Source organism: Podarcis vaucheri, assembly GCF_965113315.1.
Source record: "Podarcis vaucheri genome assembly, chromosome: 10".
Classification (NCBI taxonomy): Eukaryota; Metazoa; Chordata; class Lepidosauria; order Squamata; family Lacertidae; genus Podarcis; species Podarcis vaucheri.
The window spans coordinates 26314570-26386658 of record NC_138748.1 but is presented as its reverse complement, the minus strand read 5'-3'; the positions used below and the strand labels follow the sequence as shown (position 1 = coordinate 26386658).

The 72089-nt window shown below is 43.3% G+C and overlaps 1 protein-coding gene across 1 annotated transcript; it reads left to right on the top strand.

Moving 5' to 3' along the window:
• Positions 1–14566: 14566 nt before the first annotated feature.
• LRIG3 (leucine rich repeats and immunoglobulin like domains 3) lies at positions 14567–70237 on the top strand. The gene is made up of 19 exons (XM_082239524.1): positions 14567–14947; positions 24987–25058; positions 25389–25463; positions 48655–48789; positions 49291–49434; positions 50315–50458; positions 50719–50862; positions 51296–51439; positions 52722–52802; positions 54685–54756; positions 56205–56276; positions 58764–58927; positions 62355–62675; positions 63761–64042; positions 65314–65766; positions 65979–66143; positions 67820–67963; positions 68090–68365; positions 68866–70237. The coding sequence occupies exons 1-19, from the start codon at positions 14643–14645 to the stop codon at positions 69111–69113; spliced, it is 3441 nt and encodes a 1146-aa protein (XP_082095650.1). The 5' UTR covers positions 14567–14642; the 3' UTR covers positions 69114–70237.
• The last annotated feature ends 1852 nt before the right edge of the window (positions 70238–72089 follow it).

Here is a 72089-nt window from a genome sequence, read left to right as displayed (position 1 = left end):
CAGGCTTGGTGTCTGACTTGACAAAGCTGAAGGCAGTTCTAAGTATATTGGAAGTTAAGGGAGTGCCCTGGCATTGCCTCACACGACCTATAAAATCCTGGAATTGGCCCTCTTGCAACTGGAAGCTCTTTTCTTTCCTGTCATGCTACAGCAAGAGTCCATGTGACAATAGTTTGTTGTTGTTTAATCATTTAGTCGTGTCCGACTCTTTGTGACCCCATGCACCAGAGCACGCCAGGCACTCCTGTCTTCCACTGCCTCCTACAGTTTCATCAAATTCATGTTGGTAGTTTTGAGAACATTGTCCAACCACCTTTTCCTCTGTCGTCCCCTTCTCTTTGTGCCCTCAATCTTTCCCAACTTCAGGGTATTTTCCAGGGAGTCTTCTCTTCTCATGAGGTGGCCAAAGTATTGGAGTCTCAGCTTCAGGATCTGTCCTTCCAGTGAGCACTTAGGGCTGATTTCCTGAAGAACTGATAGGTTTGACCTTCTTGCATTCCATGGGATTCTCAAGGGTCTCCTCCAGCACCATAATTCAAAAGCATCAATTCTTCGGGGATCAGCCTTCTTTATGGTCCAGCTCTCACTTCCATACATCACTACTGAGAAAACCATAGCTTTAACTATAAGGATTTTTGTTGGCAAGGTGATGTCTCTGTTTTTTAAGATGCTGTCTAGGTTTGTCATTGCTTTTCTCCCAAGAAGCAGGCGTCTTTTAATTTTGTGACTGCTGTCACCATCTGCAGTGATCATGGAGCCCAAGAAGGTAAAATCTGTCACTGCCTCCATTTCTTCCCCTTCTATTTACCAGGATGTGATGGGACCAGTGGCCATGATCTTAGGTTTTTTTATGTTGAGCTTCAGACCATGTTTTGCACTCTCCTCTTTCACCCTCATTTAATTCCTCCTCACTTTCATGTGACTATAGTATATATCCTATAGGTGGAGAGCCTTTTTCGATTTGTGGCCACATAGCATTCTGAGCAACCTTTTCAGGGCCACTATAGTAAAGGTAAAGGACCCCTGGACAGTTAAGTCCAGTCAAAGGCAACCATGGGGTTGTGGTGCTCATTCACTTTCAGGCCGAGGGAGCCAGCATTTGTCCACAGACAGCTTTCTGGGTGGCCAGCATGCCTTAACCACTTCTGCTGCAATGGAACACCGTGATGGAAACAACAGTGCACAGAAATGCCATTTACCTTCCCGCTGCAGCGGTACTGTCAGGGAACTGCCATCAGAGCTGGAAGCGGAGGGAAGGCTCCAAAGGGATGGCGGAGAGGGTCCCAGTAGGGAGAGAGGGAGCCCGTCTGCTGGGGAAGGAAATCAGCGTAACACCAGTAGAGAAGGGGGGCAGATGGGGGAATCGGGGAGGAGGCTCCAAGACTCCTTGCTGGAGACCAGCGGAGAGAGTACGGGTACTCCGCTGCCCACACCCTCCCTGCGCAGAAGACTTCCGCGCAGGGAGAGTAGGAGGAGACTTGGCGTCAAGGAACTTTTGTGCTGGAAGAAGTTTAAGAAACGCCCACTGATGGATTCTGCCAGCGACTGAGACAGTCACGATGCTGGAGGCTGTTCAGTCAGAAAGGGTTCAACCAGGTAACCTCGCCAGCAGTGGCAGCAACTTACACACGAGCAACACCTAAACCCATTACAGGTACCTATTTATCTACTTGCACTTGCACTTTAGAACTGTTAGGTTGGCAGGAGCTGGGACCGAGCAATGGGAGCTCACCCCGACATGGGGATTTGAACCACCGACCTTCCGATCGGCAAGCCCAAGAGGCTGAGTGGTTTATGCACATGCACACACCCCTCTACCTCCATCAAGGCAGACAGGATCCATTATCAAAGTTTAAGGGCACATTCCAGTCAGGCAGAATCACTCAGTGAGGGTGCAAAGTAGACTGGTGAGTATGGCCCGAAGAAAGTCTCAAGGGCCAGGTAGAGGGTTGTGGAGGGCCACATTCATTCACCATGCCTGAGGTCCCGCATCCCCTGCTATGCAGTATAATGTTTTAAAGAAGACCACACTCTAGTGACTTTCAGCAAGCTGACAATAGTTACCAGGGAGCAAACCCATTGAGCACAATGGGGTTTTACTCCTGAGTAAAGACAGAGAGAATTAAACTGTACATTTTACTTGTTTAGGACACTGAAAACTAAGAACATATAGGGAAACGGGGGGTTCACATTTTGCTATCTGGCCTTGTTCTTATTTCATAGGATTGTTTCCCCCATCTTAAAAATGAAAGAATGCACACAAATCAAAGAAAAATATTTGTCTTAATATGTGCTTTCATATGTTCTTTAAGCTTCAAAGGAAATATTTTTCGGCTGTACTTTCTTCACTCCACTCCACTGTTTGTATTAAACTTGATTTTGGAATCCTAACAAATGAAGTAACATCTAAGGAAGGTTTATTTAAAGCTTTCCTGAGGCAATAAGCAATTTGAAACTCGTTAACCAATTTCTCATTTATCTAGTCATAACACATCCTTTATTGCTACTTTCATGAAAATATGCAGAGGCCAAAAGAGCGCCAAATGCCCTCGCTCCGCAAAGCTCTTTCCAATGTGTCAAACTGCAGGAGTAAACAGACGCAAACGTTGCCAGAAGACAGCATGAGACAGTAATTACAAAGGGACACTTTAAAAGAAATATTATCCCCCTGTAATATGCTGATTAATCAGCTTTTAACTGGGAACTATGCTTGTGTGTGCCTCTCCAAGTTAATAGAAATGGAGAAGTGTGTGGTTAATGACTAGCTACTGAAAGATGGAAGTATCTAGATGTGTAGCGACTGACGGTAAGTTGAGGTTTGGGGTCAGTAGAGGTACCTCTCTGCCTCTGAGTGGTGACCAAAGGGGATGGGAGCCCTCATGCTCTCATAGGCTGGAGATACAAGGTGATAGTGGAGACAAGGTGTAGAGAAACTCAGACCCAGGCAGGTGCTCCAATGCCACCTCACATTTCTCCACAGGAAGGGTGTCTTTCCTTCTTTGCTGATCCCTCATAGCTGAGTAAGATTGTCTTCCATAAACACGGTCTTAACATTGAGTCCGTAAGTGATTGTGGAGGCCAATTCTGGATCCACACGTCCTTCCACAGTGGGGACATAGGTTTCCGGGCAGGAGTTGATCATGGTGAGGGTTTGCCAAGCGTGCCTTCCTCTTAGCACATTTCTCCCTTTCGTCCTGAGTTTGAGCATCTTCAAAGTCCAAAACACCTTTGGCAAAGGCTGTTCTCCAATTGGAGCACTTGCAGGCCAGTGTTCCCCAATTATCAGTGTTTATTTGCCTTGAGAGAGTCTTTAAACCTCTTTTGTTGACCACTGGCATTACGCTTTCCATTTTTAAGTTTGGAATAGAGTAGTTGCTTTGGCGGACAATGATCAGGCATCCAAACAACATGACCAGTCCAACGAAGTTGATGTTGAAAAATCATTGCTTCTTGCAGCAAGGTTGGCTAAGCTGTGGACCTCCTGATGTCATTGAATGACAACCCCTGTCATCCCCGATCATAGGGCACACTAGCTGAGGCTGATGGGAGTTGCAACCACATCTGGGAGGCTGCAGTTTAGCCACCCCTGGTGTAAGGGCTTTCTGCTTCCCAGTCAACTCTCAGTAGCAGCACCCTACTCCTACTTCACTCTTTGCTCTGAAATTAGATTTAAAGTGAGCATTTAAGCTAATATGTAAGAAGTTATACGCTCATGTTATATTTCACGACGGCACCACGGAATGAGAAAAGATTCTCTGGGTTGAATTTTTTTTAAGGGCCACACTCTACCTCCGGACAGCAATTCTCAAACTTAGTCACCACTCCTCCGCTCCATGGAAGACTCGCAAATTGTTGCCTATCTTGCTGGATCATTTAATATACTTTTTTTTTTTACCTTCAGTGCTGACATCCTCAAAACCTTGCAGGCCTTTCCCCACCTGATCTGTCTCTGGGGCTTCTCTGCAAAGGGCCTGGTGAAGCGTTGGACTGAAAAGCCAGGGATAATAGTAGACATTTCACTACCTCTCAGTCTGGCTTACCTTACAGGATTATTTTGAGGGTTCTGTGTTAGCAAACCATAACACAGAGATCAGAATACCCTCGCAAAACTATCACGGTTACTTGAGGGAAGCCATGACAGTACAAATATGCTCAGTTGACGTGTAAGGAGAAAGAAAAACCATGAGGGAAACTTTCCTGTCTTCTAGTAACTGCAATAACATGCTTACAGTATTTGGTCCAGTGTAGCTTGCCTGTCATGGTGCTATGATGGTGGGGAAAGCTCTGGTTGAAATTATTGTTCAAACAACTATCAAAACCAGAGGATTACTGTTGCCATTGCAATCTGCTGGCTGTAGGTCAAAGCAACATGTATGTGAAGCAGATACATGCCCTAGCATGTGTTTTTTCAGAACCAGCCTTATCCCTACAACTGTAATCTGTTTTGACTTCTGAAAATTAAATTGTTGTAACCCATCTTGGGACCTGCTGCTGAAGTGTTGGGTAATTAATTTAATAGTAATAATATTAATTAATTTTCCAGGACAGGATGCATGCCCCTTATTATTTCCTGTATTTGTATTACTAAAGCTGCTGTTTCACATTTATAAAATGTTCCATTACTAGATATGCAATTTGTGGCTTATCCTTTTTTATGATGAACAAAACAATTAAAGCAAATAATATTTTATTGTACTAATTACTACTGTACCTCTCTGAAGCTGTTCCCCCCGCCTGTGACCCATTACCTTTTATCTGCAGTTCTTCACTCTGCTTCTGTTCTGTATGCCAGATCAATTGGAATTCATATTTTTCCCCAAAATAGATTTTTGTAATGTCTTGTACTGCTTCATGAAAGTCAATGGACCAGTCTCTCCCTCCTCCCCACCTCTTGATGTTGATACAGGAAGGCACAGTACAGTGGTACCTTGGTTCTCAAACGCTTAGTACTCAAATGCCTTGGTTCTCAAACGCCGAAAATCCGGAAATAAGTGTTCTGGTTTTCGAACGTTTTTCAGAAGCCGAACATATGATGCAGTTGTCAGCTATTGTTTCTGGGGCACCTGCACCAATCAGAAGGTGCGCTTTGGTTTTGAACATTTCGGAAGTCAAGCGGACTTCCGGAAGGGATTAAGTATCACGATTTTGTTTTTCCTAGTTATTTAGCCTTTTTGTTTTTGAGGCTTTTTCTGTTAATTTGTTTTTGTGACTGTGTGGAACCCAGTTCAGCTACTGATTGATTGATTGATTGATTGATTGATTGCATGACTGCAGAAATAGATAAGCCCCCCATCAAAACAATAATTCTCATCAGTGCAGGTAAGAGAAAAATAATTTTAATTTTTATCATTTACAATGCTTTCTTATTTATTTTATAGTACAGTACATTGATTATTGCTTTCATTTTATGGATCAATGGTCTCGTTAGATAGTAAAATGCATGTTAAATTGCTGTTTTTAAAAGTCTGGAATGGATTAATCCATCTTGCATTACTTTTTATGGCATAGCGCGCCTTCGTTTTGGAACGCTTTGGTTTTGGAACAGACTTCTGGAATGGATTCAGTTTGAGAACCAAGGTACTACCTTGCTTGCAAAGTATAATGCGGCTTTGGGTTATGAGAGAGGTAGTCCCGAAAGCAACTTTCTCTCTGGTCCATTGGGGCTAATGAGGCACCACCCCAGTCTGCCCACAGCCAGGCCGTACCTGCTCTCCCTTCCTACTTCCCAGCAGCCCAGGAGTGCCACTGGTTGTCAGCCTCCTTCTCTTCCCTTAGTCTCAGTGTTGCACTTGTAAAACTCAGCACAAAGGAGGATGGGGTTAATATTAGTATCAGTTGGCATTTCCTCTCATTGGCTCTGGCTGCACCAGCTGTTGGTTCCTCCCAAACTTTGCTCCACCATCCTCAATGGCTGCTAGCCACCAATGTGCGCCTGACCTAACTGACATACCCTACAACCCTTTGAAGTCCAAATCCAGGACGCCATCTTCCCTGATGCCATCTTCCCATTTTTTTTAATTGCAAGAGCACAGCAGCCATATTGGTAGCTGTAATCTCGCACGATTTTGCCCAGCGGTTCCCAGCATGTGTTTTGGGGTGGAAAAAGTGCTTTTCAGGGAGGGGGAATTACGCTGCAAAAATCATGCAAGATCACAGCAACCAAAATGGCTGCCGTTCTCTTGCGACAACAAAACAGGATGGCATGGTTTTTCCAGGACATTTGCGGGGTATGAACGTGTCATTGCTGAGGTGCCCAACACACGCATGAGTCTGCAAATCTCGTTGACTTTCATTTTACGTCCAGCCCCAAATTTGCTTCAAAATTTGACGAGTGTCTCTACTATGGCTGCATTTGCGGCTTCCTGGAGAAGGCCCCTGCTCTTTCCAAATTGCTCAGTGTATTGCAATGATCTGAGACTTTGGAGGAGAAATTGTCAGCCTGGAAATGAGGAGGGGTAAAATTTAGGGACCCAGAAGTCAACCTTCCTATCACAAAAACCAGAGCTAGGATATAATTATAATACAATATTTGTAATTAATGGGGGCTTATTTGTGTCTTCTTGCCATGGAGCATTATAAAGTTTATTGCATTTAAATTATGTGTCTCGAAAAACATGGCATCTTGCTGTTTTACATAAACCTGCCAATTTTAATGGGTCTCGCTTCCAAGAAATCTTTATAGGATCAGAAAGTAAACACACAGAAATTCAGTGCATCTTGTTGAAAGGGCCTGGTTTTAGGACTGTGACCTATATTAAAAAATATATGGTTACATAATCTTAAATGATGAATGTTTAATTGACTGCCCCTCCCTCTGCAGCACCCTCACAAGCTTACATTTAGCTTGCCATTTACCATATGCAGGACATATCTTGAAGACATTAGCAATCATTATGAAATGTGAATTGCCAGAAGGATACTTGAGTTTATTTGTAATGGAGACAAACACTCCACATTTGGGCGAACGCTACAAATGGCTGGATATTTGGTGCCCTAGGCAAAGCTTTCTGAGAGAGTTCATATGGTTTTGCTAGTTGTAATCAGCCCAGCTCAAATTATGCATAATTTGGTTTTCACGGTTGGGTCTTGGATCACATAAAGTTAAGTATAATTACTACCACAAAGGAGAATTCTACACGCATTTCAGGGCATTCACTGTGGACCTATGACACACTCCGAAAAGGAACTGCAATTACTGGGAAATTATTTAAATACGTTTTATTGTTTTTCCTCAAAGGCATGTGAAATTGCAATGAGTAATCACAGGAACTGTGGTAAACGGTCATCAGGTTTTAGTGTTATTATAAAATAAAAAGGATTATCAATTGATATTTTTATGCCTGGCAGGGGCAAAAGCATTATTTTGATTATATAAAAAAAGATGTTGGGAAGGGTAAGGAAAGAGGGGACAGGAATAACAGGAGGAGCAAAGTATCCCTTGCTCTGGCTAGAGAATATATGAGTATATATGAGTAAAAGGACAGTTTCATAGATATTCCAGTTTCTAAGGCAAGATTTCTTGAACTATAGATGGGGGGAAAAATGAACAACAGAAATGGTTCTGACAAATTATTATATATCACATATGTTGTAGAAAAAAACTGCTGTTAAAGGTGGCCCAGTGCACCAGTCTTGTTTTGTTTCAAGTGTCTATCGCTATCGCTATCTCTTTCAGGAGACTGTAGATGCAAGGGTAAATAAATTGTGAAAGGCACTTCCTCAGATCGTGGTGCCACTCTTCATCTAACTGAGATAGCAAGATCTCGCAGAGTTTATGATCCCCTTACAACTTTCCGTGTCTGAGCACCTCAGGCTTTGTGAAGACAATGGCACGTTTTCTGGGAAATGGAGGGAGATTGCATAGAGAGTATCTATTGGTGGTAGACAACAATTGACCTGTGAGTTGCTATCCAGTTTATAGTGAACCAATTAGTATCAGCCAGTAGAATCCTATGTGTGGGGGTTGATCTCTGCTTCTTCCAGTACACTGATATTAGTTCGCCTGTCTTCCCAAGACAGCATCAACATTCTTCTTCAGCATCAACTTCGCTGGACTGGTCATGTTGTGCGGATGCCTGATGATCGTCTTCCAAAGCAGCTACTCTATTCCAAACTTGAAAATGGAAAGCATAATGCCAGTGGTCAACAAAAGAGGTTTAAAGACTCTCTCAAGGCAAATAAACACTGACAATTGGAGAACACTGACCTGCAAGCGCTCCAGTTGGAAAACAGCCTTTGCCAAAGGTGTTGTGGACTTTGAAGATGCTCAGACTCAGGACGCAAGGGAGAAACGTGCTAGGAGGAAGGCATGCTTGGGAAATCTACACCGTGATCAGCTCCCGCCCGGGAACCTATGTCCCCACTGTGGAAGGACGTGTTGATCCAGAATTGGCCTCCACAGCCACTTACGGACTCATTGTTAAAACCGTGTTTATGGAAGACCATCTTACTTGGTTATGAGTGATCGCCAAAGAAGAAGAAGATGGGCGGGGGGGGGGGTGATGAAGACATGGAGCTAACCTCCCAGCATTGCTATTGCTACAGCTTATGGGGCTGGCTTGGGTCAGGGTTGTGGCAAAGGGTGACAGGTCTATTTTGGTGCACCTGTGGGAATGGTGGATTGACACCACCAGTGTCCGCACAGCTCTGATCTCATTGCCATGCCTCATCTACATCCTGGCAAGTTAAGTGACACCATTGTGGGATCTGGAACTTGGGGTGTTCTTACATAGGAGTATATACTCAGGGTCACTTATTAATTTAAATGCGGCCCTGGGAATATTCTGAAAGCACATGATATAGTTGAACTTCTGATGCTAACGGGATCTGGTTCTGGATAGTACAGAACTTGAATGGAGAACCACCATGGGAACAGCTGTGGGTCCTTCTTGGAGAAAGTAATAGATAAGGAAATAGAAAGTAACAGAGAATATTGTTTTCCTGGAAAAAGCAATAGATGCCTAAGGCTTTAAATAAAATAGTTGTTAGGTTGTTAATGTTTCTTTTAAAATTTCAAGCACATTAATGGACCAAGAGGACTGTCATGATCCCTGTGGCCTCTCTTTTTTTTAAGAATAATTTTTATTAACCGACTAATCACATCAAGGGACGCGGGTGGCGCTGTGGGCTAAAGCCTCAACGCCTAGGGCTTGCCGATCGAAAGGTCGGCGGTTCGAATCCCCGCGGCGGGGTGCGCTCCCGCTGTTCGGTCCCAGCGCCTGCCCACCTAGCAGTTCGAAAGCACCTCCGGGTGCAAGTAGATAAATAGGTACCGCTTACCAGCGGGAAGGTAAACGGCGTTCCGTGTGCGGCTCTGGCTCGCCAGAGCAGCGATGTCACGCTGGCCACGTGACCCGGAAGTGTCCCCGGACAGCGCTGGCCCCCGGCCAATAAATGTGAGATGGGCGCACAAACCCCACAGTCTGTCAAGACTGGCCCGTTCGGGCAGGGGTACCTTTACCTTTAATCACATCAAATCAAACCAAATTACATAAATTCCAAATTACAAAGCCGAATTTTACATTTTTGTTGGGGGTACCCATATTTCAAGTTCCGAAGGGGATCCAATCATCTTCTTGCTGCTGCTTTAATGTCCACAAATCTGACCATATGATGTTCACAGTACTATCCAGTCGTTTTTATTGTTTTTCCACATCTCTTCTTGTTATTTTCATATATTTTTCCTTTCTCTTTGTGACCTCTGCCCTGTGGCCTCTTTGGGACTGGGCATGAGTTGGAAGTCTCAGATGCAGATGAGTGAGGGAGAAAGGGGGTGATTTGTTGAAACTGGGATTGGAAAATGGAGGCTCTTTCCTTTTGACTCCAGCTACCATGGAAGGGGGAGCAGGAACCCTGGCCGTCCCCTCCACCACTCCTTCAGAATGCAGAGCAACATGGGGGCCTGGGGAGGGCTTTAAGCAACCACTGTGGGGGCAAGGCTGTGCAGCAGACAGCATCAGAAGGCAAAGGTTCAGCTTCGTTGCCAAGATCCAGGCACTGTCCATAGGTGGGACACGAGTCACCTGCCCAGATGCAATATGTATCTACATCCTCACCATTCCCACATTTTTAAAAGTTTGGTGGGAGGAGCACGGAAACTTGTTGGGACATCTCTATTGCTTTCATTCATTTCTGAACTTTTTGCCCTTCTCCTGGACTCTTGACTCCTAAGCCTGCTGCTGAGCCTGGACCATTATCTGAATAAAGTTATCTTTCTTACTCGCAAGTAAGAGCCTCTGTTGTCATGTTTTGGGTGGGAGCTAGGACAGGGGTTCTAGTTTAAAAGAAGTCTATCATATAAGATTAAAGTCAGTCCATCTATTGCATGTAGAAGTCCCTTCTGAAGATAATTGGGACAGGCTGTTTCATCCTTAGCTTGTAGTTAGCTTTCATCTCTGTAGATTGCTCTAGGAATGTGCTATATTCCATGCCTGTCTCTCATAGCATTCAAGCTGCCTGTTGAACTCAGATAGAAATGACTTATTTTCTCAAGAGTAGAATAAGGAACTAAATCCTCTCCAAACAAATTGGTACATAATTTGCTCTGTGTTTTCACTCATGTTAGTTCAAGGACTTCAGAATGGATGTTGTTCTATTTTTTTATCATCACCAAAATCCTGTGAAATAGGCTAGTCCAGAGTGGGAATCCATTTTTCAGCCGGAGGGCCACTTTCCATTCCAGGCAACATTTCAGGGGCCGCATGCTGGGAGGGGCATTGCCTCTGTAAGCTAGTTTCTACACACACCCCTCTTAACTTTGCACTCAAGCAAAATCATTTAGGTGCTCCGGAAAAAAGTTCTGAGGGCCGCATAGAGAGGCCTGGAGGGCCGCACTTGGCAGCTGGATCTGAGGTGCCCTACCCTGGATAGACTGAGAGAGATCAACTAGCCCATGATCTTCCACTGATTTGAACTCGGCTTTTGCAGAAGATAAGTTAACATGCAATGCCTCATGGCACACTGGGTGACCTAAGCAGCTTAAATTTGATTTGTTTCTTGTGAAACAACCAGGAAAGAAACGACTAGGAAATAGCCTTCCTTATATTGATTTCATGGATTTGTGTTTGTGAAATTGTGATTCCCCCGAACAGGCAATTTGCTTCTCTAAATCATGTCCCACTAATCTCCCACCCAGCGGCGGAGCAAGCTGATCAGGCGCCTGGGGTGGCACGCATGCACTGTGCCCAGGGGCGGGGCCAACCGCCTGCAAGGTGGGGCGAGTCGAGGCAGGATACTCCGCCGGGTCTCCTAGGAGTCTGCCTGCCTCCTCGCACTCAGCTGCCCTATAGCTGGGCGCGAAGAGGCGGCGGGTGGACTGTCTGGGGCAGTGCGGGGCCCGCGGGCACCCAAGCCACCGCGTCACTCCCAGAAGAGACGCAGGCCTCGAGGTGAGTGCCGCCCGGCATTTTGTCACCCCCCTCAGTGGTGACACCCGGGGCGACCGCCCCCACCGCACTCCCCTTCCTCTGCCCTTGCTCCCACCACCTGCAGTTTACATGCTACAAAAAAAGTAAAAGTAGCTATGTTGATACACGAGAAAACTTCCAAAATGCATTATCAGGCCAATACCTTTGATAGAACAACAATAATGTTGTGTGCCATAATTTCTGATGGGTAAATATGGCTACCTTTACGGCCCAGGTTCTCTTTATTCCTGCTTGTCACCTACAAAAGGATGTTTCTGTTTTGCCTAAATGGATACAGAACTAACATATGGCTGCTGTTTTTACAGAGGAGACCTGCCATTATCTTCTATCCTTCCTGGGAGGCCTGGGTGCCACCTGAACTGCAAAGCATCCTGTGAATGCTTGCTACCTCCTCCCACACCCAATCTTAAAGACTCACTCCAGATAGTTAGAACAGCCTTTCTCTCTCCTCCCTTACCCAACTACATTTATTACATCTAGCCTGATGAAGAATTCTGGCGCACTTGAAAACCTACACATTACTCTGAGGACATTTTGGTAGGCCTAATAAAGATGTTGCCCCCATACACCAAAACACAGCTTTCAATACGAATTAACATGAGAATATGCCATATTTCGTCATAACACAAATAGTTACAAGTTGCAAACACATCCAGTTCTGGGCCATACAGTTTTTGCATGAAACAATTATTGCATTATCTGGTGATGGAGATGGTTCATGGCTGCTAAACAGGAACCCCACCCTGCATCTTTTTGTAGATTATGGTACTGTCATTCCATCAGGGGGGCATGAACTGAATTAGCACAAGGGTTTCATTGTACTTCATTGAAGCCACTAATTTGGGTGTATAATAACTACCAATGCTGCCTCCCACTCCTTCTTAAGCATGTTAAAAGAGTTCTATGCCTTGTTAATAGTATATCTGCAATGCATATATTGCTTTATTAAGCCCCTGTTATTATAAAGTGATCCTTAAAGATCAGAGTTTGTTTATGCTTATTCTTTATTTCTGAAACCTTCCCACCCGTTTATAGTTTATACTTATGCAAAATGTTTCAATCGGCATGATAAGTTCAGACAAGCTTTGTTTCTGTTCTTTTTCTTGAAAGTGAAAGCTGAAAGCTTAATGCCTCTATTAACACTTGCATATGAGTCACTGCCCTTGCCAACACTCTAGATAAGAAGGGGGAAAAATGGTGGTTTTTTTGTTTTTTTAAAGCAGTTTCCTATGAACTCCAGGAATTGGAGCATTATGCAGTCAGTAGGCTAGCCTTTCTTCATTGATGTATGCTATTTTCATTCAATTAAGATATAAAGAGAACATGTATTGCATGCTTTTGCTTCACTTTATAATGTAAACAAATAATAATTATTTCATTTCATTTCATTTCATTGCTGCATAGTATCATTGCTTAGAATTAGATGCTTTATATCAAGACTGAGACTAGAGACAACTTACAGAAAAGTAACACACAATTTCAAGCAGAGCAACAGGAACAGAATAACATCCTACACTACTAATACCTATCTCTCAGCAGAGGAGCCAGCTAATACACAACAGACTTATAAAACCAAACAGGTGCCACCAATACCTGGGAATAAAGGAAGTTTAAACTGGCACCAAGAAGATGTTAATGTAGGTGCCAGGCAGGCCTTGCTGGGGAAAGCATTCTATAGACTGTTTACTGTTCATATGCATGACAAAAAATGGTTGTATATGTCCCCCTAACAGTACAATCCTAATCTATATTTTACTCAGAAGTAAACCAAATTGAGTTCAGCAGGGTTTACGCACAGTAAACACAGTATTTCACAGATCTATGAGCTGGAGCATTGCAATTTGGGCAAATTAAAATGGCGGTGAGTGGGAGCTCCTTTTCAATATTGGCACCACTGCCTGCTCACAGCTAAAAGGGTGACCTGGTAAGGAGGCCGTAGGGTGTAACAGGATTGGACTGGTGAGAGGAATCATTTTGTTTGGAAAAATTTACTTCAAACCCCTCCCCCCAAAAATTGCAGTAGATGCCATGAAACTTTGTTCCTAAGTCTTCAAAGAGTGAGTAAAGAGTGTGTCTTTTGTCTTCTTCATCATCCTTTTATTTACAACAGTGACATATATCTATATCTATCTCACACTGTCCACATACACCCATTTTTAACGTGTGTGCAAACAAAACACAGGTTAAGACTTTCTGTCTTCCCAGTTATTGATGGCACCCAGGGCCAGATTTAGGTTTGATGAGGTCCTAAGCTACTGAAGGTAATGGGGCCCTTTATATGTCCAGCTGTCCTTTGTCAACAACAAATTGTCACCGTTTTTTGTGTTGAATATATGCTATATGGTAATTTATGGACCTAATAGGTATCTAAAGCCATTTGCACCTGCTGCCATGCAACCAGTCCATGCAGAATGTAGGCGCCCTATATATAGAAAGGAGCAAACCAGTGATATTTTAGGGAGCAGGCTAGGAGGCGGGACACATTACTTACACCATAGGAGCCTACACAACACAAAACACTGTTGCTGTTATCTAGGTTTTATTCTATTTGTTTTTTATCTTATATTTTGGAAATGTACATACAGGGTTTTTTTTCCTTTAATTTTTTTTTGGGGTGGGCAAGAGAGTGGGGCCCTAAACTATAGCTTGTTTAGCTTATAAGTAAATCCGGCACTGATGGCACCCGTTGTTGCAGGGCTTTTCTTTTTTTCCAGCCGGATGGGTGCCAAGGCCATGTTAAGAGAACAAGGGAGACGTTCGTGGTGAGTTCCTAGCAGATTGGCACCGGCTTGGGCATTGCTAGCTGGCTCCTGTGCTGAGAGAGAGGTGTTTGCGGACTGGGAGACTTCTTGAAATTGCGCGCGTTTCTTTCCTGCAGACGGGTCTTGGTAGAAAGCCTCGAAGGCGGGTAGAAAAGAGGGGGAAGCCAGGAGCGCTTCCTGGAGGTCTTGCCCCCCCCCCGTCCCTCCAACAGCGGGGCTGCTGGCCCCGGCTGCGCGGCGGTGCAGCTCCGTCGGCGAGGCCGGCTGCTTTGCCTCTGCCGTCGAGCATCTCTTCCCGAGCGCCCGCCCTCCGCCTTGTTGTCATCACATGGCAGGGGGCGGGCCCAGGCAGGCGCTGCCGCGACGAGGAGGCAGCGGAAAGTTTGGCGAGGCGTCTGGAGTTGGCTGTGCAGCGGCGGAGCCTCGCCCGCGGGTCTAGCGGGGGCAGGCGGCCATGAAAGAGAGCCTCCGGCCCAGCGCCCCCAAAACGGAACACGCTCCGCGCCCCCCGAGCGCGCACGGCCGCCCCGTCGGAAAGCGCGCCGCGCCGACGCGCGCCAAGGGAGCTCCGGCCATGGGCGCCGCGCTGCCGCCGCTGCTCCTGTGCTGCTGCTGCCTGGTCGCCGCTTTCTCCCCCTCCTCGGCGCTGGCCGAAGGGTGCCCGGCGCTGCCGTGCCGCTGCCGGGGGGAACTGCTGGACTGCAGCCGCCTGAAGCTGAGCCGAGTGCCCGAGCCTCTCCCGGACTGGGTCGTGCAGCTGTGAGTAGCGAGAGCGGGCGAGCGGGCTTCGCTCCTGCCGGGCTTGGGGGCGCTAGGGGGCGCTCCGGGCTCCCCGCGTCCCAGGAGCGAATGGCTTTGATTTATTCTTTCGCGTGCTCTTATTCCTGTTCTCATTTGATTTCTGCACCGCTTAATAAGTTTAAAATAGGCTGGAGTGTGGAAGGGACGAACCTTTTGCAGAGTCCCAGCTAGTTCGGGCTGACAGCGGCTCGCCAAGATTTTGGGCCCCTTGGAGAACCCAGGACTTAGACTTGAGCGGTGCTTTTTCACCTGATTAGGCCTGTATAGTTTTATCTCGAAGCATCTCGATTCATATATATGTCTTCTCTGTCTGCCAATAAAGCTTGGTTGTTTGAACCCAGGACCTTGTGTGGTGGGCAAGGCAGATGCTGCTACCACATAGGGGCAGTGGCATGTTTTGAGTGGCCCTCCTTGTGTTCCCCATCCTCTTAGCAGGCTGATTCCCAGAGGTTAGTGGCTTCCACACACTGTCTGTGCTTTGCACTAGGAGGGGGAGGGGAGAGATGAACCCACCCAAATGGCAGGGCGTCCAAGCGAAGTTCCTGGCTCCACAGCGGGTGAGCTGTCAGGTGACAGGGATGGCTTCAAAGCAGAGGTGGAAAACCAGTGCTTCAATGCCGACCATAGACCACGCTGGCTGGAGCCAATGGGAGTTGGGAGTCCCACCAACATAATGGAGAGCCACCTCTCCGTTGAAGGAATCCCACCCCCTCAACGCAATTTCCTCGTTTTGTTTCTCTCTGGGCAACAGGGATGTGGAACTGGGACTGTTGCACTCAGTCTCAGCCTGTTGCATTGCCCAGAGGCCAGCTAGAAAGTGAGCAGGTGAGAGATAAGGCAGAGGCCCTGCCCTCTCACTCTCACGCAACAGGGAGGTATGGGTGCAATCTGCTGGGCCTTCCTAGAGTGAGTGCCTCCAAGCTGCTGCGCTACACATGGGGAGCTCATAGGTGAGCAAAACAGACACCACTGCTTCTCTTGGGCCAGCATGTGGAGTTGGGCCCTGGTGGGGGCAACTCCAACCCACTGTAAGAACTTCAGAGCCAAGGCCTATGTATTCCAGCCTCCTGTTCCCTGCGGTGGTCAATCAGCTCCCTCTGGGAGACCTGTAAGCATGTGGCAGGAAAGCAATAGCTCTCTTCTGTTGCTGCCGCTGTCTCTGTTCCTGGAGGTAGCGCACGGTTGCCGTAACTAGTAATTTGCTGGTTGCCTTCACAAAGTTGCCTAATGCTCCTTTGAAGGTTGTGGTCCTGAGGGGAGGGCTTGGGTGGGTGAAGGAGCAGCCAGGGTGGCATTGAACAGGCCGGCCCCCTCGCCTAGGTGCTCCATCTGGAAGCAGGGCTAGGTTCTGTTCCCACTGCTGTGCAGAGGGAAAGGTGGGGGGGGGAGAGAGAGAGAGAGAGAGAGAGGGAAAGTGGCTGCCCCTTGCACCTCCCACTTGCTTTGGTTTCTGCCTCCTCCTCTGAGGAATCCCACCCCCTCAAAGAGGATGGAAGCTCATCTTCTTGAGGCGGGTCCAAACCTCTCATGTTGGCAGGTGCCGGGGCCTTGAGATGCTGGGGCCTTGCCTAAGGGTACCAGCTCCAGATGTCAGTCTTGACTGGCGCAAGTAATCAACTTGAAACTTCTGAGTGGGGTGGGGGGGTGGGATCTGAGGCAGAGGGATGTGTAAATGTGGTTAGTTGTGTGTCTGTAGGGCAAAGTGGATTTCTTCTGTCTAGAATGGACATCATATAGGAGTGTAGTGGGCAGGGTTAATATCCCAGGCCTATTCTGTCTGAAACTCCCATTGTTCTAGGCGCATTTTGCGACAGGGAATTTCATCAGCGTGAGCAGTTTCTGAGCTCTGGGCGCAGTATTGCGCCTAAGATTTCAGATTAAAACTGCAGAGTGGAAGGAAAGGAGGAGCTTTTTCTGCCTCCCCGCTTCCAGCCACTCTCTGAAAACTGGAGAAGAGACCCTCTTAAGAATATTATGGGGGTGGGTAGGGGAAGGATGTGAAAAATGAACATAATATTTTAGCTGCAGTTCGTTCATTTTCAGCTTTGTATTCCTGTTATAAAAAAGTGCACCTAGACATTCCGTTGTTGCACCCATAACCTAGGTTTAAGGTGCCATGTAGCTCCCAGCTTTCATATTTCAGTTTCTAACACTGATCTGTACCTTTCCTTGGAAAAATGATGCAATTTTGTTCCCCCTTCCATTTCCTCAATGCCGTTATCCTATAATGACACACCAAAAAGTTGAAGAAATGGGTGGCACTTTCATGTGGAAATTTGCATTATTATATCATGTACATATAACTTAATGTATGATGAGCCTAATGCATAAAGAAAATTGCTATGTTCACTAGGAAGCATCCAAACATAGTTTCTTTTTACACAAGGAGGATGCTGATCTACAGGTGTTAACATCTTTAGTGCATGTGCAGAAACCATTGCCCTGGGAGTCTCTGTTATTGGGAGAATGATTCAGAAATATGGCTTCAAAACAATACAGGATTCCATAGAGAATTAAAAGCAATACAAATATGTATTGAAATGCCATTGTGTTAATAGGCAGGGGACTCTGACCCTCTGCTAATTAAATGTATATTAAATATGTTGCTTTAAAACAAGGGTTTCTGGCATCCTACATTCCAACTCCACTTTCTCCAAATGTTGGCTATATAAAAAAAACGTGGATTTTTGAGAACTGCTCTGGCTGATACTCGTTTAAGCAAACATGGGACCCAGTATGGTCCCTGAGCAACATTCCTCCAAGCTGAGAGCAGTTTTAGAAAAGTTGTGGTCTCTTGTGCTTTTGTTCACCTGATGATTTATTGACACAGTAAAGTAGTTGTAACTTGACAAGCATTCATTGATTGTGCTGTGGGTTTCAGTCTCTTATGCCAAGTTACTGATTCCACTGGCTGTTAAATTAACTCATCAACACAAGCATGAGAGATGGACATGATTGAGCTGGTATTTTCTTATCTAGTATCCACACTGATTCCTCCACAAAGACTTGGAAATTTTCTAAAGTCAGAAAGAAGGTGAAAAACTTTGGAATAGTGTGATTGAGCTTAACCTCTTGTCATTTCAATCACATCTCAATTGGTTTATTAATTTTCTGTTGCACTTCAGAAGCAAGTGCAGATAAGAACTTTAAAGTAAACAGGAAGTCTTTGAATTAGTTCTGGCTAATTCTGTTCAATTGCCTCCTCTGGAGGTCTTCCTTACTGAGAAAAAGTGACTGTTGTATTCATAACACCTGGGTTTGACTCTGTGGAACATTAACAGAACAGTCCCTACTCAAAAGTAAGCTCCATTGAATTCAATGGCATTTACTCCCAGGTAAGTTGGGAACCACAGAGCCTAGGGCTTGCCAATCAGAAGGTCGGCGGTTCGAATCCCCGCAACGGGGTGAGCTCCTGTTGTTCAGTCCCGGCTCCTGCCCATCTAGCAGTTCGAAAGCACATCAAAGTGCAAGTAGATAAATAGGTACCGCTCTAGCGGGAAGGTAAACGTCGTTTCCATGTGCTGCTCTGGTTCGCCAGAAGCAGCTCTGGTTTGCCAGAAGCGGCTTAGTCATGCTGGCCACATGACCCAGAAGCTGTCTGCGGACAAACGCCGGCTCCCTCGGCCTATAGAGCGAGACAGCGCCGCAACCCCAGAGTCGTCAGTGATTGGACCTGATGGTCAGGGGTACCTTTACCTTTAAGCTGTGCATATGATTGGAGCCACAAATATTTGAATAATCTAAAGGCCAAGCTATTATTTGACAAAAAACGTTTGTCACAATTTTTATTTGTAGATTTGATTTTAAACAACAACAACAAAAAAAAAAAATCCCGTAAACTTTTCAACAAAAGTTTATCAAATATGATGGTAGTTTTCCAGGATACTCAGTTAAAGGTGCAATAGTACGAATCTAACAAACGAGTGGAACCACAGGAAATCCTAGCAAGTAATTTATAGAAAAAATGCTAATTAGGAATTTAAACTGATTTTAAAGGGTTGTTTTCTAAGACGGATATTGGGTCAACAGAAATAATAGCAAGATATCTCTATGACAGTTAATTTAGTGGCCACTAAAACAAACAGATCTTTTGTTGTTTCAGTTAGCACAGTGGAAGCTTTCTAATTGGATTTCCCCTGGAGACGTAAATTGTCCATATGTACATTCGCATTCCTTTAAAAGAAGTGTGAAAAATGGGCTCCACTTGTATAAATAAGCACTTGGCCTTTTGTAAGGAACCCTGCTGTGATCACTCATTGGGCAGCTGTGTCACTTGTTCTTAAACTCACAGGGTTACCATCTTCGTAGGTGTCACCAGACCATGTGGTCTGCTAGGTTTTGTGCAAATGTTTCTTTTGTTTGAGTTAAATGCCTTTAGAAGTTCCTGTTCATTACTTGCTTTTCCACCCCCCTTAAAAAGCATGCAGGCAGACATGTGGCCTTCTTCTCTTGCCTCCTGTTGTTCTTATGCAGCAGAACCGAGACTGCTAAAGAACTCTAGGCAGTTAAGGGGCAATAAGGAAACAAAATAGTTTGTTGTTATTAGCATAGATCACGGTTGTCCCAGATAGTTTTGTCTGTGAATAATATGAGGCTGCAAGCATGTTTGCCGAAATATTCGTGATGGGAGTTCATGTTGATTATATAACCAAAACTACTTGCTTCAAAAATCTTAAATCTCTGGCACCCCACCAATATATTTCCCAAGGAAGAGTTCCTACAGATTTCAGAGGATCTTACTTTCCAGAAAGTCTGTAATTCTAAACACATCTACTGGGAGGTAAGTTCCAGTGGGGTTGCTTCTGAGTAAACTGTGCAGAGGAATGTGTTCTCCAGAGTGCTTAGCATTTCAGCCCAAGACTGCATTCCTTTTCACACTTGGGAGCAAACCACACAGAGTTCAGTAGTGTTTACTCCCAAATGTGTAAGGAATGCAGTCTTGGGGTGTGGACTTCAAGAGAGCAATCCTATGCTTGCTTTCTCAGAATGCAGACTTACTTTTGAGCAAACATGTTTAGGATTATGCTGTAAATAGCATGCTAAGAGTTCAACCCCATACATGTCTACTCAGAAGTAAGCTTAGTGTAGTCTACTAGAATTTATTTCAAGGGTGGGGGGATTACAGACTAACTCCAGTAAGATTTTTCATAGATTTAGTTACCCTAAGCCAGGCACCCCCAAACTCGGCCCTCCAGCTGTTTTGGGACTACAACTCCCTAGCTAACAGGACCGGTGGTCAGGGATGATGGGAATTGTAGTCCCCAAACAGCTGGAGGGCTAAGTTTGGGGATGCCTGCCCTAAGCAGTGCAAACTTTTGAAGTGAATTTTAGGTCCTTCTGTAGAGCAGAGGTGAGGATCCCCCAGATGTTGCTTGAGTATAGCTCAACTGGTGAGAGTGTGGAGCTGAGAATGCTGAGGTTGCAGGTTCGATCCCTGTATGGGACAAGTGCATTGTAGAGGCTTGGACTAGTTGATCCTCAGGATCACTTTCAACACTACATTCTATGAGTTTGTGAGTAAACCTCTCTTTGTCCTTGACCATTGGTTATGCTGGCTGGGGCTGAGAGGAGTCTCAACAACATCTGGAGGGCTAGAAGTGCTTCATCCGTGCTGTAGAGAGATGCTGATTACTTCTCGCTTGACCAGAGCTTTCCCCTATCACATGTGCCCCTTTAGTTCTTCCCACTCAAGGCAACCACCCCATTTCTGAGGGGAGAGTGCTCTTGTGCACAAGTGTGGCTTGCCGGCATCTGGTTGGCCACTGTGAGAACAGGATTATGGACTAGATGGGCTATCCAGCAGGCTGTTATTGCTATCTTAAACACTGGTAACCATCTGAGTGAAAAACCTCCCCCCCCTTGACATTCAAATTTCTTGCTGGATGTGATTTTGGGTGGTGGGTTGGAACAAATGATGCAACTGCGAATTCCAGACCTGTTTTTTGAACTGGCTGATGGAGGACCAAAATTGTATTATCTGTACGTGTTGTCTGAGTTGTGGTTACTCTTGTAATTGCAGTTGACATAGCAAAAGTCTCCGAGTGAGGGAAAGTGGCCAATTTTAACACAGTTTTTTACTACAGCCTTTCACTCAAGAGGTATTCACAGACTTAAATAAAACCAAGACTGTTTCAGAGCTAGTGAGTGTTTGTAATAGTTTATCAACAAATTTTCTTTACGGTTTGCCTCTGCTTTCTGGGCAGGAGGCTAGTCGCTCAAGAGAAACACTCTACAGTTTAAGAACTTCGCTTTTGTTAGGTTTAAAGTTTAGCAGCCAGGATGGGAGAGGAAGAGAGACTCTGAACAGTCGCCATACATCTTTGCTGTTTTTTCAGTTCTCTTTGGAATTCTAGATTATTTTACCAGGGTTTGTCTAGGAATGTTGAAGCTGTCACTGAGACAGGGGGAAATCTAAAGGATGGTTTCTGCTAATGTTTGTATTACATCTTGGTATTTACATTTTCTAAACCTTCCAGTTCTTACCAGAATTGCCAGAGGAAAAAAGTTTGGATAGTTTTCACAGCTGTTCTTCAGCATTTTCCAGACTAAAATCTGAACATAGCATGCTGATTTATGAGTCACTTTGGATCTGTGTCTTAAAACAGCTACAGCCTGCCTCTTTGTTTTTTAGCTTTCCTTCTTTTTGCTGAATTAGCAGCTATAAAGGCCCCAATGGGAATTGATTAAGAAGCTGCTGCTGGATTTGCATTTTAAAATTTTGAATTAAGTTTCAGGCATTTCCAAGAAAGACCATATTGATTGCCCCTAAATGGCACACATGGAGCTGATCCCTAACATACACATTTATAAAACGTCCGAAGAGCTGTTTCTTCACCACTTCACTTTGTTGAGATTATTTGTGAATCTTATTGCTGATAACAGCATCCTTCATGGTGAGCAATTCCTTGGACAAACACAGAAACATAGGCTTGGAAGACCTTATTTAGTACAGCTTAGTACCATTCTGCAAACCAAGGATTGTTAAAAGTTGAAATCGTGGAATACTTTGGTGCCTTAGGCATATGTTGATTGTCATGCTTTCTGACTTTCCCTCCTCCTATAAGCTATCACTTAAAAGTGCCTTTGCTTTAACTAACTGAAGTTTATCGATATTTCTGAAACCAGGTTAACTGTGGTTTGCCTTAATCACAGTTTTGGGAAATAAGCAGAGTTCAAACCTTGGTTCTTCTGATCATGACTTGCTACACTAAACCATAGTTTGAAGACTAACCAGATCCCCACATACCAACAAACCATCGTTAGTTGAAACTGGAAGCAAATGCTCTCCTCCTTGTTAATGCAGTAGAGAAGGGAGATGGAAAACATACAACACCCTTCTGTTTATCTGATGTACCTCCCCCCAAAATGTCAATCCCTCCCTCAATCAGACTCAGGTGTCGACTCTAGATAAATATTTATTTCTGTTTATTTGTGAACTGAAAATAATGTTAACTGATGAGTTTAAATTCTGCATTTATACACTAAAGCAGCAAGAATTGCTATCTTTTAGCAGAGGGTTGTTAAAATGTCCTTTAAGTTTATGTTATACACACTTGGTTCTCATAATTTGTCAGAGAGAGTGCATTGGGGAATTCTGTTTTGAAAGCAAAACTGCACCAGAAGTTTCGTGTTCAGAAGCTTCTCCCTCAAGAAGGTCTTCCTTTGCAGGAAAAAGCTTCCAAGCCAGCAGTCCACTATGTGTCTTCTGTGGTGAGAAGAGTGTGGAAGCTGCACTTTTGAGTTTGTACCAACACCATGGCATTTTAAAATGTGCTCTGCTTTCAAAAGTGCACTTGAAATGCTTGAATCCAGCCGCCTTATAAGTTTCAAAGTGCTACTAGTAAGCTTAAACCACTGTAGAGATTTTTCTTTCCATGTACTGTGGTTTAAGGGAAGGGCAAAGAGGGAGGAGGCAATTGGGAGTGGAAAATGTGTTTCCACCACTTTTGTGATTCCAGCTTCTGCTCCTAAATTATAAGGAGGAGGTCTGTTCACATTATTTTTCTACGGGTTTAAGGAATTGTATTTGCTGCTCCTGCCCTTTTGAAAAGACAAATGTACACACTTAAAAACCTATTACATCAGGGGAGAAGCTGATTTCAGAAAGGATTATATCATTATTTTAGCTCCCATCCTGTTTCTAGCAGTTTTGCAGGAATGCTCATCTCTTCAAAAGAGTCATCTTCTCCTTGATGATTCTAGATAGTGTAAAAATTTGCTATAAATAGAAGACCTATTAAAGTGCCGGTAATTGTTTGATTTGAGCTGTTGAGCAATAAAGGCGCGTTGTAATTTTTTTGGGATGGGAGTCATAATTTTCCGAATCAGGTTTAAGAAAACCTTAAGGGCTTTGGAGGGATATTTGCATCTATCCCCCCCCCCTTTAAAGCAGCACAGTGCATGGAAAATCTGTGGATATCGGCAGTGTCAGAAAACACAAATTTAGTCTGAAACATAATGCAAGTTGTTATGCTTATGGTTGCCTTGATGGACTCCAGATGGATGGTGAGCTTGAGCTCTGAGTGAAAGTGTCTGGCTCCAGTTTGGTGATCAGGCACAGCAGTGGTTGTAATTGCAGGATTTTTATAGTTTAAAGGCTCTGCCAGATTTCTCTCTCCCCCCCCCTTCCTCGCCCCAATGTTATAACTACAGCAGAACAAATCCACTCATGTCTGATACTGTCTGGTAGGTCCTAAGGCAAACAAGCATGTTTTAAATAAATTTTCATAGGGTGTCTCACCCCCCCCCATCCTGCTTTTTTACTTTTTAGGTGAACTGAAGAAAGGCAGGTTGTTGGAAACAGCACTTTTTTGCAGTAGGATTTTGAAAGCTCTTTGTTGAAGTAATTGCTGATTCTTGTCTAATGCAGGATGAACAGTAATGTATTAGACTTTTAACAGCCATGACTTCATAGCATTTTGGCTGTGGCTTTGCATAGTTCTTCTAATCCCTGTGAGCCAAGGCCAAATATTCCAGCTGAGGCGCAAAGGCAGGAGAAAGGCCTCTCTCTGTGTTAAAGTGAGCTTAATTCAGATCACCGTTTCAGTCTTGTTGAATTAGTTGGCCTACATCTCTTCAGTTCCGTCAAGGGTGCCCTGGAAGGACTTATGCCTCCATCCATTATGGCTGATGCACATGAGGAAGCGGACTTAGGATGCTGCAGGATGGACACATCTGTGGCAGATGGGGCTGTTTCGTTCAGCTTTGCATTCGAAATGTTGATGCCTTGAGGCTGGAGTGTTTATCCAGGCCTGTTTCCCACTACTCACATATGGCTCGCATTAACATTTTTATGTGTGAGAATTAATGGTGCAAAGACACGTGAACACAGGAGAGGAGAGGTTTCCGTACCACCCAGCCGTCAATATACCTAGACTTTGCAAATTTAGACTTACCAGGTGAAAGCCATAAATTGAGCAACAGCTTTATGTTGGATTTGCCAGATGTCGCTAGACTGTAACAACAGTCTTTGGCCCCCTAGACTTCCATGGTGGTGGTGGTGGGGAGTTTGGCTCATATACTGAATAGGAGATGTAGAACTGTGGTGGTGTTTTATTGGCAATTAATTGAACCAACTTAAGTGGATGCAAAAGTATCTTCCTGTGGGCCTTCAACACTCCCCAGTCAGCCAGCCAGGATGGCCAGTGATTGTGGATGATGGGACTTGTAGCCCTGAAACTTTGGGCAAGTCGCCAGTTCCTCCCCCCTGGATCAGATGGTGGAGAATAAAAAGGGACTGGTAAGGGATGATGGGAGTTGCAGTCCAACAGCATAGGGAGAGCCACAAGTTCCTCACACCTGCCTTAGAAGAACAACAACATGGTTATCTGTAGATGGAGGGGAGAGGCACAACAAAACCAGTGTGCATTTTATGTGTTATATTTCAATATATGATCCAGTTTCCTTCTGTGCAAGCTACTTGCTTGTTCTCTTTGAAATGTACCTGATATTGGTGAAAGTTGATGCAAGAGCTTTTCTTCTTCTTTTATCCTTGTAGAGATCTGAGCCACAATAAATTGTCTTCAATCAAGCCTAGTTCCTTGAGTCGCCTTGGTAAACTACGAGAAATGTAAGTGGCTGCATGTTCTTCTGTTTGACTATAATATGCATGGTGTAAGATACATTCCTTTAAATGATTTTGAGTGGTGGTATTCATAGTGATGCATGGGCACAAAATTATACAATGTGAAATGAAGCTATAACTTAGTGGGGGGGGAGCGTTTCAGAGGGTATCTATGTAAGTCAGTGTTGCTATAGGTTGTCCCCACTTCCCTTTGGGGGAGGGGCTACTTTAAGTTAGTGCGATGGGTTAAAATGGTCAAGGGGAAATCAGAAAATACCAATCGGCTCTTGTTTCTGTGTCAGCTGACTTGTGTTTTTTTTTTTTTAATGTTGGCAGAAAACTAAACAGTAATGAATTTGAAGCCATACCAAATTTGGGACCTGTTTCAGCAAACATCACTCTCCTGACTCTGTAAGTTGATTTAAAAAAATGTTTTTATTCATATTTGAGAACAGTGGCCATATTGACACATAATGTTTAACCATGATTTAACACTATGCAGAAAAGATAGAATGAGCTCGAGTGAATGAAACCTTGAATATGCACACTTCCCTCTCCTTTCTGGACCACTAGGAGAAGCACTTCAGTACAGCTTAATTTCACTTTCTAGGATTCATAACAAGTGAAACTCAATACTGCAGAAGTCCTTCTAGTTGCGTGGGAGGAGAGGGGAGGGTTGGGTGTGCTTGGGCTCATTCTGATTTGTGCATGTAGAGCTAAACTGTGGTTTAGCATTGTGTGCAAGCCAGGTCTACACTTGTATAGTCTGTGACTGGGAGTCAACATTCTGACTTTGTGTAAGTTAGCTTCCTATGCTGCTGCTTGCCTGGAGTTGGTTGCTGGCTTTTGTAGAGCGGCTTCTTCCAAAAATATGTAATTGATAGAGATTATGGGAAACATGCAGACTTCAGTCCAACAGAACATATGGATCTGCATACATGGAGCACTTTTTTTTAAAAAAAAAGTCTGAACTCCCACCAGTTGAATTGAGTGTTTGAACAGAGCACCTCTTTGTCAAGACTTTTACCTTTTTCTAATGATCCATATTTTTGTTTTGAAAATTCTAGGTCTGTATATTTAGCTAGAAATTAAGAAAAGCAGAATTGAACATCCAATTTTGAATATTGATCACAGTAATTTCCCTTTTCTCAAGAATTTGGCAACTTTCCAACTCATAACCTTTGGCTCCTGTGAAATGGAATGTTTGTAAGAACTTCTCAGTCTAAGTTTTCTGACCCTTAGTCAGTAAAAAATGTTGTTCTCTGTGTGATTTGGAGGTGCCATTCGATTGCTTCACGGTTGTCTCGTTTTTTTTCCTAACAGTGAAAATCTGCACTTAAGTACAAGTTGCACGGTGTCTGTTGGTAGAGGACGCTAAAGGGTTAAAATAATATGGTAAATTTTGGGAAGCCGTTCAGTTAATGAAAGTGATCAGTATTCAATTGCTTACATCTGGTGACTTATTATCCTGCTGTTTTTACTCTGAGCCTAGGTCAGCTAAGTCAGCTGGTTGCAGCCGCTGTGTCTGCTCTGCTCCTATTTGAGAAAGAGCTGAATGACATTTGATATTGGTGTGGCTTTCTTATAGATTAAGCTGGGTGGAGGAGAGAACTGAAAAGGAAAGGCAGATGGTTTATGGGGGAAAAGAAGAAGAAGTGGAGAGCTGGTCCATAAAATTAACAGCAGCCTATTACTATAGAATTCCATAGGTGAAATATCAACTTGAGGCGTAAAAGTTTGGTTTCTAAGGTCTCCACCCCTACCGTTCAGCCTGAGCTGTTGTGCAAGTTAATCAAGATTTTTAAGATCAATTCACTCGTTTATTTTTGACTATGTTAAGGTCCTCATGTAGTGTCTTTACCTTACCATTTTCATGCACAGAATCTTTTTTTTATTTTTAAAAAAGCTCCCTTGTGAATGAAGGACTTACAAATTGCCATACCATGAAATCTTATCACATGGGCTCTGAAGAACAAGGCTAGATCTTCTATATTCCCGAAAGAGCGTCTCCCAACCCCATTGTTCAGCCTGGACACTGAGGTCCAAGGGCTTTCTGGCAGTTCCCCTCATTGTGAGAAGTGAGGTTACAGGGAACCAGGCAGAGAGCGTTCTCAGTAGTGGCGCCTGCCCTGTGGAACGCCCTCCCATCAGACGTCAACGAGATAAATGACTATACAACTTTTAGAAGACATCTGAAGACAGCTCTGTATATGGAAGTTTTTAATGTTTGACGTTTTGATTTGTTGGAAGCCATCAGAGTGGCTGGGGCAACACAGTCAGATGGGTGGTTGGCGGTTCGAATCTCTGCGACGGGGTGAGCTCCTGTTGCTTGGTCCCTGCTCCTGCCAACCTAGCAGTTCGAAAGCATGTCAAAGTGCAAGTAGATAAATAGGTACCACTCCAGTGGGAAGGTAAATGGTGTTTCTGTGCACTGCTCTGGTTTCGTCAGAAGTGGCTTAGTCATGCTGGCCACATGACCCGGAAGCTGTATGCCGGCTCCCTCGGCCAATAAAGCGAGATGAGAGCCGCAACCCCAGAGTCGGTCACAACTGGACCTAATGGTCAGGGGTCCCTTTACCTTTATTATTATTATTATTATTATTATTATTATTCATCTCTGCTAGTGGAAGCTGCTCCATTAGTGCAACTGGGACATTGCCCCACCAACCTCAATCTGCCCTTAGCAAGGCCTCAAATATTTGCCTCATTATTTATGACCAATCCAGTGAATAGCATTGCCTATTGCCTTCCTTCCCAGAGTTGTCCTTGCACCAGAACACCACAAGGAGGAAGATGAGGGACAAAACTTGAATTGCTTGGTTCTGCCTTTCATTTGTTCTGGCTCCATCCATTGTTGGTTTCCCTGTTTTCCACCCTACCATGTCTCAATCAGCACCAGCCACCACGGCTTTCTGTTGTGTCCTCTACTTTTTACATTCCAAGGAACTGTAACTGCAGCTCAGGAAAACCTAAAAATATTCCTCTGCAGCTGTGAAAAGACTTCAAAAGTCAAGTCTCACAATCTTGAACTTGTGAGTTTATGTTAGTTTGGCCAGCCAGCCAAATATAAAGATCTTTATTTGATTTTGGTTGTGTGTATGGTGTTTCTTTTCCTTATAAAATAAAAGTACACATTTCTTTTAAGGTGCTTCCTGAAAAGATGTGGAATTGTTATGCGGCACAGTTGCGCTGCTTGAGAAGAGGTGTCTTGTTACCATTGTCCTTTGAAACTCACACAGTGCCTCTGAATGGCCTCCGAAGGCTTCTGATTATGCTCAGCAGAACTCGGCTGAGGTTACAAGTGTATGTACCATCCACCTCCTGACCTCTGCAGAGAATGACTGGAATTAGAAATAGTAGCAATTTATTATGGCTGCTTTGACATGAAAGCCACCTTTAGGTCAGCACAGCATGGGCCCAACTTTGGGATGAGCACAAAATAAAATAAAGGCAAAGGACAGGGATAAGGTGGCAGTTGAGTATGTAATCAGGGATGTTCGCTCTACATTCTTCAAGCTAACTGTTCCCCGCCACACACAGGCACACAAAACCCCCTGCAAAGCAGAATCGACCCTGTGGCCTGCCAGGATGAAGCTGTTTCTCCCAGAGCTCACAGCTTGGAATGTGCAAGAATGGCTGAGGTTGTGATCCTGCACCTGCTTACCTGGGAGTAAGAATTGTTGTAATTGACGGTGCTTACTATTGAGTAGACATGTATGGGATTGTACCGTGAAATTCCTGCCACCACAGAACTTAAATTTTCCATACCCAAGTTGGTATCTAGCAAGTTGGAAGTGATTTTGAGGTTGTGCACTTTGGAAGAGACATCTTATGAATCAGTGTGGCTGAATTATGGCAATGTCCCCCCCCCACACACACTTTCAAAGGCTGACTTCTGTTGAAGGAAGATCTATAGAGAGCTTTTATGAAAAGCTTTTTCTCGTGTGTGTGTGTGTGTTACTGCTAGCCTTTTTTTCCTGCATAGGGGTCAGATCTGTTTCTAAGTGGTGATGTATGTGTGCTTACATGTGCACAAATGACATAGGAAGTGTGCAAATATTATCTGTATGTCACCTAAAGGCATCTACTAATACTTCTGCTGCCCATTCAGATTCTTAAACGTTCCATTGTCCCTCTTTGAATCAGTGATGAGTAACCCTTGTATATGTTTGAGGCTTTAAGTTTTTACCTTGTGTGCCTAGGAATTTCTGCAGTGAATTGTACTCGGCACGTATTGTCTGCTGTTTTGAGCGAATGTTTTATGCTCCAGATTTTTTTTTAAAAAAACAAGACAATCTTAGGGTATGTTAACAGAAGCAGTATCATTGAGATTGCAGGTTCTTTCTATTCTGCATTGGTCAATCTGTGTTCTTTTTGGCTACTACATAAACAGGAGTGTGTCCAGAGGACTAGGGTGGCATGGGGGTACAGTGGTGCCTCGCAAGACGAAAAAAATTCGTTCCGCGAGTCTTTTCGTCTTGCGATGTTTTTCGTCTTGCGAAGCACGGTCCGTCGCAACTGCGCCTCTTCAAGCGGCTTTAAAAAAAAAGCGCAATATGTTTTCGTCTTGCGATGCAAGCCCATAGGGAAATTCGTCTAGCGAAGCAACGCAAAACCGAAAAACCCTTTTGTCTAGCGAGTTTTTCATCTTGCGAGGCATTCGTCTTGCGGGGCACCACTGTATGTAAACTAAATCCTATGAAGAACTGTTGAAAAAGCTGGGTCTGGAGAAGGGAAGATTTAAGAGAGAGGTGACAGTGGTGTTTGAATAGTAGAAGATGGAACAGACTTGTTCTTTCTTGCTCCAGAGAACAAAACTGGAACCAGTGAGTGGCAATTGCAGGAGAACAGATTTTGGCTAAATATTAGGTGAGGCTTCCTCAGACTGCTTCAGGAATTTCTGAGATCTTCTTTGCTATGGATATTTAAGAAGAGGATGGGTGGCCGTCTGGCAGAGATGCTATAGAAACATCCTGCATTGCAGATAGAGGAAGGGGGCTTGACTAAATGGTCTCTTTCCCAACTCCACGATTCTGCAAAAATAGATGCTGGTGATTTTTCAAATAAAAATTAAAATGGCAAATGGCTTTTCTGCTTATCAAATGACAAAGCCGACCCCCACTTACTTGAGGGGAGGCCACACTGAATTCTTCTGTGAGTTGTCTTCTGGATTGCCCAACCACCAATTCACAAGAGACCTTTGTTAGGCAAAAATATCCCCAGCTACCGGTTCCCAGAGCTGGGCATTTGTGTAGATCAGGGGTCGGCAAGCTTACTGGACGATGGGCCGGTCTACGCTCTGTCCATTGGAGGGTGGGCCAGAGCGTGTGCACACACGCTATTTCTGGTGCTCCTCTGACCTGGATGTGTGCTGGAAATGGTGCATGCGCACGGGTGCTTCTCCGTCCCACACGTGTGCACACATGTTATTTCCAGCACACATCTGGGTCGGAAGAGTGCCCATATGCATGCACACAGGCGCCATCAAAGCGGAAGTCGGTCCCCACGCTGGTAAGAGCAGGGGGTGGCAGGGGTTGTCATGGGCCAGATAGACGAGCCCACGGGCTTTAGGTTGCCAACCCCTGGGGTAGATAATCAGTGCAGTTATTTGGCAGTGCGGGTGCCCTCTTTTAGGGAGTTTTTGGGGGGAATGCTGAAAAGTGAGCATTACTTTCAAAGCAGAGTACCCACATCTTCTGTTTGACTGGTACTTGTGGATATGTCTTCTCTTAGACCTCATGGGGGAATTTTAAAGGAAATACTAATGTGTTGCCTTGCTTGACTTAAAATTTAGCCATAAAAGATTTTGGTTCAGCACAGTCCCATTCATTTTTATGCACTCAACTATTGACAAATGAGCATTTAAATACTTTTTTTATCATCCTTATTAAAAACTGTTTTGGAAGAAATTAGCACAGAATGAATGCAGTCCCCCACACCCTCCAGTATTGGGGATTCTGGATTTAAACTGCTATAAATGGTTGTGCTGACAATCAATAGCCATATTCTGTATCCCTAAACACAGATATTTAAAATATTTGCTTATTTGCATTCCTTAAATATTTGAAGGACCACATACAGTGAACACAGGGTTCTCTTAAAACATGTGTTACTAGCATACAACACAGTATTGCAGTCTTTGAGACTTGAGTGATGAGAGTTTGGGATGAATGACCTGGATTGACAGCATCTTTCACAGGTGTCTGATCACCTGTTCCCCACAAAAAAACCCACAACCCCCACAATGAAAGAGAATTGAGTCTTCCATCCCAAACTTGCTATTAGAGTCAACATTTTTGAGATTTATTGATTTATTTTAAATGTGTGTATACACACACACACACACACAGTTGTACCTTGGAAGTCCAACGGAATCCATTCCAGAAGTCCGTTTGACTTCCAAAACGTTCAAAAACCAAAGTGTGGCTTCTGATTGGACGTTTGGCTTCCCAAAAACGTTTGCCCTCCGGAACACTCACTTTCGGGTTTGCGGTGTTTGGGAGCCAAAACGTTCGAGAACTAAGCTGTTCGAAAACCAAGGTACGACTGTATCGCCTTTTTCCTATGACCTCCCAAGGCAGGTTACAGCAATAAATAGGCTAAACAATAAAAAATAGTGAAACAAAATACACTATCCGAAACACAGTTAAACACAGTCTGTCTCTTGTCTGAGATCTAGGCAAGACTGATACGGTTGCCCTAATGTTGAACAATGTCGGTGCCAGTTGGAACTCTAGGGTAAGCACATTGCACAAATTGGATGCTGTTCCTATAAAGGCCTTTCAACAAGTAACAGACCTCTCTCTCTCTCTCTCTCTCTCTCTCTCTCTCTCTCTCTCTCTCTCACACACACACACACACACACACACACACACACACATATCCCTACAACTCCCCTTAAAGCTGGGAGATCTAACAGTAGATCTCAAATCATGGTGGACAGGTTAAAATGCATGGGTTGTCACTGTTTGAATAACTGGGCCTCAAGTCATTTTGGGTTTCATATGTCAAGACCCAAACCCTGAATTGGGGTCAATAGTTGATGCCAACCAATGTGGATCTTTGAAGCCTGCTGTTATATGATCCCTAGGTGCCAGACCCAGTAAGACTTGGTCAGTACCATTTTACACTGCCTGCAACTTTCAAACCACCTTCAAGGGCAGACCCATGTAGAGTGCATTGTAATAGTCTAAACAATGGCACCTGTGTCCTAGCTTGACTTGCTTGTACCTTGACATTCCCATGAGTATCTTAAGGATGATGAATGCACACAGTGTTTTCCCAGACGAGGTTCTGTTCCAGAGAAAGAGAGAGCTTCTATGAAACTCTTTAATTCACTTTGCCGCCAGAGATCAGGGCATCCTAAAGAAAACTATAGAAGCACCCGCTGCATGTGGATTTTCTTTGGCTGTTGCCTGGAATAACAGGCTAGTTTTTCATAATAGATAACATTTTGAACTCAGTGTTGTCCCGTTCTTGGAACAGATATGTAGAATTGTCCTTTGACCTCCTTCTTGCCTAGTGTGTGTATGTGTATATGTGTGTGTGTGTATACCTTTTCTGTGGCAGTGTTGCCTTGAGCAGAATATTAGCCCCATAGCAAATATGCTCAGGCGTAGAACTTGCTGCAGTAGGATTCTCAGGGGTGCAAAGCATTGGGCAACTAGCAGTACTGTGTAACCATTTTCTCATTTTAAGCAGCGCAGGTTATCAGTCTGTACTAGTGATCTGGCCAAACCGCAACAACTGCTCCTAATCTCACCCTGGCGTGTGTGCCCATTAGCACCTTTCCACAAATTCTGACTGAGCCAGATAAATGCTGCTCCGATCAATGCCTGTGTGTGACCTTCCGTGTGTGTGCTGCCCTGTCAATTGGCATGGAAGCAAATTGACCGCTCTGCTCAAAACTACATGGCTTGTATCAACCCAGTCCGACTAGTGGCCTTTTCAATTGGGAGGAAGGTAAATACAGGCTGGGAATTGAACTGAGTGAGCTTTTATAACTGCTCCTCGAAATGGGTGGAGCATTGGGCTGCCTGCCATCGTTGTGTCAGATTTTCCCATTCCCAGAGCACGTTTGGCTTATTTTGGAAAGCAGACGGACTTCTTTTTTGTCTCCATATCTGGCAGCCTCTCTTTCTTCCTTTCTCTGCTACTAATCCCTCCGATGAGTTGGAGCAGGATAGGAGAGCAGCTGGCACCTTTCTAGCTTGACTCTGGGGCAAGACTGCCATTACCGGCGTGGCATATGTTCTAATAAGAAAAATCCAGGATACCCCAAACAATGTGCTGAGAAGCGCTGGAGTCTGTGGCCTGCATCAGTTAGGGAAATGAAGCTAATTTGCACATGCATCTGTTGCATAATTCTGTTTCTACCGCTCTCAGGTCTGTGTTGGGCAGTAAAACCCCATCCTGCCCTCACCACCTGCATTCCATTCTATATTGCTGCAAACAGACATACTGGTAAATTTCTTGCATGCAGAAATTCCGTGTCCGGTACTTAATTCTGCACTTGTGAAGTGTGACCACAGATTCTGCACATTACACTCCTTTCTCTGCGCAGAAGCAGGCTCTCCCTCTCTCCATTCTGTACTTTTGCACTTGAATGGAAGTCTCTGAATTGGGGGAAAGGCACTTTTTGTGAATGTGGACAAGCTTGACTTCTGCTCTGTAGGCTTCCTTTGGTCCTGTAGTTGAGAAGTAGATGTGAGATGAATGATGCTCACCTGGTTTCTGTTATACTTTGGCAATCTGAGGGACACTTCCTTTGTTTCATTAAAAGTGAAGGTCCATGACAATCTCCTTTGTAAGTGTGGTTTCAGTCCTAAGTTATGCTCTGATTTTTGATTTTTTAAAAAAAAAAATTCAGGAAAGGTTTCCCTGTCTGGACACAATAAATTTCTGAGAGTGGTGGAAGGAGAGGGGTTCTCTTGCCATTACCCCACCTGCTTTCAAAGCCATCCGCCATTAGAGATGCATGGAGGGTTCATAACACAGACAGCCTCTATGAGAATGGAATGCAATATGCCCCGGTGTCGTGATAAGAACTCTGGCAACTCCCAACCCATTAATCAACTCCTCAGCATTATGACTGAAGAAATCATGATTACAAATGGTGCAAATTTTAGAAGAGAAATGCTTTTTTGGTGGAGGTGTTATAAGATCATGTGTGGTGGGGGAAAAAGTGGATCGGGAGATGTTCCCTGCCTTCTCTTATAATACAGTGGTACCTCGGGTTACATACGCTTCAGGTTACATATGCTTCAGGTTACAGACTCCACTAACCCAGAAATAGTACCTCGGGTTAAGAACTTTGCTTCAGGATGAGAATAGAAATTGTGCTCCGGTGGCACGGCAGCAGCGGGAGGCCCCATTAGCTAAAGTGGTGCTTCAGGTTAAGAACATTTTCAGGTTAAGAACAGACCTCCGGTACGAATTAAGTACTTAACCCGAGGTACCACTGTATTAGAGTGGCGTGGAGGCAGGACAAGTGTGGAGCAGGGCGCTTGCAGGCTTTTTCAGTGGTGTTTCAGATATGCGCGATTTCACTGGTGCACACAGTGCCTCGGAACATAACTCCTGTGTAAATGGGGGCTTGCCTCTATATATCTATATCTATCTATCTATCTATCTATCTATCTATCTATCTATCTATATATGAAAATTTGTACCTTTTCAGTAATGCTGTATCTCATACAGTCCTACAGAGAAAGTGATGGAGTGTGCTTTGCCAAGAGCCTGGCAAGATCATCCTTCTGCCTTCTCCGTGCAGTTTGGCTGCTACTTCTCAAAGTTTAGTTGGAGGGCACCAGCAAATAAGTTTCACCCTTCAGCTTTGACACAGCCAACCAATATGTGAAGAATGATGGAAAGCCTTGCAGTACATCCAATAGGCTGTCATTTTCCGAGAGCATTTGACTTCTTGATTGTATTGGCTTTCATTCAGATCTGTGCTATATTTCACTATATAAGAGGGAGTCGTTGCCTTCTGTCTTGCAATGGTATGTGTGATTGACATTGTTGAGTAAATGGTAAAATAAACACTCCATTCTTCCATGTGCATACCAGTTATATTAATGGCGAGGCCAGTTTTCCCCTGCTTCTGGACACTTGACATGGAACCTGCTCTGCATTCTGATGTTCACACTCAGAGGTGCTTTCAGTGAGTGTGCTTTCCAATTCACTGCAAGAAGATGTCAACTCTCTGTGAGTTGCCCCACAAGGCATGGAGCTTTCTCTTCCGCTAAAGTAATTTCATAGAAGTTGCTGCGGATAGAGGAGCCCCATGTGTGGCCCTGTCCCTCCAAGGAGGTTTTTGCAAAAGGCTGTTTGATAGAATTGTTGGAGGCAGGAGCAAATCCCCATACACACTTATTTTCTGGTAATATGCTTCTCAGCGGCTTAGGCTACTTTAAATTATGTCTCTTTATTGTTGACTGCACATGAATCATAAGGATGAAAGTTTGTTATCTTTTGACAATATTCTCTAGGGGTGTGCACCAGCAACAAGATTTGACTTGTATCTATATCGGTAGCTTTGGGAAGCAGCCCAATCTGTTTTGGGGCTGCTCTCTGTCTTTCCATTTTGACTCATGCAGAACAGAATTAGATATGTTGAAAACAAAGTCGTTTACCCCCCCCCCATATACTATGACAGGGAATCTAAAAGTGGTTTATAACTTTTTGAAAAACTTTTCATAGGAGTGGATAAAATTTGCAAGCACAGCCTCCCCTTCAGAGTGGATGAAGCTTGCCAGATTGTAGGCAGATACATCTAGGAGCTTTCATGCAGCACAGCTTTAAAAGTAGTGTCTGTGTAGCTTTTTTAAAAAATTCTCTGCGAGATTTGGGTGTAACTTGCAGCCAGGGTCACCAATTCTGAGGTGACAAAGGTTGCTGAATTTCAGAATGAAATGGGCTCTTTTTGCTTTTAGGCTGCAAATGACTTGAATAACTATATATAGAATAAAAAGGCTACTGTAATCTGGTGCAATATGAAAAAGAAAACACCCTCATCTTCCACTTTATAACTCAGTGAAATAGAGCAATTTAGGTTTTTGTTGTTGTTGTTGTTGTTATTTGTGTATCTTAACACTGTGACCCAGAGATTTGGGGTTAAATACTGACACAAATGAATTTGATACAAGCTGCCAGCATTCATTAAGTCTGAAGTAATTACTGTGCTGTCATCTTCCTCACATGGTAGATTACCTTGAAGTGAGAGTATTTGTTTATTTTATTTATTTTGAAAATATATATATACCATACCCTTCAGTATGGCTCTTATTAGAGTAGCTAATAAAGAATGTAAAACATAAAAACAGATTTTAGAGTTGAGCTGTGCAGAAATATGCCTAAGTCAAACTTGGTTCAATGCAGCTTACTTCATAGGAACTTTAGCAGGGAGTTTGCAGCTCAGGCCTGCTAAACTTGGAGGTTAGTGCTACTGAAATCAGTAGGGCAAGTGAGATTCCCAACAGTGTTACGGATTTACGTATAAGCTAAACAAGCTATGGCTTAGGGCCCCACTCTCTTGGGGGACCCTAAAAATTTTAAAGGAAAAAAACCCTGTATGTACATTTCCAAAATATAAGATAAAAAACAAATAGAATAAAACCTACATACAGCCACAGTGTTTTGTGTTGTGTAGGCTCCTATGATGTAAGTAATGGGCCCCGCCTGCTAGCCTGCTCCCTAAAATATTACTGCTTTGCTCCTTTCTATATATATAGGGTGCCTACATTCTGCATGGACTGGTTGCATGGCAGCATGGGCAAATGGCTTTAGATACTTATTAGATCCATAAATTACCATATACATATGCTCAACACACAAAAACAGTGACAATTTGTTGTTGACAAAAGGACAGCTGGACATATAAAGGGCCCCATTACCTTCAGTAGCTTAGGGCCGCATCAAACCTAAATCCGGCCCTGGTTGCAGGTGGCATTCCCTGTCCTCCTTGGTCTTTCCTACTAGGCAACAGAGCTCATTGATGACATCTGAGACAAGGGAGCCATGCTAAATCAGTGGCACTCACTCAGCTGGTGATGGAGACAAGACTTGTTCTGCGGATAGCAGGCAACAGTTCCTACTGAGGTCCTCTGAGGCAAGGGAGTGGGACTGAGCAGCTAGAACCTGCTCAGCCTGTGATGGAGGCTGATAATGACCCACACATGGCGTATGTGTTTGCTATTGGTATAGAAGATCTTCATTCAAATTAGTGTGCACAGTATTTTTTCCTGCCAGAGGAGTAGCCTGCCTATCTGAACGCATGGCGTTTCTTCAGAACAATTAACCAGCAGTAAATTAACAACTCAAGATAGATAATATATTCTCACAATCAAAGCCGCTGTGTTTTGATGACTCTAGGACCCTTTTTTCCCCATTGAAAGGATTTACACCCTGGAGTAGGGTGTAAAACACAGGTGCTCATAAGAACAGAATTCTGTACCTGACAGATGTTCAGTGGCACTGTATTTTTTTGCTATGGGGGGGGGGAGTCAATTGGGCTTTTGGTGAAAGCATTTCCCCAACATTCTCTTTTTGCTGTTAACTGTGGGAAGTTTTTCTCTTCCTGGAGTACTGTATATCTTGAGAAGAGATACTCCTGCAAGGGTAGGGAAGCAACAAGGCTTTGGAAATAAGTCCACTATCAAATCTGATTTGTGATGTCTGGTTGACTTAGTTCATAGTACAAGGAAAGCAATGTGTTGCAAGGGCACCTCAAGCATGTCACGTGGCAACCTTTTAAATGCTTGAATTGTGTGTTACAGGCAGCACAGGAGTGGACACTTGTTTTAGGAATCCCACAGGTTCTAATAAGGCTCCAGGGCCTTACATTTAACATTTGTGTTGACCTTCTGATTGCTGTAGATAAGCTGGAGTCAACGAGTGGTTCAATAGGCAACATAGTACAATCTGTTGTGCAAGTTAATCACCAATTTAAAGGTCAATTCACTCATTTATTTTTGACTCTGTTAAGGTCCTCATGTAGTGTCTTTGCCTTTCCATTTTCATGCACAGAACCATTTTTGAATTTTAAAAAGCTCCCTTGTGAATGAATGACTTACAAATTGCCATATCATGAAATCTTAGCGTATCTTCTGTTCAGCCCAGATGCTGAGTTTCAGCTCCAAGGGCCTTCTGGAGGTTCCCTCTTCGCAAAAAAATATGGTTACAGAGAACCAGGCAGAGGGGCCTTCTTGGTAGCTGTGCCTGCCGTGTGGAGCACCCTCCTGTCAGATGTCAAACAGATAGACAACTATATGACTTTTGGAAGACATTTGAAGTTTTTAATGTTTGATGTTGTTCTGCATTTGACGTTTTAATTGGTTGGAAGCCACCCAAACTGGCTGGGGCAACCCAGTCAGATGGGTGGCATATAAATATAATTATTATCATCAGTGGGATTGCTTTAGATGGGATTCCTTCTTAAGTGCGTGTATAAATTAGACCTGTTTGTCACAGGCTGTTTAGGTCGTCTAATGCACTTGCTTCTGCATCCTGACTTCTTGCTACAGCTGGGAATGTGATGTGAATAGAGGTGTTGTATGAGAGGACCCGTTAAAACTGAGGTTGCTGTCCTACACTTCCTAGTCAGCAAGCCCCATTGAACGTAGCCGGACTTGCTCCTGAATAAACATGCACAAAGTTACGCTGTGAAAATGACGTAGCAGTGGCTCAGCATTTCAGCCCACTTGGCTTTTGTGCCCTGTCTACTTCTTATACAAGCCTGAGGGAGGACTGTGAGGTAATAGGATATTGTTTGTCGGAGTCTTATAGTGTGTACTAGACACCTATTGGTGGGCAAACAAAGCCTATGAACAAAGGGAGTTTTGCAATAAGAACGGTGATGAGTGAAACTAAACACCTGTGAGGCCATCTGTTGTGTGGGTTTAAGTATTTCGTGAAACACTTCATGCATACCTGGCTGTCTTCTTGCTCCTGAGTACTTTTGTGATACTCTCTCAAGGAGGGCAGGTACAGCTTCTGTGAGGTTTACTGTTTGCCAACGGTCATAAATGGGATGAAATGTATGCCTTGGTAATGAATGTCTGAGAAAGGCATGTAATACGGTTGGTAGTTATCTTGTGGTGGTAGAGTTAAGATAAGCAGACCATATAATGGCTATAATTTGATGGTTGCCGAAACTCTCTGCACGGTAGTGATAACTGCGTAGAGTATCCTCACGCCTTGAGGGCTTGGGTATTGCCATGTCTCTTGCACTTCCACGTGCCTCATCCAAAATGGGAATGTCGCCTCTGAACATTACAGAAGTTTAGAAGTGATCAGATTGTTGCACAATTAGAGTCACCACATGTTAATTTTTCAAGGGGACTTTGTGCTGTAAATAGCTGGGCGATTCCATCCTAACTTTTCTCTTGATACAAGATTTGCATGATGGAAGGCAGCTGCCTTGGGACACCTTTCTGTATAGAGTACACCATCATCATCATCATCATCATCATCATCATCATCATCATTTATTTATACCCCACCCATCCAGCTGGGTTTTCCCGGCCACTCTGGGTGGCTTCCAACAAAATATTAAAAACACAATAAAACACCAGACGTTAAAAACTTCCCTAAACAGGGTTTTCTTCAGATGTCTTCTAAAAGTCAGATAGTTGTTTATTTCTTTGACATCTGCTGGGAGAGTGTTCCACAGGGCAGGCGCCACTACCGAGAAGGCCCTCTGTCTGGTTCCCTGTAACTTTGCTTCTCGCAGTGAGGTAACCACCAGAAGGCCCTCAGAGCTGGACCTCAGTGTCCAGGCTGAACGATGGGAACATGATGTCTACCAGCTGTTGTGGATTACAACTGGGGCTGATGGAAGTTGTCCAAAACAGCTGGAGGGCACCAGGTACGGAAATAAGATGTTAGACTATTCTTGCCTGACAGACTTTGTCCTAGAAAAAACTGGAAGAGCCCCTTGCATTGGAAATAAGAAAGTGCCCAAGAGTTTGGCCATTGAGCTGACTGGCCCAGTTGGTTAATGATTGGCATTCTTTGACTTTCTATTTCAGTTGGAACCTGAAGAGTTCAACAACCATTTCCTCATCCTCATAACTTTGTTTTCCTATTATCCCCAGTGGGATATTGGAGATTGTCACAACCAACAGCAGTACATGAGAGTGTGGGTGGAGGGGCTGTGGTGCCATTGCTGTGAAACCAGAGCTTTCCCAACCTCACCCCATCTCAGAGAGCGTAGCACCCCTACTGCTGGAAGCGTGTAACTGCTACTGTGGTTCCCTTTGTGCACTGCAGTTGTGCTAGAGCATTGGTGCGAATGCATACTACTTTATATTTAAATAACCTTTTCTGAGGCTGAAAAGAATGCCCCCTCCAATAATTAATATTTTTCTTTCCCTTACAATACAAAGTTTGGCACAGTCACTTCAACCATCTAGGCTGTTTAAATTCTTTCTCAAATAATTTATTTAATCATGTGAGCTTATCTGATGTGGCACCTTGGTTACTTCTGGTGTTTGCTTATAAATTGTTTTGGGAGGGGACCAGATGACTAGTTGTGTTGTGTGGATATTGATCACTATGTACTATCATTGGTTATGAGCACTGGGCAAATCTCAGCAATTTCCAGGTTGCTCCTAGCTGCTATCTGTCTCCACCACCCCCCAAATTAAAAACACACACCCTAAAATATGCAGCATTTAATTATTCACCACCCGGTGGGTTGGAGATGAATATATGAACTACCCCCAGTGAAATGACGTTAGCACAAAAGTTCTGTGTTGCTTGATCTGTTGATGGTTGCTCACACGTTAGTCGTTCCTTGATGGCATGGTTTTGTGTGATGAATGTGCACATACAAGCTTGTCCCTTGTTTCATATATATAAACTTGGTTTCTCATTCCTTTGGGGTTTTTTTTTTGAGCCATAAGATATAACCTGAACTCCTTGTCAACCGGTGTGTTTTGAGAAGGTATAAAGTTGTATGTTCGCTGTGACACATATGGAAGTCACATTTCTCGCAGCTGTACAAGTGTTGCGAACGTGACCAGTGCTTTGGTCTTCTGGGCTAACTGGGGTGGGGAAAATAGGTGGGATCTCAGACCACAAGTCTAAAAGTATAAGCTTTTATAGCTGAAACTAGCAAAGCTGTTTTGATCAGATGTTTAAATTGCCATGTACTAGCAACTTGTTGTGATGGGCTTAAGGGTACGTGAGCCTTGAAAAAGAAATGGTGAACTTGAGACGAAGGTGGAGGCATGACCTATTGAATTACAGGCAAGGTTTCATTCTTGGAATCCACTTGGAATCAGGCCCAGGAATGAAAATTGTGGTAAAATGTTACTTGTTGGGGGGAGGCAGCAAACAAAGGACTGCAAACAGAGGGAGGAAGGAGCAGGTTCTGCAAGCTCTTGAATGTGGTTCACGGTAAAGCTGAATAATACGCCTGCATGTTCAATGTTTGGTCTGTGACAGAGCAAGTTGGAAGGGAAAATGGTAACAGAAAGCAAAGGCTGATCTGGGAGTACCAGGGTGTATGATGCATGCCAAATAGATGAGGTCACAGAAGTGTAAAGGATTGTGAAGGAAGTGAAGATTCTTCAATAAGGAATGACTATACGCTGTCTCCTGGTTTCAGGGGCAGTATGGCCATGAGGACCAGTTACTGAGACCAGCTTGTTGGTCCACCATGGGGAAAAGGACCAGCTTGATGGCCACCATGGGAAAAAGGATACTGGGCCAGACAGGCCTTTGATCTGGTCCACCAGGATTCCTCTTATTCTCATTTGAGCATCTCTCATCTGTGCTGAAGTTGGTGGAGGCAAAAAATATAGCTGAGGTCCACTTTGTAGTTTCTGCAGTTCTCTGGACATAGGCAGATGAAACATAGAAGCCCTGGAAGAGAGTCCGAGAGATGGCTCAGTTGGTTAGAGAGTGGTGCTGATAACTCCAAGGTTGCAGGTTTGATCCCCGTATGGGGCAGCTGAATATTCCTGCATTGCCGGTGGTTGGACTAAATGGTCCTTGGGGTCCCTTCCAACTCTGCAATTCATTCTATGATTCTCTTATGATTTGGATGAGAAAGGAGACAGCGGCAGTCTCTCCTGACATTTCCTCTTGCTTCTGCTGCTGCTTCCCTTCTCCAGGCACAAAGAGATCCAGTCATGCTTGGAGTCCTCCTTGTCAAAGGGCTAGGGCTGTTTGGCGTTTAAGAGAAGTGGAGGTGAAATATGTGAAATTAGTTGTTTGCACAATAGTGAGAGTCCCCTGCCAAGAGAAACAATCCAATAGAAGATGTTCAATGTCCTAAACCAGCGGTTTTCAACCTGTGGGTCCCCAGATGATGTTGGACTACAACTTCCATCATCCCTGAGCTCTGGCCTTGCTAGATGGGGTGATGGGAGTTGTAGTTCAACAACATCTGGGGACCCACAGGTTGAGAAAGGCTGTCCTAAACCAAATAGATTATTGGACCTTGGAATTTCTATTTCTTTAATCACTGTACAGTTGTACTTTGGTTTTCGAACAGCTTAGTTCTCAAATGTTTTGACTTCCGAACGCAGCAAACCCAGAAGTGACTGTTCAGGTTTTTGGTATACGAACATCTGAAGGGGCTTCCGTGACTTCTGATTGGCTGCAGGAGCTTCTTGCAGCCAATCAGAAGCCACAATTTGGTTTCCAAATGCTTTGGAAGTCGAACCGACTTCCGGAATGGATTCCATTTGACTTTCAAGGTATGACTTTACTTTTAAGGGGTTTTTTTTTAAAAAAAAAAAAAAGCATGTATACACTGTTTAATTGTTGAAATCTCTAAGCTTTAGAACAAAAATAATATACATTAAACAAAAAGTGGAACAAAAATATACATTAGAAACAAAAAAAGATACATTAAAATTATCAGTAAAAATCAGAAGTTAAAAACAAGTTGGCCTAAACAAAAATCCAAGTATAAATAAAATCAGTAGTTAAAAATATACAACACTGCCTCTCTCAATAAGATGCATAGGTAGACCCACAAATTTTCTGACATCAAATCTGAATGCCTGCCAAGCAAAACGTAATGCAATAAGAAGGGAGTTGATCTTTATCAAAAAGTGTGAGTAACCTATTAGGACCAACTACAAAAACTGCAGATTTTACTAGTACGGCTTGAAATGAGTGAACTCCCTGTTCTATCCCTACTCTGTTAAAGTGTGTGTGTGTGTGTGTATAGCAAATTTAATGAAGAGAAATAATAAGATTATTAAAAAATAAAGGAAAAGAAATAATATCTGCTACTGATAAATTACCAGCTCACATTAAGGATACAGTAACCATCAGCACATTCATAACAGTTGTGTGGTTTTAGTTTTGCTTTTAAGTATATATATATATATATATTCTGTTTTTTGCCACTCATCTTTCATGAAGTTTTTTCTGCCCTTTCTGCTTCATGGAACAATACAGAGGGCCTCATAGGACCTTGGACTTCAGGTTGCCCAACCCTGATTTAAAAGGTGTTTTAATTTGTTTTATTTATAGTATGTTAGGCAAATCGTTATTTTCCTCTCTACAAGCTCAAGGTAATGATAGACATCCTGTAAATGGTCACAACTGTTGATCATCTTTCTGAGATTTGATGTGATTTATAGCCATGATTGGCACATTCTTGTGTTTCAGATGTAATGCTATTTTTGAAACAAAAAGTATACAATTAAATCAGAGTATCTGGGGATTTGTGTCCGTCATTCAGACTCCTCTTCCTTTGCACTCACCAGTTGACTTCAGTTGATGCCCCTGGTTTCCCAGCTATATTCGGTACAGATCAGCCTTTCTCAGCCTGAATGTTGTTGTTGGACTACAGATCGCATCATCCCTGACCACTAGTCCTGCTAGTTTAGGGGTGATGGGAGTTGTAGCCCAACAGCATTGGAGGACCCAAGGCAGAGAAAGACAGGTGTAGATACTGTGAGCTCCATCAGCCATATCTGTGCCTGTTCCATTCACAATCTCCAACCCCCCACCTACAGCTCAACCAAATCACCCTGTCCATTCATAGGATGCCCACTAACAGGCATCATCGGTGTGAGACGGACAGTAGCAGAGCACAGTGGTTGCTGGGAAGCTGCCCTGTCCTGATAGTCTTGTCCTTGTACCTCAAGCTTCTTCCTCATTCTCTGATTCTGCTGTGATGGCTCAACAGTACTGACAGCCCAGTTTGTTGCCCCCTGTAGTTTGTAGCGCCACCTGTCGACACTTTTGCAAACTGCAGCATGACAACGCTCTTACATACTTGTTATATGTAAGGAGATATTCGAGGTCTGAGGAAACTTCAAAGTTTTGTTGGTGTTCCTGCTAATAAGAGACATTCAAATCTAATTTAATTCAGGTTAGTTTATGTGAGAGCTTGAATTTTCCTCATTTTTTCAGGGGATCCCCTCAAAACTGTCATCAAATTATAGGTTACCTCTGTGTCCGCAGATGCGTTCTGTAATTCACTGGAGGTTTTGTTGTAATCCTTTGCAAAACACATAAATAAATCATGATGACCCATATGGATCTCTGCATTGGATCAGTGTTTTTGTGGTTCTGGCAAGTTTTGGATTTGTGATTTACTCACATTTTTTAATGGTGCAGTCTACCAGCATAAGTTTTAATTTTATGTCCTTTTTTTTGGAGGGGAGGATATAGAAGTATGTGAATTTACTAAAATCCAGTTTCATTTTGCTGGATTTGACTTTTATTCAGGCCCCATGGAAAAAAGGGGGGGCAGAGAGCTTGCCTGTTGTGGGGTGGGAGAACCGAAGGGAGCAAAAGGGTTTTTGCCTGTGACATGCTCTCAAAACTCCGTGTGGGCCAGGGGGCCTACAAAGATTGAGGACCTCTGACTGAAGATATGATGTTCTTTAAGACAGTGTAACATTCAGTGCAGAGATGAGAAAGCTTTATCTTCAAGTGCATCTTTCAGATAACCAGCACCAAAAATGCTGGATGGTTTAATTACTTACTCTGCCTTTGAACTATATTGAGATGTAATTAAACTACTAATGTCTTGCCCGCTGTTAGTTAACAAACGAATGTTCTTTCTCTTCCCGTATTCTCTCTTCCCGTATTCCCACAATAAAGCTCCAGCAAGCCTTATCTGTAAAGGAGGCTGCCTTGGAGTAATTTGCCAGTTAGTTAACATCTGATCTGAAGGTGAGATTATTCAGATCCATTAGGAACAGCTGAAATTCATGATGGGGGGGGGGGCTATTATCCAGCCAGTTGTAAGAAATTTCTCTTTTATGAAGCAATGGTGACACAAAGACTGCAGTGTGTACGCTCTCCCTAACTGAATACTTTCACACTGCAATTTAGGAGGCGTGCAGTTCAGGAAATTGCTGGCTTAGGCTGAAGCACAGTTTTACTGCAAGGAAAATTTTATTTGTCACTCAAGTAATTGGCAGTTTTTAGTACCTTATTAGTAATTACCTTATGAACACTAACGTCTAAACTAAAGCCTCTTAAACTTGTTATCTAACTTTGTCTTGCTCACTCATAAATCTGCCGCATGGCTCATCTGTTGGGTTTTGTTTTTTTTGAAAAAAAGATTTATATAAGACCTTGTAGCTAAGAGTTAAATTTAAAGAGCCTAGACTCGACAGGCCAAGGGCTGAAACTTGATGCTGAGTGAGAACAATGTCTGAGGTGTAACAAAATATCACTTCTTTTTAACACATCTGGTGTGAGGGCTAGTTAATCCACAACTTCTGGCTTCTCTTTTTAGCCAATTTCTTGGTTTTAATGAGTGGTGATTAATCTCAGCCTCTAACTTCCCTTAAGTGCTTATATGGGTACCTCAGTTGCCAGACATCCTGTTTTAAATAGAAACAACTTATTTTGAAGGAACAGTCCCATTGATGTGCTCAGGGTACCCTTAAACGGTATAATTCTAGCAGAATTGAGGTGGGCAAGCCAGCTTCTCCCTCTGCTTAGATTTAGAACATGATAAACCACATTACGTTTCTGTCCTTTCATATTTTCTAATCTGCCCCATAAAGTAGCCTGACGGGCCTGGCATCAGCACTTGGCAGCTTCCAGCAACTTCTAGTAACCCAGTGCCCAGCAACTGGGTCGCCAGCAACAATGCCTGCTTTGGGTTTCTTGCTATAGGCAGCTAGGCCTCTGAACCACCATTTTTAATTTACCAGAGGACTCCTGCATTGCTCTGGAGTACTGAAGGCAATTTAAAAGAGGCAGCTCGTGGTATCTTGCCTGAGAAGCCCAACAATCTATCTATGAAGGATAGGAGCGAGGAACCTCTGCAGCCTTCCAGATGTTTGTTGGACTCCATCTCGCATCATGCCTGGGCATTGGTGATGCTGACCGAGGCTGATGGGAGTTGGGAGTCCTAACAATACCCAAAGGGCCACAAACTCCTCGTCCCTGATGTAGGAGAAGGCCCGGCAGAAAGCTCTTTGCCTAGTACTCCCTCAAACCTGGAGGTGGCTCCGCTGACAGGCATCTCAACAAGGATTGCCAATTATTTCTTGATCTCAAGCATTTTTACCCTCATTCTTCAGCTGAAAAGGCTCCCAGAGTAGTTTCCAAAATCAATAGTAAGATCATCCCTGCTGCTTTCAGGCTTGACATGCAAAGGAATGGATGGATGGATGGATGGATGGATGGAAGGGTTGGTAGCAAACTCGGGTACCAGTTTTTGAAGACACAGTTCAGTTTTTGAAGACCAGTTGGAATGGAAGTAGGATGGAACTGGCTGTTGTTGAGGGTAGGGCAGAGGCAATGGGATAGCTGTGTTTCCATTTCCCCCATCTGTTCTCTTGCCTGATGGAATAGCTGCTGCTATGTGACCTACACCAATTTGAGCAGGAATTTTCAGAGGGTCATTTTTGGATCCTGAATGCAGAAAAACATCCTGAAATTATGTGGAAGGATGAAACGATGCAGTCTTTATGAAAACTTTAAAGCCCCTTCTATTTCCCTAAGCATGACACACGGTATCTCTTTTGCTGGTGGCACCCTATCCTATATGCAAACATGAGAACAAATTTGTTACAATTTTGTTCAGAGTGGGTGACTGGTGGCCCTTTTCTTGGGTTGATAGCTGAGGAGAAGAGAGACACGTCCCCGGAGACTATGGAACATGTAATGCTCTTCTGTCCCAACTGGACAGATGAAAGATCTCGGTTTTTAACTCCCTCGTGAATGAGCTTCATCTCCCAATCCAGCCTTGGATAGTGTCCCTCTTTTTGCAGGATTCTGATTGTTGGATTACCGAGATGACAGCTAACTTCCTGCTTAGTGTGATGAAAAGGAAAGCGGCACTAACCTCTTCCTTAACCCCACAGCTGCAGTTGACGCGCCGCACAATCGAACGAAGTTCCAAGTAGCCTTATTGTCCAACGACAATTGAGTTAGGACAAATCTGAGGAGCTGAAGGACCCTTAACGGCCCTCCTCCAGCCTCAGCACTTTTTTTCCTCTCTTTTAAGTAATTGCCCAGGACGATATCCACCTTTACCTCCCCACCCCCATTTTATGTTGTTATTTCAATGTATATTATGCTATGGCCACATGGCCAATGCAATAAAATCTATTGATTGAGAAGAGAGCATTACTTGTGTTATTTTAAATTGTGCTCTTGACAGAATAAGAGCAGCATGTTTGACACTGTGACTGACTTAGTGCCTGATACCTCCTGGGTCAGCTCTAGAATTGTTGTGCTGAACTGACTCTCCCAAAGGAAGCAAATAAATAAATAGTCATTAGGAAACTATGAATAATTTGTTTCCTCAAAAGAACTAAATTTTAATTTAAGATATGATGCCAGTGAACACTGTAGCAGAACAGCAAAGTTCCAGTGATCACATACCCTGTTATTAGATGTGTACATGGAAGGCCTTATTCTTGTTGTGTTCAGGTTTTGGTTGTTTTTCTTCTTTGGCTCCCAAGTTCACAGTGTTCCCCTTCTTTGGCTCCTGAATTCTGCTTCTTAACTTGTTCTCCTGTCTCACGTTATAATCACCTCTTCCTTTTTTTTGTTCTTTTCCTGATGGTATTAATTATAAATTTCTTAATTCCAAAGACGTTCATGTTTTGTTTGTCCTCCTCTTCTTGATTTCCTCCCCATGTTTTGTTCTCTGAACATTGCTCAATGTCATCCGTCTGACTAGCTGCTCTGTTCTGTCATGTCTTTATCATTTTTCTCTGGCTTTTCCATGTGTTCAGAGCTTTCTGCATCTTAATAGTTGCCTTCCCTCTTCTCTTTTTGCGTGCTATGCCTCTTTTGCTCATGGTTCCTTGTATGTGATTTTTTTTTGGGGGGGGAATGTTGAGACTTCCCCTCCATTCATTGACCCCTGCATCCCCCTGCCCCAATGCGCACCAGAGACTCCACCAACCCTCCATAATCTTTATGTTGTTTTGCTTTCATGGGTGGCTCTGACATTGCAGTTTTCTCCATGTCTGGTCAGAAATAAGCTCCGTGGAGTTCAATGGGACTTATGGCTAGGAGCATGAATATAGGATTGCTACCTTCATCCTGGCAAAACTTTTTATTTTTCCTAATAAAAAGTTATTGGGAAGTGCAATCATTTCATTGCTTGTCTGGAAACTGCCTTAAATTTGACATGTAAATTTTAATTTAGGACAAGTAACAAGATTACAGACATCTTGCCTGAAGACCTGAAGCCATTCCAGTCTTTAGAAACTTTGGACTTGAGCAACAACAATATTTCTGTGCTTAAGGCAGAGTCGTTTCCTTCTCTGATGCTCAAGTACATGTAAGTTTAACTTTATTTAAGACAAGGCTTTCATTACATCTTGAGTTCTAAAATCATATATTAATTTACTGTCTGATAAGCATAGTTAAAGTAGTAGACTAAAGTAAAAACAGCCCTTTCAGTATGTGTGATTATTATTTTTTAAAAAATTGTCCTATAAATACATTGGGTTGAATCTAATGGTCCCTTCTACGAGTGGAAGGCCAGAATATCTTTCAGTCATTGAAATATTATTTCAGAATTTAAATTATATTTGCCATTGGATCATGCTGGTTATTTCCTGTCTGCTAGGAACCATAGACTTTGGCTGAAGGCAAAACGTATGTTTCCATTCAAAGTTCCCCTTAACCACCGATTGGAGGTTGACAGAGGTGGGGGATATTTTAAAGCAATTATTAAGTTCTTAAGTTAGGATTAGCAGTTACCACGTAGTCGGTAATGAGGTCTTGGTACGAAATCTTCTACAATTTCCATAGTTGCTAACTGTCATTGTTTCCACAGCCACATTAATAATAATCGAATAATCTCCATGGAACCAGGAACTTTTGACAACCTGTCTAGCACACTTCAAGTATTAAAGCTGAACAGGAACCGAATTTCAGCCATCCCACAGAAGATGTTTAAACTCCCTCATCTCCAGCATCTGTGAGTACAGCCTAACTGTTTTAAATTAGTCTTGCAGGCTTCTGGCAGCGGTTGAGCATCAACCTCAGTAGTAACCACATAAAGGCAGGAAAGCTTTAGATAGAACAGAGGCATAGATCTCATGATGCATTCATGTTTTAAACCGAGGATGAGGAACTCGTGCTCCAGATGTTGCTAGACACCAGCTCCCATCAGCTGCAGTCAGTGTGGCCAGTTGTCAGGGATGTTGAAACCTGTAGACCAACAACACAATGGAGATCACAGTTTCCACCATCCCTGTCCTAAGGTTTCATGTTGATATGATCTGCTTGCCCTGAGTAATGCCCCTCAGAATGCTAACATACTGTTGCAGCTCACAATGTAATCCTGGTACGTCAGGAAGATCTGGATTTTATTTGTTACTGTTCCATCTCGCTACAAGCATCGTACGTAATCAACAATTTGTGGGGCTACACTTTGACGTTCTGATTGTACCAAGAGTGGAGCAGCCAGTGTGTGTGTGTGTGTGTGTGTGTGTGTGTGTGTGTGTGTGTTATTTATACCCTGCCCATCTGGCTGGGCTTCCCCAGCCACTCTGGGCGGCTTCCCAAAAAATATTAAAATATTGTAATACATCAAACATTAAAAGCTTCCCTAAACAGGGCTGCCTTCAGATGGTGGGAGGGCGTTCCACAGGGGCGGGTGCCACTACTGAGAAGGCCCTCTGCCTGGTTCCCTGTAACTAGGCTTCTCGCAGTGAGGGAACTGCCAGAAGGCCCTCGGTGCTGGACCCCTCTCTCTCTCTCTCTCTCTCTCTCTATATATATATATATATATATATATATATGCTGGGAAGTCTGAGCTTATTTTAGTTAACTTGGAACTCTTTTTTTCCCCTCAGAGAAATGAACCGTAACAAAATTAAAAAAATAGATGGGCTTACGTTTCAAGGACTTCCTTCTTTGAAATCTTTAAGAATACAAAGAAATGGGCTAGCTAGGCTCATGGATGGAGCTTTCTGGGGATTAAGTAGCATGGAAATCCTGTAAGTATACGCTTCCGTAGTCTTCAAAAAATAATTCATTTTTGAATCCCTTAGTTCATTGCTTATTTTGAGTAACTGTGATGCTAACAATATATAAATGTACAACCCACCAACCTGTAAAACTTTTCTGGCTTCTGTTTCCAGTAGGAAGAGCCTTAATTTCTTCTTGTTATGTATTGATTTTTAAGTTTTCATATGAAACTTGAGGTCTTTCCCCCCCCCCTTTTTCTGTTTCTATGTATGTATGTGTGTGTGTACAGGCAGCTGGATCATAACAACCTAACAGAGATTACCAAAGGCTGGCTTTATGGCTTGCTGATGTTGCAGCAGCTCCATCTTAGCCAAAATGCTATCAGCAGAATCAGCCCTGATGCCTGGGAGTTTTGCCAAAAACTCAGTGAGCTGTGAGTAGTAGTTTTGTGTTTAAACTCTTCCATTTTTAAGAGCAGGGTACAAGCCAAAGCATGAGCGGCTTACCAGTGAGCTGTGATTTTTTTCCTAACAAGATTTCTAAAGGTGGCAACAGCTGTTTGTGTGTTAGTTAATGCAATGATATTTTGTTGTGAGGAGCTGATGCCAACTGCGTCTGTCCCCCCCCCCCTTCGTAAAAGTTATGTTTGGTCTTTTGTTACTGTAATTTTCTAAATAAGGAAACCCATTCTACTATTAGGAATAAGGAAACCCATTCTACTATTTTCTTTGTAATGGAAAATAATGTGCAAGCTTATATCAAAAATAATCAGGCTGAAATTAGTCAGGGGACGAATTGTGAATTGGGTTTGGGTTCCTTATTAATTCTGATTAAAGCAAATGTTTCTCCCCCTCTCAAACTTGCAGGGACTTAACTTATAATCATTTAACTCGGCTGGAGGATTCAAGCTTTGTTGGCTTAAGCCTACTTGTGAGGCTGAATGTTGGGAACAACAGAGTGAGCTACATTGCTGACTGTGCCTTCCGAGGGCTATCGAGTTTGCAGACTTTGTAAGTTTCATAGTAGGGTTTTTCTCTCTTTCAGAAAGCTCTACAATAGCAAGACTATCTTAGTGTAGATGAATGTGAAGGAATTCTAAACGATGAGTACATTTTGATATAAAGAAGGTTTCGTCTCTGCTGCCATTGATATGCATTGGTAACAACTGTTGAAGCTACTTTAACTGTTTTGATTTTATTTCATATATATATATACCTCACATTTTAGAATAATTCCTCACAACAGGCCTGAAAAAAATAAAAAACGTCATACGATCAGTTGAACAAAAAGTAAAATCATGACATAGCAGGGCTGCTTTACTTTGCTGATTTTATGGCATGCAGCTGCTCCTTTTGAAATCGACTTTTAAGAGGGTGCTTCTCTTAAGAAAAAGTAACCAATTTCCTGGGTTTCCAGTTGAGTAAAACATTTAGACTAGGGGTTGTAGCAGGAACCCCCCCACCCCAATCATTCTGTTTGCACAAACTTCACACACACTCACACTCACACACTACATACGCCACATTTCTGTTATGAATTCATAGAAAATCAACCATACATCGGATTTGCACTGTTCCATTTTTATTTTACTATCAAAGGAGGGTGGCTTGGTTTCTGGTCAGCCATAATCTCTTCAGCATACCAGCACATCCACAGGAGCCCTGCCCAGTTGCTATGTCAGCCTTGATAATCCCAGACAGAAGACAATCAAAATGACAAAGAACTTGCATATGGTAGTGGATTCAGAACAGACTGAAACAAAGGACAATGATCAGATCTTCCCTCTGGGGGCAGGAAACTGCAAACTCTCCTTTGTCTCCTGGAAGTGACTCATGGGCAGGGGGAAAGCCAGGTGACAGGACACTCAGGTTACCACCACAACTCCTCCCTCAACCCCTCCTTTCTGTAATGTATGCATGATGTCAACCCCTTCTGTAATGTATGCATGATGTTTCTGGGGGTGGGCTTGACCTAGAGGAGGGGAATTTCAAAAGTTTTTATAAGGTCTTGCAGCCCATTGTTCTGGGTCTTTCCTCTCTCTTGCAAGTGAAGGGAATACCCTGTTGCAACAGTTCAATAAAGGCCAAGCCTACAGGCTGCTGTTTTGCTCCAAGTTATCCTGGTTGGTGTCTTTGTTTTGTCCAAGAGAGCCCTCGGATTTTTCCGTTAACAGGGTGAACATGCTGCTGGGTTCCCAATGTGCTTCCTTCTAGGAATCAATTGCTTTTGTGATTTAAACGCACTTGTACACTTTGAAGACCTTGGATCTGACTTATCTATTTCTCTCAACAGGGATCTTAAAAACAATGAAATCTCCTGGACAATCGAAGATATGAATGGCGCTTTTTCCGGACTTGACAAACTTAGGTGGCTGTAAGTACAACTTACTGCTTTATCTTCAAATGCAGATTCTGTGTTCCCCATCCCACCCCAGCTGCTATTGACCTTCCAGAGGCAATGGAGGCAAAAGTAAAGATTAAAGAAGGACCAGGAAGGAAGGGTGGGAAAGAAAAGATTGCTAGTATTGGTGGTTAAGGGAAGCTGGAAGTCATCTGTGAGGTGGATTTGGCCATTAGGGTGCTTGACTGTACGTTAACATTTACAGTTGTACCGTGGATCCCAAACACCTTGCGAGTTGAACGTTTTGGCTCCTGAACGCCGCAAACCTGGAAGTGAGTATTCCAGTTTGCGAATGTTCTTTGGAACCCGAACATCTAACATGACTTCCCTGGCTTCCAGTTGGCTGCAGGAGCTTCCTGCAGCCAATCGGAAACTGCACCTTGGTTTCAGGACGTTTGGAAGTCAAACAGACTTCCGGAACAGATTCCTTTCAACTTCGGAGGTACCACTGTACTTCCCTGACACAGCCCTCTCTGCTGAGGTCTGAGCTGCAACAGTGCAAAGCTAGCAGAAGCTTGATTCTCATATTAATCTGCTTTATTTAGCTTATAGTTGGAGGGAGAAGGGTAATCAGGAAAGACAAAATTAACACATGAAACCTTGGAAAAGGGACGCAGGTGGCGCTGTGGGTTAAACCACAGAGCCTAGAGCTTGCTGATCAGAAGGTTGGCGGTTTGAATCCCCGCGATGGCGTGAGCTCCCGTTGCTCGGTCCCTGCTCCTGCCAACCTAGCAGTTCAAAAGCACGTCAAAGTGCAAGTAGATAAATAGGTACCACTCTGGCGGGAAGGTAAACGGCGTTTCCGTATGCTGCTCTGGTTCGCCAGAAGCGGCTTGAAGCTGTCTGCAGACAAATGCCGGCTCCCTCAGCCTATAGAGCGAGATGAGTGCGTAACCCCAGAGTCGGTCACAACTGGACCTAATGGTCAGGGGTCCCTTTACCTTTACCTATGAAACCTTGGGGCAAAAGTCCAGAAACACCAGGATTTTTTCTTGATATGCTCTTTGGAGTCATCTTAGTTTAACCCGGCCTTCCGTGATGTGCTTCTCTTCAGTAAGGTAAAGGGACCCCTGACCATTAGGACCATTAGGCGAACCAGAGCAGCACACGGAAACTCCGTTTACCTTCCCGCCGGAGAGGTACCTATTTATCTACTTGCACTTGACGTGCTTTCAAACTGCTAGGTTGGCAGGAGCAGGGACCGAGCAACGGGAGCTCACCCCGTCACAGGGATTTGAACCGCCGGCCTTCTCATCGGCAAGTCCTAGGCTGTGGTTTAGACCACAGCGCCACCCGTGTCCCTCTCTTCAGTACATCTCTCTTTTCATTAATTACAAAAAAAGTTTCCAAATACGCTTCAGTTGAAAAAACTTTGGATTATCTTAACTGCATGCATGGTGTCGTGCAATCAGTCCTTATGCCTTTCACATAAGACCAAGATTCTTTAGAGTCGAAATTAAAGGCAGTCCTGTTAGTGGAAAGCTACATAAGGCAGACAAGGGCAGATGTTTGGCAGGGCAATCCAGCATTTAGAGGCAATGGCTCTGTTAGAATGCAAAGATTTTCTTCACAATGCACAGATGTAGAAATAAATTGGCTGACAGCCCTTGCAAAAAAAAAAAAAAGCTTCACCAAATTATATACATTAAAAGGCTTTGAACATGCCTTCATCTCTCCAGTAACTGAAGCAGAATACACGTATATATTTAGGAGAGGAAGGTGTTGAGAGGTAGGTAGACATAGTGCAGTAAAACATGCCTAAAAAGCAATTATCAAGAGTCTCTCCTAACGGTTCCAAAAATCATGCATCTATTTCATTTTCATCTTTTACATATTAAGTGTTTTATATTTCCAGGCTACTCCAAGGAAACCGGATTAGGTCAATTACTAAGAAAGCGTTTTCTGGTCTGGATGCACTTGAACACCTGTAAGTAGTTGAAAATCACATTGAACCAGACAATTTTTAAAATGTGCAATGATGCCAACTCAATGATAACCTTCAAAGGGGGCATATAGGTCAGTGGTCAAGCTCCTGCTTTCATCATCATCAGCATCATTTTTAATTTGTATACCGTCTTTCTATCTTACAATACTCAAGGCGGTTTACAAGCTGAAGAAACAAAAAATGTACATCTTGTAATAATAATAATAATAATAATTTATTATTTATACCCCGCCCATCTGGCTGGGCCTCCCCAGCCACTCTGGGTGGCTTCCACAAAAACCAAAAATACAATAAAATATCACACGTTAAAAACTTCCCTGAACAGGGCTGCCTTAAGATGTCTTCTGAATGTCAGGTAGTTGTTTATCGCTTTGACATCTGCTGGAAGGGCGTTCCACAGGGCGGGCGCCACTACCGAGAAGGCCCTCTGCCTGGTTCCCTGTAGCTTTGCTTCTCGCAATGAGGGAACCGCCAGAAGGCCCTCGGCGCTGGACCTCAGCGTCCGGGCAGAACGATGGGGGTGGAGACGCTCCTTCAGGTATACTGGACCGAGGCCGTTTAGGGCTTTAAAGGTCAGCACCAACACTTTGAATTGTGCTCGGAAACGTAACAATCTAATGCAATACAAAAATGTGATAATAAAACATAATTTTAAAATAGGCAACCTCCATCAAAAAAGTAACTTTCAACAATCATTAGAATAGTATAATAATATCAACATATAAAAGTTAAACAGAAATCCACTCAACAGTTACAATAATATCTAAACTATAATCAATAGAACAACAGCAAGCCACAGTACATAAACAATACAATACACATTGAGAAGCAGAGGGTAGAGCAAGGCAGGTGGAAAGAGGCCTTGCCTGATGGAGTCTCTCCCCTCACAGTTCTTCCTCCAAAGGAACAGCTTTGCATGCCCAAGTTCCCACTTGCGATCCCAGTTTCAATCTCCAGTAAGGGCTGAGAAGAAAGCCCTCTCTGAAACCCTGGGAAGCTGCTGCTTATCAGTGTAGACTGAGCTAGAGATGGTTTGGGTATGAGACGACTTTCTGTGTTGCAGCATAGGGTCCACAGATGGCATTCCCCTGCCAAATTGCATTGTAGCTAGGAAATATGGTCAAATCATACAACTGGGGTAGCTCAGCTGGTACAACATGAGACCCAGTGGGTTTGAGCTCCACATTGGGTGAAAGATTCCTATACTGCAGGACTTAAATGAGATGATCCCACAGTCCCTTCGAACTCTACAATTCTATGATTTATTATCTTTTAAATGAGCCTCTGTGTAGTGGTACTTATAGGGTACAAGCTGCTGCTTCTTCACGTTCTATTTTACCCCAGCCCCAGAGCAGAATGTGAGAATTTGATTTGGCTTTGTTTCCTTGTGATCCTCCATTTTTGCCTTTTCCTTTTGTTTTCACCCGCAGAGATCTAAGTAACAATGCCATCATGTCGGTTCAAGGAAACACGTTTTCACAAATGAAGAAACTTAAAGAATTGTAAGTGTCTCTGCTTTGCCCCAATGAGACGTATGTTATGTTTGAATATATCGGATAATCATAGCCATGGACATTGGTAGTAATGACAATGCATTTATTTGGAAAAGCAGTACCTTTAGCAACTTTCTCACATCGTTGTCGAACAACATAGGGCACAGTTAAGAAAAAGGGTGTTGTGGATCTGAAAAGAAATAACAATCGTACCTTGGTTCTGGAATGCCTTGTGACTCAAAAGTCTTGGCTCGCAAACGCCACAAACCCCAGAAGTGAGTGTTTCTGTTTGTGAAGGTTCTTTTGGAACCCGAACATCCAGTGTGGCTTCCGATTGGCTGCAGGAAGCTCCTGTGGCCAATCGGAAGCCATGCCTTGTTTTCCGAACGTTTTGGAAGTTGAGAGGGCTTCCGGAACGGGTTCCGTTCGGCTTCCAAGGTACCGCTGTACATATTTGGAGGTATACAGCTAAGGCAAGGATAATTCTAGAAGTTCATGCTGAACAAGTAATAATACTCTGTTTTGGTCCTATAAGACAGAAATTCTTTCCCCACTTACCTAAAGCAAGGGCTACTCTGAACTATACCCAGGGCTGGATTTAGGTTTGATGAGGCCCTAACCTACTGAAGGTAATGGAGCCCTTTATATGTCCAGCTGTCCTTTGTCAACAACAAATTGTCACTGTTTTTTGTGTTGAATATATGCTATATGGTAATTTATGGACCTAATAGGTATCTAAAGCCATTTGCACATGCAGAATGTAGGCACCCTATATAGAGAGAGGAACAAACCAGTGATATTTTAGGGAACAGGCTAGCAGACGGGGCCCATTACGTACATCATAGGAGCCTACACAACAAAAATACTGTTGCTGTATGTAGGTTTTATTTTATTTGTTTTTTATCCTATATTTTGGAAATGTACATCCAGGTTTTTTTCTCTTTAATTTTTTTTGGGGGGCCCAAGAGAGTGGGGCCCTAAGCTATAGCTTGTTTAAAGGTAAAGGTACCCCTGCCCGTACGGGCCAGTTGTGTCCGACTCTAGGGTTGTGCGCCCATCTCACTTAAGAGGCCGGGAGCCAGCGCTGTCTGGAGACACTTCCGGGTCACGTGGCCAGCGTGACGAAGCTGCTCTGGCGAGCCAGCACCCCGCAGCACACGGAAACGCCGTTACCTTCCCGCTATAAAGCGGTACCTATTTATCTACTTGCACTTAGGGGTGCTTTTGAACTGCTAGGTGGGCAGGAGCTGGGACCGAAAGACGGGAGCTCACCCCGCCGCAGGGATTCGAACCGCCGACCATGCGATCGGCAAGTCCTAGGCACTGAGGTTTTACCCACAGCGCCACCCGCTGCCCCTATAGCTTGTTTAGCTTATACGTAAATCCGGCACTGACTATACTAGACACTTGCCTGTTCAGCTGCATGTACATGACGCAAAACCAAACCCTTAATCACGCTAAGTGATTTAAGTCATTTCCTCACTACCCCCCTTGTTCTGATACCAGGGAGCCAGCACAGGATTTAGCTCAGTGAGGTAAGGTAGGGGAAGGTTTTGTTTCTGTTCCCCTCATTCTCCTCTAAGTATAGGGAAAGGGCCATAAAATATCTGCCTTGCATGCAGAAGATTCCAGGTTCAATCCCTAGCATCTGTCTGAAACCCTGAGGAGCTACTGCCATTCAGTGTGGACAAACAACAACAACAATAACAACAACAACAACAACAACAACAACAACAACAACTTATTATTTATACCCCGTCCATCTGGCTGAGTTTCCCCAGCCACTCTGGGCAGCTCCCAATCGAGTGTTAAAAACAGCATTAAATATTAAAAACTTCCCTAAATAGGGCTGCCTTCAGATGTCTTTTAGAAATAAGATAGCTGCTTATTTCCTTGACATCTGATGGAAGGGCGTTCCACAGGGCAGGTGCCACTACCAAGAAGGTCCTCTGTCTGGTTCCCTGTAACCTCACTTCTCGCAACGAGGGAACTGCCAGAAGGCCCTCGGAGCTGGACCTCAGTGTCCGGGGTAGAGACGCTCCTTCAGGTATACAGGCGTATACAAACTAGATCAACCAATTGTCTGATTCTGTATAAGGCAGCTTCCTATGTTCGTATAAAAAGTTAATCCTTTTATGCTGGCTTTGTAGCACATCTGGGTAGGTTAGGAGTGAGGCAGGAGGCTTGTACACACTGCCACACTCAGTTCTTATTATATGTGTTAGACCAGGATGAGCAAGAAGCCTGTAATATGTTCCCTCCAACACATGTACGCCTGATAGCCCATGATTCTCACCTTTCCATGAACCTTCCCTGAGATGTTGTGACCGGCCAGGCTGCAAGCGAAATAAATAAATCAGTGCAACGCCGTTGATTTTTGTGATCAGTTTTGGTGCTTAACTTATCTTCGGGTTTGATTTAATACTGCTTTCCTGCTCTGGAAGCTGTGAAGTTCTGCTTCCTATGAATGGAATCCGCTCCTGTTTTGTTTTATAGGTACCTAAACACGTCTAGCCTTTTGTGCGACTGCCAGCTGAAATGGCTACCCGAATGGCTGATGGACAACAATTTCCAGGCTTTCGTCAATGCCACTTGTGCCCACCCTCAGATACTAAAAGGGAGGAATGTGCTTGCTGTCAGCCTAGAAGATTTTGTGTGTGGTAAGGTTGTTGTTTTTTGTAATCCTTTTTCATTGCCGTCTAGATGGTTGTTTCAGGGCAGATTTAAACAGCTTTAGCTTTATTACCTGAACTGTGAGAGTTAATAGTTTTGTTTGTTTGTTTAAAATACTCTTCCCCCCACCCTCCACTGTTCATGAGCTCTGCACTGCAGATATTTCAAGTTTGTGGTTTTATTTCAGATGAGGAACGACAGTTTAGGATTAAGTTTTGTGTACTGCATAGTTGCATATTGTGTACAAAGGAAGGCTCAGTGGTTTGTGGTGGCAAATGCATATGCTGCTAGGCTTAAAATGTGAATGCCACTTAGGTAAGCGTTGTTCTAAATATTTTGGCGCGCTGTGAAATGTTTAGACAGATGCATGCTTAGTGTTTTTAAATGCAAAAGTGCAGGAATATGTATAATATAAATAGCACCTTCATTGTGCAGAGGTTAAGACGTTCTTCAGGAGCTTTGTTAACATACAAAATCCACATAGTCACCTTTAAGCACAATATTTCATTTTTATGGCCTTTGTGCACTCCTACATCTAAGAACATTTGAGAGCCCCAGCAAAGCTCCCGCATTCCTGGCTCCCACCTCCTAAAGAGAAGAGTCAGAGCTGGGACAAAGGCAGCCGTTCTATTTTGACCAGCATGTTAGCAGCTGCCCAGGAAGTTCTATTGAGCTCATGGTCTTTAGGGAAATATTTTCTCACAGACTCACTTTTCTGTGTTTGCAACTCAGCACAATTATTCCACCCACCCCCCAAAATTAGGGAATTCCAATGTTTTTTCCACGATCAATTTTGTTTGGGCATCGTTTCATTTCTAAGAGAGTAGAAAGAGATTGGACCACAAAACAATGTGTAGGGCTGGGCAGTATCTGGTTTTCAGCATTGTTGATATATTACCAGCTAAACTTCACAATATACTGATATAGCACAGTATCTGAAATAAGGATGGATTTATGTGGAGACATTGGCTGTCTTCATGGTCTTTTTCAAGTTATGTTTTTGGCATAGCACACACATCATGATTCGTGATATATTGCCAGGTCAAAAATTATGAAACCGATATCCTAATATGGACTCCAAACTGATTTTGGACGATATATCGCCCAGCCCTGTTGATGTAGGCACTTTCCTCATTAGATCCTATTTGAGGGCAGCTGCATCAACCTCACTCACAGTGAGAAGCTCTTTGCATCTCTTGGTTCACAATGGAAGGGAGGGAGGTTGTCCAGCCCTGACAGCCAATGAAATGTGAGCATTTTTTAAGGAAGCAGGGAGCCTGTGGTAACAGGAACTGACCAGAAAGAGCAAACAATCTGACATGCATTGTGGATTTTTGAGGGGTTAACTCTGGTTTATCTTTCTTACAGTGAAAAACACACCAGTGCTGAATAGCAGGGAAGTTCAGGTCTAGGATTTCTGTTATTTTTGTGCTGCTCATGAATGTGCTGCTCATTGAACCACTGTCAAAAGTGTTCTTTCATAGCCACAGTTTAATGGCCATAGTTGGTGGCCCTAAGCAAACTTGGGCTGGAGTTTTGTACACAGTTAACACTGGCATTAAAAGAAAATGATTTATGAATGCATAACAGGCAGCAGAAATGCAGCTTTTGTAAAAAGAAAAACCTACCATGGCTTGCTCTGAAGAGCTGTAAAATATAACTAATGAAACTGTAGGTCCAAAAGCATAATTGACCCCATTATTAGAGATGGGAAATTAAGCCACAAAAAATCACTTCTACAAGAAAGAGACATGCTTTCAGCTGAACCAATGTTACAAGCATTCATCTGGGAAGCACCGAAATGCAGTACATTATAAATATATATGCTATAGCATCTTTGCAATATGGCTTCTTAATAACTTTTTTTAAAAAAATCCCTCATGTCTAATTGAGAGAGTTACTGCTTGAATTAAACTTTCTTTGCAGCATATACCAAGAACTGGACAAAAATTTGGTTTCTTTAATGGACTAAACAAATTAATTGAATTGAATAAACACTTTTTGATCTCCATAGCCTAGTTATCACGTTAATGTTTCAGTGGGAAATGTTGCTTAAAGATATATTTTCAGTCAAAAAGAATTGTGCTCCTTAATTCTCAGATCTTGCAGCTGAATGACAGTAATTTAAATATTCATCCTTGCATTCATTAAAATGATTGCTCAGCAGGAGAAAAATACCACATGCCTTTCTAAATTTAATGAAAACAACTCTCTCTGTGTGTATGTGGTTTTATAAGCTAATTCAACATGCCAGGTTAAAGTTCTGGGAAGAAAGGAAACCGAGGAAACAGAAACGGGGCATTTTAACAAAATGAAATTGTGTGCTTACCGGTTCCTTTGTCCTTATAATTCGAAATTTATGTAATTTGTACTTCTCCCAGCTATCAAAAGATGATAAGTTTTAGACCTAAAGGCAATTTTTTTAAAAAAAGAAGAAGGTGAAAATGAGATTTAAAACATAAAATAATCTTGCTGATCCATTGTTGTGTATGATCATCATATGATTATGCAATAGAAGTTGTCAGCTGGTATTCCCTGGGCCAAAGCTGCACAGCCCAAAAGGTGAAAAGGCAATATGGAAGTCACTGCGATTATAAGCAATGAAATTTTACACCAAGCCAGGAACCTGACTTTTAGCATGCCACCTCTTACTCCCTTGACAGAGTGGCAAAGCCAATAGCTGATAAGCGGTGGAAACTGGCAGCACAATCTTAGGCTATTTAGAAACAAGCTCTATTAAGTTCAGTAGGACTCAGCTGCCAGATAAATGCATAGAGGATTGCAGTTGGAATGTACTTCTGCTTCATGAGTGAAATGTTAAACATTAGTTGATTGGTCAAAATGTTATAGTGTTCAGAGTACAGCAATTTCCCAATGGGATTTAGTAGAGCCCTTTTCAGTAGAGCCATTTATCTTCTCGCCACAGTGGTACCTATTTATCTACTTGCACTGGTGTGCTTTCGAACTGCTAGGTTGGCAGAAGCTGGGACAGAGCAACGGGAGCTCACCCTGTCACGGGGATTTGACTGCCAACCTTCCGACTGGAAAGCCCAGGAGGTTCAGTGGTTTAGCGTCACCCGCTTCCCCAGCTATTGGTGAAAGAACCTCCCTCAAGAGTACAATTTAGAACAGGGATGGGGAACCCTTTGGCCCTGCAGATGATATTGGATTGCAACTCCCATCAGGCCCCAGCCACCATAGCAAATGGTCAGGGATGATGGGAGTTGGAGTCAAAGGTTTGCCATCCATGATTTAGACTGCTGATTGGAAATTGCATCATATCACTTTTAAGTACTTGATTCTTCCAAACCTATAATTAAGTGTCTGGTCTGGTCTCTCACTTTAGTCTCTGACAAGAAATCACATGAGCTTATTGCAGTCCGTTTCCCCCCCCCCCCGCTCTTATATTCACAGATGATTTTCCGAAGCCACAGATAACTGTACAGCCTGAAACTCAGTCAGCAATCAAAGGTTCCAATTTAAGTTTTATATGTTCAGCCGCCAGCAGCAGCGATTCCCCGATGACTTTTGCTTGGAAGAAGGACAATGAATTGCTGCATGATGCTGAAATGGAGAATTACGCACATCTCAGGGCACAGGGCGGCGAAGTGATGGAATATACCACCATTCTTAGGCTGCGCAATGTGGAATTCAGCAACGAGGGGAAATATCAGTGTGTTATTTCAAATCACTTTGGCTCATCCTACTCTGTCAAAGCTAAACTCACAGTGAACAGTAAGCATTTTGAGATTACCTGTATATTAAACAAAAATCATATGATATGTAATCCAAAAGGCATCACCCAAAATATTTGGATACTGGAAATTTGGATACTGGAAGATGCTGTTGGCTGCCTTCTCTGGACACCTGGGGAACAAATGTGAAAGCACATTATATTTGAATGCACCAAAACCATCCATATATATATATATATATATATATATATATATATATATATGGGATTCAGTAGGTTATATCCAACAAAGTTGTCCTAGAATTAACCTTTGAGTGAAATGGGAATGAATACGGTCTGTCTAAAATAAGATTAATTCATATATATGTTTCCCCGAGGTGTGTACGTCACAACCTGTTAAACCTCATTTGATTCTTTAGAAATTATTTATATAAAGTAGACTGCATTTGGTTCATGAAAGATTCAAAGAATTGCCATCCAAGATATACTCAGTTAAAGAGACCATTCAGTCAAATATTCAAGTAAAATGAAATACAGTATTGTGGGGGAGAAACTCACACTCCCAGAATTAATGCGTAAACCAGGAGGCAGCAATCATTCAAAATATGCACATCTACAAATTTTGTGATGCCTTTCTCAAATCACAGTATGAATGCAAAATGTGCGTATCGGCAGGAATTGCATACAGATTTTCATGCAGACAATTTTTATATATATATTTAAAAAAATCTGATGAAGAAACAAGGCACACCAAGAGAAACTGATATTGACAGGTTCATCTATCCCCAAATAAACTAGAGAATCAGCAACAGAATTGATAGCATAGCAAGCAGCCGCTTCGTAATGTTATGCTGCTAGTGCTTGGGATGAGGAAATGATTGCCCTCTATGTGCTTCCCTGAAATCAGTCCTTATTTCAAAAGCAGCTTGCAGATGTTTCCTTCGGAGTTGGGCATTAAAAAATCTAGACCTAGTTGAGCTGGTAGAGAGCAGGGGAGACAATTGTCCATGAATCGATGGTGACACCGATTCCACTTACATTGTATGGGCATACTGAAAACTGTGGTCTACGCTATCTAATAAGAAAACTCACTTGTATCTCTTTGCATCTTTTGTGTTTTTTGTAGTGCTTCCTTCATTTACCAAGATGCCCATGGACCTCACCATCCGTGCAGGGGCGATGGCACGGCTGGAATGTGCTGCAGTCGGCCACCCGGTGCCCCAGATCGCTTGGCAGAAAGATGGTGGCACTGACTTTCCCGCAGCACGTAAGAGACGCATGCATGTGATGCCTGAGGACGATGTCTTCTTTATAGTGGATGTCAAAATCGAAGATACTGGTGTCTACAGCTGCACAGCTCAGAACACTGCTGGAAGCATCTCTGCTAATGCAACGTTAACAGTGTTAGGTAAGATAAAATGTGATTGCCAACTGAACACTGGGGGTGCCCCTTTGTCTTTGCCTGCTGATAACATGATTAAAGCTTTAGAGATATTTTTGGACTTGGACTCAAATCCCCCCGGTCTAACATCCCTAGTGCTGCAAGATTGTCACAAGAGCGCCTGGACTAAAATTGTCTGTCAAAAACTTCACTCTTGTGGTTTATCACCACAACAGCTACTCACTTTGGGTTTTAGTAAAGCAAACAGTCTTAATTTGTCAGCGCCTATATGATATTGAGCGTCAGAACAACCTGCCCACTATAAGGAAATTTTGCCCATGGTATGACTATTTTCCAGCTTCACATTTTGACTCACTGGCACCCTATCTGCATAACCTAGCAGTTCCAAAATACAGATACGCTTTTACTCTCTCAAGATTGAATGTATTGCCCTTGGCTGTACTTGAACGACGATTCCAACAGATTCAACACGAAAAATGCTTACGTCCTTGCGGAGATGGCAGTACCGAATTGGTGGCACATGCCCTTCTGGCTTGCACTCTTTATAAAGACTTGAGGAATGAGATTATCACCCCTCTTTTATTGTCCATCCCAGGTCACCCAACCACTGCCACAGTGTCCTTTCTCTTGGCAGATCAAGATGAGCAGGTGACAGCAAAGGTTGCAATGTTTTTAGCTGGGGCAATCAGAATAAGACCCACTATTTGACTATTGATTCAAAACCCTAAAATGTATTTTATATAATTGACTTTTTCTTTCTATTCTTTGTATATCATATTGTTGTTGTTTTGCTGATGGCTGATGTAAATAAAGATTCATTCTTGGTAAGAATGAAGCTGCTGAATTGCAACTCATTACCAAACTTAAAACCATGGAGAGACCTGGTCTGAACAAAGACATCAGATTCTTATCTCATTATACACGACTAAGCCATTTTTCACCTTCTCACCCCTTGCCTTTTCCTGTAAGACCTATTGCAGTCGTTAAGAGTCGTCAACAGGCTCATCTCAGCTACCTGCCAATCTCCCATTCCCACCACCCTTCTGAGTAATACCCCTCCCCACCTTCTCACTATATAGAAGGATCTGGCAACTTGTGTTTCAGTGTATCTGAAGAAGTGTGCATGCACACGAAAGCTCATACCAAGAACTAACTTAGTTGGTCTTTAAGGTGCTACTGGAAGGAATTTTTTTATTTTGACTATGGCAGACCAACACGGCTACCTATCTGTATTCTTGGTAACGTTCATATATTTGTCCCCCCCCCCCCCACTTCAGAAACGCCCTCGTTTTTGAGGCCTTTGCTGGACCGGACGGTGACGAAAGGTGAAACGGCCGTCTTGCAGTGCATCGCCGGTGGTAGCCCCCCGCCTCGGCTTAACTGGACCAAAGACGACAGCACTCTGATGGTGACGGAGAGGCATTTCTTTGCAGCAGGAAACCAGTTGCTCATCATTGTGGACACAGACTTTGAAGACGCTGGGAAGTACACGTGCGAAATGTCTAATACTCTTGGGACAGAGAGAGGCAACATCCGCCTCAGCGTAATTCCCACGCCAACCTGTGACTCTCCTCAGAACGCTGCCCCGTCTTTGGACGATGATGGATGGGCCACTGTGGGCGTTGTGATCATAGCTGTGGTGTGCTGCGTGGTGGGCACTTCCCTCGTGTGGGTGGTCATCATATACCACACAAGAAGGAGAAATGAAGATTGCAGCATCACAAACACAGGTGTGTAAACTGAAACTTGGCACCGGAAGAGCAGACTGAAATATGTTTGTGGTTAACCTACAGAGGTTTTTCTTTCAGGCTTATTTGTGTCTCTTGACTCCGATTCAGAAGAGCGAATAACTTTTCAAATACATCCCTCTGTTGCTCATTAGCCCTAAAATGCGGCAAAGAATCTCGATGCTGATAGCTCCGTGTGTTTGCTTAAATCGCAGATGAGACAAATCTGCCTGCTGATATTCCAAGCTATCTGTCATCCCAGGGAACTCTAGCTGAAAGGCAAGATGGATATGGGTCATTGGAGAATGGAAGTCAACATCATTTTGTATCTTCATCCTCATCCATGGGAGGATATTTCTTACAACAAAGAGACAGCGGCGGTAAGCATTCAGAATGTTGAAGTTTACCATCCAAAAGCTAGTGATCCAAGCACTATTGACCTTAATTCATGGAGGGTAGCTTCTTCGACAGATAGACTCTGTTGATGAGAAAATTGTCAACTAATGGCTCTGGTCCCTTAAAGGGTATTGGAATATCAAAACACTTGCCATCTTTTAGCATTTAGATCATTGGTGTATACAGATGCAAATTCATACATTTTTATCTTACTGAGGAGTGCTTCCAGGAAATGGCTTGGAGATTTTTCTTGTGCATTTTATTCCATTTTTATTTTCCACCTGGAGCTAAGCTTTTCAACCACTGGCCAAGGACATCAATACAGTAGTGATCCGAATGCTACCAAGCGTCTTCAGCAAGAGAGTCAGCTGAGACCTTTCTGTCTTGACAGGATAAGTTCAGTTTTCCCCCATTCCCCAGCATCAAGCAGAGGTGCTTTTTTTCCAAGTTAGTATTTTCCCAAGTCTTCCATATCCAGAAGGCAAAGTCTGTATCCTCTGGTTCTTTCTGTGGGATGCAACAGAAGGACTTGGTGTGGCAGCCATATATTGTGCCCTACTTAACGCTCTAGATCAAAGGTGGGGAGACTGTGCCCCCCCAGCGGCATCTGAAGGCAACCCTGTTTAGGGAAGTTTTTAATGTTTAATGTTTTATCGTGTTTTTAATATTCTGTTGGGAGCTGCCCAGAGTGGCTGGGGAAACCCAGCCAGATGGGCAGGGTATAAACAATACAGTTGTACCTCGTTTTGCGGCCGGGATCTGTTCTGGAGCCCTGGCCGCTAGCCGAAAAGGACGCAGGGCAAAGCGCCACATCTGCGCGCACGCATGGAGTGGTTTGTGCTTCTGCGCATGCGCGAAGCGCTATTTAGAGCTTCTGCGCATGCTCGAGTGGCAAACCCAGAAGTAACCCATTCGGGTACATCTGGGTTTGCTGCGGACATTCACTGAAATGGACATGAGACAAGGTGGATGTTCGCAGAGGTATTACTGTAAATTATTATTATTATTATTATTATTATTATTATTATTATTATTATTATCTTGCAACTCCCATCAGCCTCAACTAATGATCAGAGATGATGACACAAAAGCTTGTGGGCCACAGATTCCCCCCTTCCTTGTTCTAGCTCTCGCTGTTGAGGAAATCTTGTGCCAGAATAAGTGCACCTAACTTGACAAGGAACATTATGACAGTGACCCTGGCAATGACTGTGATCTAGAGGGCTGCACAGCCAGTTCTTTGTAAGGAATGTTGTAAGGAGATCCTCTCTGCCACCACCCTGCCCAAGCAGCATCTTTTCCACACCTTGGACAAGCTACTTCTAGAATTTAGGGGCATTTTTACAGAAAGCTGAGATGTCCCACAGCGTGGTCAGTGCTACACCATCTAAATAGACTCTGTGGAACTGGATGTTAAGGGTGCACAACTCTTAACATTGGAAACCACTAACTCTGAAAAATCTCATTAAGTTCTCAAATTAGTATGATATCTGGAACCTTTGGGTGAACGGTGGACTCTAAATACACTTAATAAAGAAACAAACGAGTACCTCAAAATAATATTGCTTTGAAATCAATAAAAATTATAATATGTATTCATATATGACTGTTAAAGTGAAAATAAAGGGATCCTGACCTATACACCATTTCTGTTTTGAAGGAATTTGTCATACAGATAACTGCAGCGAAAATGACTTGGAAGCTGCAACAGATCCATTTTTATGTCATTATCTGGGAACTTCAGGAAGTATATATTTGAAAAGCAATATATGTGGCCCAGATATGTTTGACGTATACCACACAGGTAATCTTCATTACATATGTATATATAAAATAGTTTGCTGCATTTCACTGTCTCTTTTTGAAGGCTCTCTTTTGCTTAGAGAAGCTAACCCAACCTTGTTTTTTTTGCTTATGCTATTTTTTTAAGGCTGCAGTCCAGAGCAACGGACAGTGTGTGCAGACCTGTATGACTCAAGCTGCTTGAAGGAAAAGGAATGCTACCCCTCTCCCCACCCGCCTGAAGATCCTTTTGACCAGTATATCAGCATTTCTGGAATACACCCTCCAAGTAGTAAATTGCTCCCCTCTGCTTACACTCAGCGTGAAGACAGTGGGACAAGAAACTTGCATCTGAATTTGGATGCATGTGAATTTAGCAGAAATCAAGAGCTGCCTCCCCTTACTACGAGCGGCGCTTTCATGGGTATGCTTTCAATGGTTAAACTAGCTTTGAAAAAGCAAATAAATGTGAACCATGGGCATGGAGTCTCCATTATTAGTGTATTTTTGGTCTTATTAGTGTATTTTTGGTCTTTGTGGAAGCCGCCCAGAGTGGCTGGGGAAACCCAGCCAGATGGGCGGGGTACAAATAATAAATTATTAAATTATTATTATTATTTCAACATTGGGTTGGGAAATTCAGCATTCAGCACCCATTTGCACACAGAATTCCCCAACCAGCTGGCGACAGTGTTGAGTGAAAATCTGCAGCCACATGTATACCGCCTCTGGCTAAACTCAGGAAGTTGACTATTTTAAAAATGCATCTTGTTACTAACTTCAACATTTAACTGTGTCAAAAGGCAGAGGCAGAAAGGTGAATCTGATTTAAGAACATTTCACTGGTCTGTGGGGTGGCCTTTTGTCCCTTCTTAATGGAGAGCAGTTGACAAACATAGTTTCTCTCTTGTGTGTGTATTTCAGGAACGTTTGGAAAACCTATATGGAGACACCAGCTGGATTCCTTCTCAAGTTGTAGACAGCCTTCAATTTGGCAGCCAAGAGCTTCTCAAAATCATCCTCGTGAATCATTGAATTTTGACTCAGAGTCTGAGGATGATAACAGAAAAGACCGGACGTTTCATGAAGGGGACAGTGGCAATTGTATATACAAACAGGCTGCTGAAAATTTTAGGACTCCTGCTTTTCGGTTCTCTGAGCTGGATACATAGCTCCCCCTCTACCCTGCAAGCTGATTTATGAACCAAAGGAATATACTACCTCAAAGTGGACATTATTTAAAAAAGGAGAGGAAAGAAGACACTCCATACTTGTTTTTTATTAGGGCTATGATTCAAAAAGAAAGAAAGAAATACATTTTTTTTTATACAGATGCAGTTTTATTGCCAAAACATTATACATTTTTATGCAGATGATACATTCCTTATAGAATATATTTCTAATAATTTTATAGCTTTCTTTTAACTGAATGGTACCTTTTTGTAAATTAACGGTGTGAATAATAACTATGCATTTGTTACTAAGACAGATTTCATTTTGTTGAAATGGGTGCTAAAGTGTTCTAAAGGAATACCAACATATGTACATGTTTTGTTTCCAAGGGTGTGTGTGTGTGTGTGCATTTAATGGTCATTCCAAAGTTATAAGCAGGTAAAATGGTCATATTTCCATATCACTTTTTAATACATTGGGCTGCCTTGTGCACTTGAAGCACTGTAATAAAAAGAAATATACAGCCAGCTTTTTATGTTCAGAGAAATGAAAAAGTCGTTGCCCTCCTCCAACCATCTTTTCACCAATTTGTCTGCACTACAATGCATAAGCGCCCATAGCAGAATATTTGGCATCTGAACAAAGGCACTTGTAAGTCTCCTTTTCCAGATAGTGTTCATAATTTTACCTGAGCTGCTACTTTTGATTTAGGCAGCTTCGCCAATGTGCATCACAGTTCTGCAGAGCAAAATGAGCAACAGCATATTCAAACCCACCATACATTGGCCTTATTCCAAGTTGTATGTAGAGCTTTGCACATGCAAAGGAACAGCCCGTCTGCATTCCTTAAGGCAGACATGTTTGATTTGTATGAATCTTTGATTGCGTGCCACTTGAGTCACTGGAAAACATTCCCAGACAAATATAAGTTAATCATTTTATGCTTGTTATTTTACCATTTCAGTTTCCCAAACAAAATCATCTCTAAAAATGTAGCAATATTCAATTATTATTATTATTGCCAAAGATCGAAAAATAGTTTTAAACCCTGTTTACCAAGTCATTCAACAGTCTGTTAAGCCTGCTTTATGAAAGCATACCCCAATAAAGTATTTTCATAACACTTTCAGAAGGTTACCTGCCTAGGAACGGAACAAAGCTTACAGCTGATGAAATCTTCTAATTGTAAAGAAGTAACTGGGAACATTACTTCTTATGTATCCTCACTCGAAAACAGCAATAGGCACCCTGCTCTGTTTGAGCCAAAACACTCTGATGGGCAAAGTACTTGTGGTGGGGCTACACTGCACATATCCAAACACTTTCGCCATCAGTCACTGTCAGTTCAGACTCCAAAGCTGTACAGTGGTACCTCTGGTTACGGATTTAATTCGTTTCGGGGTGCTGTGTGCACCCCTAAAAATCTGTAACTAGAGGCGCCACTTCTGCATGCCTGTGCAGTGCAATAGAGTGCTTCTGCGCATGTGCGAGCGGTGAAACCCGGAAGTATACCCGTAACCCGAACCTGGAGGTTACGCAACACAAGGTACCACCGTATATGGGAAGTTAGACTGTTTTGCCCTGATGTACTTCCCTTAACACTTGCTTATGTTGAATCACATTTGCCATTTCAATGCTTCTCCACCCAGTTTGGGAAGACCCAGAACAGTTTTGATGCCCACAGTGCATTCCAGGTTGCAAGTTAAAAATCACAGGTCCCAATACCTTTGTGGAAACTACCTTTCCACAAACCGAAAGGGCAAAAGCACAGGGTTTTGAAGGTGGTGATGGTCAGCTGGTCCCTTTTGGTAGGGAGCTGCATCTTTACTTGCCCCACATTGAGATCATAAGAGACAGGTCATGTGGCCAGCATGACTAAGCCACTTCTGACGAACCAGAGCAGCGCACGGAAACACCGTTTACCTTCCCGCTGAAGTGGTACCTATTTTTCTACTTGCACTTTGACGTGCTTTTGAACTTCTAGGTTGGCAGGAACAGGGACCGAGCAACGGGAGCTCACCCTGTTGCGGGGATTCGAACTGCCAACCTTCTGATCAGCAAGCCCTAGACTCAGTGGCTTATACCACAGTGCCACCTGCATCCCTGTGTATAATGCATTAAGGGGGACTCAAATATTTTTCAGGGTGTGTGGTATGATTTTCATCACCTCCAAATATGCACACAGTAGAGGGCTTACTTGAAAATCTTCTCTACTCTCCCTGCATGTGCAAAAGTCATATATTACAGAGAAGCCATTGTATTTGCAGCCCTATATTAAGTGGACGGGGGTGGCGCTGTGGGTTAAACCACAGAGCCTAGGACTTGCCGATCAGAAGGTCGGCGGTTTGAATCCCTGCGACGGGGTGAGCTCCCGTTGCTCAGTCCCTGCTCCTGCCAACCTATCAGTTCAAAAGCACGTCAAAGTGCAAGTAGATAAATAAGTACCGCTCCGGTGGAAAGGTAAACAGCATTTCGGTGCGCTGCTCTGGTTCGCCAGAAGCGGCTTAGTCATGCTGGCCACATGACCCGGAAGATGTACGCCGGCTCCCTCGGCCAATAAAGCGAGATGAGCACTGCAACCCCAGAGTCGGCCACGACTGGACCTAATGGTCAGGGGTCCCTTTACCCTTTACCTTTATTAAGTGGAGGTTATCCATGTATTACTCGAAAGTAAAGCGGGGGTGGCTAACCTGTGGCCTCCAGATAGTACTGAATTACATTTTCGACCATTGACCATCGTAGCTGCAGTTGATAGGAATTGGAGGCCAACTGATGGAGGAAGCACATAATTCCCTATTGTCTTAAAGATACATATTTAAGTATTCTTCAGTTAAATGGTACAATTCATCTAGACCAGGTTTTAAGTGGGGGAACCCCGCAACCACGCCATTTTTAAGCAAAAATGGTGGAGTGGTAAGAAATGTATATCAAGGTATTGAAAGCCTAATTTGCCCTCATCTGTTTTCATTACTCGA

Bases quoted from the DNA above. Each gene is read 5' to 3' on its own strand.
- LRIG3 (XM_082239524.1), top strand. From the start codon at position 14,643: ATGAAAGAGAGCCTCCGGCCCAGCGCCCCCAAAACGGAACACGCTCCG. The intron at 14,948-24,986 runs GTGAGTAGCGAG...TTATCCTTGTAG, and splicing joins CCGGACTGGGTCGTGCAGCT to AGATCTGAGCCACAATAAAT. The intron at 65,767-65,978 runs GTGTGTAAACTG...CTTAAATCGCAG, and splicing joins TTGCAGCATCACAAACACAG to ATGAGACAAATCTGCCTGCT.